General features: G+C 34.2%; 1 protein-coding gene across 1 annotated transcript; it reads left to right on the forward strand.

Annotated features, from left to right (window-relative positions):
• The first annotated feature begins 316 nt into the window (after positions 1–316).
• LOC124354836 (translation elongation factor 2) lies at positions 317–51,511 on the forward strand. Its single transcript, XM_046805587.1, has 17 exons — positions 317–345; positions 3,957–4,110; positions 16,034–16,248; positions 17,243–17,436; positions 17,978–18,186; positions 18,355–18,479; positions 19,526–19,634; positions 21,426–21,539; positions 30,589–30,735; positions 36,337–36,438; positions 36,992–37,130; positions 38,816–39,093; positions 41,481–41,660; positions 41,828–42,037; positions 42,856–43,171; positions 49,772–49,896; positions 50,993–51,511. Exons 1-17 carry the CDS (start codon positions 332–334, stop codon positions 51,059–51,061), a joined length of 2,700 nt encoding a protein of 899 aa, XP_046661543.1. The 5' UTR covers positions 317–331; the 3' UTR covers positions 51,062–51,511.
• The last annotated feature ends 1,561 nt before the right edge of the window (positions 51,512–53,072 follow it).

Consider the following 53,072-nt stretch of genomic DNA (forward strand, 5'->3'; position numbering starts at 1 on the left):
CTTTATTACTTACCCTCTGAATTTGTGATAATAAAAATGGAACGGAGCTTCAGTTAAAACAGAACCATATAGTTTCGTCAATATATCCCTTAAACACCACACCACGCCTATTTGGTTTCGTTATGTCTATAAAAGTGTTGTGTCTATTAAATTTGCATCCATCTCCTCACAATTCGTTATTCTTAAAAGTCTTAGATGTTAGATCCCAATTCAATTGAGAAATATTCAAAACTACAATTGATTATATCAATAATATTTTAAAACAAAACAACTAAAACTGTAAACAGTATACAAAAGGTTAGAAAACAAAAAATACACACACTTTCTTTCTATGCAAAATCTCAGGTGAGTTTGAAAAATATATTTCTAACTGTACATTTTACGAAATATTACATATGCAGTGCTAGTGCTAAGTCAGTACTATAGTGGATATATAAAAGACAGTTACTATCTAACTTATACGAAACGTGTCAATATTGTTTTAAAATCTATCTTAGTTGTCTTTTGACAGAAGTAGGTTTTTTTTGGACCTGTGTCTGTATGCGTGCATGTGTGTGTGTGTGTGTGTTGGCCATGACAACAAGGCAGACTCAACATTGGTGCCAGAAATGTAATTAACTCGAACCAGAAATGGTCATAAACTAGCAAAGCCGTTGAAATTGCGTATGACGACTCATAATCCAAGCTATTTGGATTCGGATGGTCTTGAAATTATCTGAGTAGCGGAGACCTAAATATTCATCAAACTTCATGTCTATGATAACTCCTACCGCAACTAATGATGACTTTCCATTCTGTGTCCATCCATTCTTTATCAAGTTTTATTTCTAAGCCCAGCCATTCTGATGAGGGTGGTTTTAACCAGAATGGCTCACTATTTAGATTCAATTTATGTCAGAATTGGCTACTCGAGGTTCTAATCCCTACCATGTCGATAAATTTTCAAATTATAGGCTTTGTCAACCCATAGGAACTTTATGTAGCTACGGTCTTTTTCACTTATGCTTATTTTGTAAGAAGGCCTTTTCAATGTTCGAAGCTACTCCTATTTTATTCAGTCTGAAGCGAAGAAGTAACGGAGGAATTTCTTATAATAAATTCAATTTCTTTTCCACACATTGATTGAGAGACGGATATTCTTTCTTGCAAGCCGATCCGTCAATAACAGGTCAGATCTTTGTTGTACCCTTATCTTTGGTCTTTACCTATTTTCAAAACCTCAAGAAATCGGCCTTGTACATCTACAGAGATTTCTTTTCTTACTTCCAACTTCAATAGGATCTTTGATACATAGTGTGTCAAGTTCTCAAAACTTTCTTACGGAAGTGAACTTGAACACTGCGAGCATACTTGATGTAAGTATAGTAGAATTTTCAGACTTATAACCGATTTTGTTCGTTTCAACTATTAGTGCCCAACCGAGGGATGTTTCATCAACAACTAAGCCACATTTCAGATCCTTCTTCTGCCTGGGAAACAATTTGTTGCCTATATAAATACGTGGTATCAAAATGTTGATGTGCCCTTCTTTAAAATAATTGTATTTTATTCCTATTTATTTAAGTTCTTGGGTCCATAGTCCTTCTTTCACGACAAGAAGATAATTACAGATGATTTCTTGGTCCAAACTCTTGATATTACATGAAAGCCCGCCATTTGTATTTCTGAATCTTACCAAATAACAATCATGTTCTTCTATTGAAATCGTCTTTCCTTTGAACAGCGAATGACCCATAGTCACTGCTTCTAAAGAAATCTATTTTTGTTTTTTGGCATTAGATTTTCTTACATTCGTTGATATCCAGTGTCAATTAACGGCCTAATGTTATTATCTTCTTCACCTATAAGAGTGACTCTAAGGGTTTGAAATAGTACTTTGTTGTCGATGTTGTTATGAAGACCTACTTCTTTGCAACCCTGAACTGACTTTTGTTCGACCTTTTTATATTCCTGTGGTTTGTAGCTGCCATCCAACATAGGGCATAAAAGAAGTATATGATGACCATTGCAAACTTTAACTTACATTTCAGAAAAGCTTTACATTGCCTGTGAGGTTGTCCTGTTTTAGAACAAGCAAAACAACCGTGTTTTTCACTCAACATTCTTTTTCTATGAGACAATATTATATTTCTGGCTTTCAAACAGTCTGAACTAGAACGAGAATCCTCACAAAATATACATGTAGGTTTAGGCTAGGAATCAACTTTACAACCAACTAAACCTGTAGCAGTAGATATAGCCTTACTAAAGCTTTCTACAACCTGTTCATTTTTAATCGCACAATTTTTCAGACTTACTTTATCTTTCTTATTATTACATGAAAGATTAGTCTTACTATCATTCTGAAAAAAATGGTATATGAGCTGGTGATGACCTTTCTCTGCTTCTACCTCGAGCCTCAAAATAGGCTAAAATCTCTTCTAATTAGTGTTTTTGTTTTGTTTTTATCGATTTTTCACTATCTACAAATGACCTTATGCGAGAAGATTGTTGTTGGTGCCATTTTCTTAAGGAGAGCTCTGCCAATGCTGATTCTGACGTAGGAAACAGCTTACAGACATGCATGTCACTTGTGACTGCTCACGTTTCTAAAGAACGTAGTTGGGAGTGTAATGGTCATATAAATATTTTAGAGTGAACTTTTTACCAGTAGATTAATATAAAACTAAACTTAGCAATGCTCTTACTTATAATTAAATCAACGATTCTTTTTTACCAAACTTATAAGTGAATTGCTCAATAACCTTATAATAGTTAGGGCCGGGTGGAGGAAATCTATAAACTAGTTCACGGGCTAGAGAATTTTAAACTATCGACTGTATTAAGTAATTACATTTGGTTTCATTGTCAATAGACTTGTTCTCGTGTGTCTTTTTGAATTGAGTCCAAAAAGCTGGTATAATTAACTGCTGTCAAATTTACTAAGGTTTAACTTAGGAATATGGTACAATTGTTTAGAACAAGAAAGGTTTTAATTAAAAACTGATCCATGGTGTGAAATTTTGCCAGGCCTTACTCCCGAGTTAAGGGTGATATGTTACATTTATTCATATCCATCTCGCGTTGTAACTGTCTAAACTCATCATATTCAGATTTAAGAACTTGTTCATCATTACCTGCAGCTCATTAACTCACTTACCTGAGTGTCAATAACAAATAATCTACGAGTATCTGCTTTATCCGACAACTTTTCATAAAATTCTGAAACATCTTGAATCACTTCTGCATTAAACTGATCTTCCCTTTCATTGTAACAGCGCGTGAATCCTCTTCATTGTATTCTTTCTCTTTTTAGTTAACCTTAATTGTGTTTGGTTTTTCTCCACAATGGATGCCAAATATTCTGTAATGGGAATTTATATTGACAAGGGATCTATCAAATTTCAACTTAAAAAGAAAATGGAATTAAAGCAGCACAATTAGCAATTACTGAACTCGTTTTTAATGGAATCAAACACAATAAAAATACTATTTGAAATCACTCACTTTATAAAACAATACAAGAGCCAGATACTTACCAGCTAAGTGTTTATATTTTTTAACTATTGGTTTGAGAGTAAATACTACTAACAGGAATCCACTGTCAACATGCATCTGTCAAACTTTCAAAACATTATTTACGTTGTATTTACGACACCTGACGAAACGTTCTTTCTTAGCTGGGTCAAATGCACGCATGATGTATCATTAAAGAATTATATTCTTATAAATATGGTAGTGTGGTACACTTTTTCAAATTCGCAATGGAGACAAAATAATTTTTCATAGTTTTATATTTAAGCTTCTATTTTATTTCAGTAAATTTGACTAATTTAAAAGTATTAAGAAAATGAAAGAGATTTGTTGGCTGTTTAGTTTGAAAATAAATAAACAAATAGACTATCATATAGTATACACTACTTGATTTTTGTATTTTGAAACTCTGTCTCTAGACATAATCCCCTCCCTCTTAACAGGCCAAACCACCAAACGTCAATATCCGGCGGAAAGCTCCCCCCCCTCTCGCAGCCTCTTTCACCGTTGGTTGACAGTCTTCCTTTCCACAGGGAGTCTGCCTTCGTTGGCAAGTCTTGTATTCCAGTGAAAAGAAATCTTCTAACATCCATCATGGTAAGTACTCTAGAAGTAAAATATATAATAATTTAAAACTACTATTATTTTATTTCGTTATCAAGAGACTTTTGTTTCAATACGAAACCTACATTTCGTAATTAAACATTGTGGAAACATGGGGTATTGCACCACCGATTGCAATGGTGGTTTCTTTTCAGGACACGATTAGTAAAATATCCTAATTTTTAATTCTTAGAGATTCACACGTAAATACATGTCAATTAAAAGACTAGCAGCATTTAATATGACGATAAAGAACTGTTTCTGGTCAACTTAGTATGTAGGTCATTTCTTGCTGCAATCTTGCATATGCTGAGAACATGACCCTTTGTGTGAAAGGGAAAGATTAAATGGATATTTTATTAGATGGCTGAGAATACGGGAAACATAAGGCCTATTCAATTAAGTATACCCCTTTTTGTAGATAAGTTTGTTTTGTATATTCAATTTTAGACAAGACCACATTTTTGGTCAAATTGAGGTGGCCTAAATGAAGGCTTCTAAACATATTTTATATCATAAACATAAACAAGCAGTCACTATGAAATCAGGGTATAAAAATTTTTATTAGAAATAGGCTACCCAAACTATCCAAAAATGTATTTAGGCTATCAATGGAAAACTTTATTTATGATTGCAATTATAGTGAATTACAATTTATTATCTAACAATATTGTTCCAAATTAAAAGTAAAATCCTATTTACTAATTGATTAATGGCTGCAAGTACAATGATGATGTTTAGTTTAGATAATCGTAAATAAGATGATTGGATTGTGGTGGGGACTGCTTATACTTCAGCAACTGTGTGAAATTTATGCAAGAACCTGAGTTGGGAGAATATGTACATACCTCCTGATTAGTAGGTAGAATTTTGTGTAAGAATTTCCGTTTTTCATGATTTTGGCTAGATTTTGCCTTCTTAGTGAAGTTTATTTATTTATTGTTTTCCTTTGTTGTTTTGGTTCCATTTGCTATTGCACAACTTACTTTGATCTTGTATTGTGGCCGAGGCCTTGGTTGGTCTGTGAATGAGTGCTTCTCACATACGTTCTGGTCTACAGATTGCACAGGTTAAAACAAAGAAAGTGATGTTATGATATTGCGGTCACTTCTGAACATCGACTCAACTGCATTTACGCTGAAAAAAAAAAAAATGATAAAGTTTTGTGTCCGACTATAAATTGTGTGTAAACAGGCGCAAGAGCTCTTGTGAGCGCTGCCACAACTAGCGTCGGACAATTGTTTGCAAGAGCTGGAGATCAAGTGTCAGCTATTAAAATTCAATTATAAGCATTGCCGAGACAGCAGCTGTGTGTGAACAGACTTCATATTAACTCTTGGAAAAAAAAGCGATGCAACTGTAGTAAGTGCTTGCGACAGTTCTCTTGAGTTAAATCGTTTATATTGTTCACATTATACGAGAGTATAAATTCTCTCGCAACTTTACTTAACAGTTTCAATGCAGTTTATGTTGTCGCTAGTCTACATACGGCCAATGGAATCAACCATGCATGTAATTTTTCATCAGAGCGGGATTTGTTGGACGATGGCTAGAAATTCTGTATTTACCTGAATGACTTCCCCGCACACGTGATGATCAGTTGGCCGATTTGAACTTTAAAACTAAATAGTTCAACGTGTATAAAGAGTCTTATGCCATGTTGTTTCATAGTCCATGACTATAATCTAACGAACACGTTATAATGAACCACAGCCTTTTGAGCGCTTATTTACTTTGTAGTTGTTTTGTTGTGATGGGATAGCCTATTTCTTTTCCTGCATTATCATTCAGGTTAATACAAAATATTTAGAAGCCAGCAATTTATAACATTAATTGTGCCTGTTTTTTCGGTTCAATTGTAAAAGGTACTGTTCTGTGCATACTTATTCTACAGATTGCAAACTAACTGAATTTCTGGTAACTTTCTAGTAAATAACTTTCTGATAAATTCTTCATGTATGGGCCGTCAGTGGAATATATCTATATTTATTGAAAGCTATGTAATTTTCGTGGGACTCAAACCAGGGCTACTGACAACGATGAGAATCTGTAAAAGCGTGCATTATGCATAAATTTTGAACTCCGGGAAACATGCGTGTTTATGCGTTATCTTTGTTTTCCATATTGGATACATGTATTCTCCAAACATCACAGAGAGGAAAGTTATAGGTATACACATTATGTCCACTCATCGAAAGACACGGAGATAAAAACTAAGGGTAAATCTTAAGCTCAGCGACTACCGCTCCAATCGCCTTGATTTTTTGCATACTAACACAGGTTAACGTAATTTCACCGAAAACAATATCCTGATTATCGCCGTAGCCGTTTACTCCCCCCCCCAAAAAAATGTGTCGGCAAAATAAAATTAAAAAAAACCTGACTGACATTGCATTTATTCGTTTTTTTTTGGTCTTATTAGTTCGTAGGGCACTAGTCCAACTACTTCTAGTATACGAGTTTATACTTCTAGTATAAACTCGTCTTATCTTATCAGTGATAAACGCGCGCCGGTTACCTTTTGCTTGTAATGGAACCTGCGTTAGTTCTGTCTGAGTTTTGTGTGTGTAAGCAGTCATGGCGTGATCTGGGCTTGGACTTTGCAAGCTCGAGTAAATTTTTTTTCTAAAAGAGCAAGCAGCGCAAAGTGCTGCGCAGCGGGCAAGCATCACGTGATCTGAGTTTCGAATACGCAAGCTAGGGTCTTTTTAGCGTGTGACAAGAACCATTGCACGCCATGTCAATAACTTCACTAATTATTCCTTGTCCATGTGGGTTTGTTTGTTTACGTCTGGCGGTCAATCGAAGCCGTCCAGTAGGTCATGTGACCCGCCCGGCCAATCGAAAACTTTCCTGTTTGTCACGTGACTACTGTCAACTCATCAAAACGACCATGGTCGGCCATTGTTTTTAGTTTGATAGTCGAAAATCTCGTTATTTATGTGTTTTGTATTGCCAACATTTTACTGCCGAAAAACTGTTTTTATATGTTAGCGATAATCGGGACTATTGTTTTCAGTGAAATTACGTTAACCTGTGTTAGTATGCAAAAAATCACGGCGATTGGAGCGGTAGTCGCTGAGCTTAAGATTTACCAAACTAAGAGCTCAAAATATTTGATAGCGTTAAATTGTCACCAAATTTCTCGCATTTTTCTAGCGGCAAAAGTTTGTGAATCATCCCATTTCTTGCAAATACATCTGGTTACGATAATCCATTACCATTTCACTCAGCGTAAGGGTTAAATACAGTATTATTTGGCTTCAAAATAGGCTAGAGAATCTGAAAGTTTAGACCGGGAAAACTGGGAATTTGAAAAGAGGTTTTGGGTGGCTACCCTGTGTGAAGTTGAGATGGATTGGCAAAATACGAGTTTTGCGTTATTAACTTATTACTATCGTCCTCCTGAACAAAACAATATAAGATTTCAATAAGTTAAAATTACAATAATGGAAGTTATTCAAAAGTGAAACTACTTTTCTTGCACGGAGTAATATTTCATTGTTCAATGGACATCACGTGGTCTTGTTATACTTGTAAGTTAAACCTTGTATTGGTTGTTGTCACCAGCCGTCACGTCATCTTTGGATAAGTAAAATAACGATAATGCTAAAATAGGGGAATTTGGGAAAAGTTCGTATCAGTTTTACACTAATGCCTCCGGCCATCAGCACGGTCTACTCTCAAGGTAGTACCTATCATTAAAAATTAAAATTCTAAAATGAACTGGTCACCTGCGGCCATCATTGCTTTATAGGAAATGCAACTTACTTTTAAGGTTTTAAAATTCATTATTTGCCTGATAAAGCTAGTCTCGTTTCCGGTGTGGATAATAATGATTTGAAAATAGTGAATACAAACTAAAAATTACACATGATTACAAAGCAAGCTTTTACTCTGAAAAAATACAATGACCAATTAAAAAGGAATAAAATTAATTTCCTAATACTTTAACTGCTCAAGTAATCCACAATCAAATACATAAACAAATTTAAGACTAATTAATTATATTAAAGCTAACCGAACATCGTGCCCTGTGTATGTAATGGACGTCATCGAAGAGGCAATACAAGGTACTGCACGAGACAATCAATGTAACTAAGCGGTTCTGACCACAGAACACTCAGTTAAGCTATCGGGAGTATATAATGAGAAGCACAGTAAACAAATATAAACCCAAGTTTGCTTTTACATTTATGTTATTTATGATTTCCACACCCTAAAACCATATATAATTTTGTTCCAGAGGATGAGCAGAATACGTAAACGTTGAAATTTTGATTGGCTCTTCCGGTCGTTAACCCCACTGATTCCATATCTTTTACTAACCATTGGTACATTTAAGTGGCTAAAGAGAAATTTGATTTCCTTTTCACAACCTTTATTAATTTTTGTATATTCATTTTTGTATGTTTCACATCTCCAAATATGATGTTGAGGCTATTGTAAGTCTGACTTCACATGTTTTAATTTTTTAGATAGGCACAATGCTTATAAATGCTTAAATAGGGCTGCAATATAAAAGTGTCTACCATTACAATCGAATCATCGATTTTCATTAGTATCGAATACTCAATATTCATGTATCTTAAAGTACTGAATACAAAATGTTGAGCTACAAAAGTTACATCTTTCAAATAACAATGACTTCTATTATGAAATTCTAAATTTGGTATTATATATTGAAATTGAATTTATTGAAAATTATGTACTATTTTAGTTGGAATCTCCTGATGGCATCAGTACCTGCAGAAATACCATTTCAGATTGGTTATATTTTTGTAGACAGGTTTTTTTTGTTTATTAGATGACAAGTTTGAAAAAGAAGGTTGGCGAACGGGTTGTAGTAGAAGTTGAAGGAAAGATCGGAAAGAGGATATTTAACCGTGAAGACTCATCAAGAGTACATTGGTAATAGGAACGTTGGAAACAAACACTAATATAAATATTTCCATAAGGGAAAGAAGAGGTGGTAGATTCAATTTTGAGATTGCCCTGAAAATAAATATGTAATGCCGATTCACATATCCTATTGTTGTGAAACATGTAAGACTGGGAACAACGATCCTTACAGATTTAAGATAGGCCTATTTTAGCCTAAAAACAAAAGGTTATGACCATTTTACTCTAAATCACAGTACAAATTAAGTCGATCTAACAAATAGAATCTAATTGTGGATCTAACTGGTCACTGGTCTCAGGAGTGACTGCTTTGATAATCATCTTGCAGAATATGTATTGACGAGAAGTAATGATTATTGGTGGTGACCCATTCAAATATTTTTTAAATGCTGTCAGTCATTTTTACCTTATAAAGTAAATGAAAGTACTACGCTGCTCAAATATAGTTTAAGTAAATTTTGTTTAATAAATAAATAGACATAGTTATTTTATGTCAACTGAAACAAATACATTTCTTTTACATATAAAAGTATAGCTTCACTATAATACAATTTTCAAAAGCCTAAAACGTAATTACGTAATTTGTAGTTTGTAATACTACAAATTAATTGAAAGTAAATCATGTGTTTCATATTTGACTTATTTTGGCAAGAACAATGACTAGCGTTCTTTGTGTAACAGGGAGTCAGACACGTTTATCCTTAAAAATAATAAAAGGTAATTAAAGGTATTGTTTTGTTTGTAAAATTTTATACAAATAGTTTTTATTTATTGTTTAATATATTAATTTTTAAGATTTAAAACCAGCAGAAATACTTTTATTTTAATACATATTACGTAATTGGGTTCGACATTTTCTTGTCACCATTTTTTAGATAGTTGTGAATATCAAGGATTTGATAATCATGATTCGAATCTGGTGGCCACATATTATACTGCAGTCTATGTTACAAACAAAACAATGTAACATTTACTTATTTTTTACTATATTCAAGGATAAATTTGTCTTGACTCCTTGTGCCACAAAAAACCAAAGTACATCATCATTGAACTTGAGACCATTAGTAGAAAACCAAACACATGATGTTTACTATAAATTAATTTGGAACAATAATGTTGAACCAAATTATGTTATTGGCTTTTAGATATGTATAATACAGTGAAGCTATATTTTTTTATATATATGTCAAAGAAATGTATATATTTAAGATTATATCAAATAAATAAATTTTATTTGTACTATGTTTTAACAAATTAGTATTTGTTTTCTGAACATAGGATGGGTATATTTGATTCTGCTTCCTAATATTTTTAAGTGCAAAGTCCAATTTTAATTTCTGTTGGACTAAACAACTTTCTTAATGAATTTCTCTGGTATTATGAATATTCCAAAAATTTTGGTTTTAAATAAATGATAAAATTGAATATCATAGATCCTACAGAAACAAACGGTCACTACAAGGTTGTAACTTCATTAGCCTATATAAGATATTACATGATATAATATCATATGATCGAACTCAATTTAAAAATGAGTTTATTCTGCAATGTTTCATTAATATCATGATTACCCATAAGATCAAGGTAAACCAAGATTGAGTTCTTTTTGGACTAAGATGAATGTATACCTAATTTCAAATATCTAGAATGTTCCATGAAGAGTTATCACACAGACAATACTAATGAACGAACAAAGTGAAGCTGTATACACAATGTTAAACAAAATGAATTAATAAAGTGGAACTACATAAAAAAAGGTTAACTGTAAATAAATATGTATTTTTACCATCGTGGGATCAGCTCAGATAAACTGCATATCTTTAAATTGTTTCTACTTCTTTGCTGTTAGAATCAGAGTTATAAAAAGTCAAAAGTGTATCTTCCTAAATATAGCTCTAACATTTTCATTCTTTGTTCTGCAGTACAAGTTTCAATCCTCAAATAATAATAACAAGCAAGTGTCCACATTTTTATGAAGTGAACATTTTTATCATAACGTGGCAGACCACTTCTGATAAAATGATAACCTTAGTAAAAGCTGATACGTTAAATAGCATTTTACTTATCACATTGTTTTCTCTTGCATTGATAGATTACACAATAAAGAAATAGATAGTGTCAGTTTATAACATGAAATACGTAACAGAATTTAACTTCAATAATCACAAAAATATTGAATTATGACATTTTAATATTTTGAACATGACATGTGTTCTTCCAGCACTGTAGAAGCAGACTGAACTGCAGACATGTCAGTGATGACGTGGCTGTGGTGAGGACAGTCTGCTAGTGCCTATGGAAGTACAGTAACTCAGAGCCAGCAAACACTGCCACAGAACCGCTCTCTTGATGTTCTTTTGTGGTCTAGTCACACTGGCTTTTGAACATTATTTTAACTCTTGGACTATCACAATGTCAGTGTGTTAACATGAAATAAATAACAGAATAAGATTTGAAGATTCACAAAAAATATTGAATTTTAACATTTTAATATCTTGAACATAGCTTGTGTTCTTCCAGCACTGCAGAAGCAGACTGAACTGCAGACATGTCAGTGATGATGTGGCTGTGGTGAGGACAGTCTGCTAGTGCCTATGGAAGTACAGAAACTCGGAGCCAGCAAACACTGCCACAGAACCGCTCTCTTGATGTTTGTTTGTGATTTAGTTACACTGGCTTTGGTACATCATTGAACATCTTTTAGTATCAGACGTTTATATGTGGTACCATTCATATTTTACTGTTACACCTAAGCTTTTTATCCTTCCACCCAGAAAGCCAAATTTCCTCAGGAAACCTTGATTTCCTCTGGTCCCCTAGATCTATATAATATTACCTAAATTTCAAACATGTTATTAATGTTTTGAAATCACATAAAAATCGTTCTTTAAATAAAAATATACCATTTTAGTAATTAATTGTTAAAAGTAGGTTAGAAATTTGAAACTTGTGCTGATCTTTTTTTCACAAAGTTTTAAGGCACTCATTATGCCTAGTATCATTATCATTACCAACACAACAAATTGTATTGGAATGATGTTACTCAGATAAGTGAAAATTTAACTGTAGCCAGCTAATCTTTTGAGATGTCCTCCACAAAGCTGTGTAGTGTAATCCAATGTTGGCAAAGGTCTTTTGTAGATTGTAGGATTGTCGATATGTCAGTCACAGGTGATATAAAAGTCTATAATATTACTTGTGTATATTCTTGAAACATACACATGATCTACATTGAAAAACAGTAATATAACTGCAATGTTAAATAAGACTTTAAACAATATAAAAGTCAAATTTAAACAAAAACATAACTGCAATGTTAAATAGAACTAAAATATACAATCATGCAGCTGACCGTTCCTTAAGGTGCTTGCAGTTGATGTAGTGGCCTATTTTAATGAAAATTGTGTCTTTATGAACAAATATTCATAAAAAATTGTTTAATATGAATATATATTAATTATGATGCCATTTAAAACATTCTGCAAATCATCAGACATAAGTACTGTTTGCACAATTCAAAACGTCTGCAAAAAATCGAATGTTTGCAATGAAAAGGATTTTTTTTCCTTCCTGAGGGGAAAGGACAATTTGTCCCTAAAAGGACCTTTGCGCCTCCCTTACTTTAATTTTGTGCCCTCAAAGTCCAAGGCTTTTGCAAAAACCAATCAGATTTAAGGACTCCTGTTCTCTAATGTCCTTGGGGCTGAGGAGATATGCTCCCAGATATCTTTTCCGAGTTTCTACGATGGCAGGACAATCTAACAAAATGTGCTCCGCTGACTCCTCCTCCTCTCCAGAGTCTAAATTCGTTACTCTGGCTAAGGCCTACCTTCATAAGGTGCTTCCTTAGAGGGCCATGTCCTGTAAACATTCCTAATATCAGTTATCAGTCTTATATCCTCCTTATTCTGGTCTAGGAGAGCTGTCCACCCTTTAACGTATAAGGAGAGATAAACAATTTGGATAGTCTTAATCCTGAGACTCTACTTGAATTATTGTGTCTTGTCCTCTTTTCCCAATCTTTAACCAGAGCTTTAATGTTGGAGAAGGCCATCCCACAACCTGGTTCAGGCCCCACCATTGTGGATTCCGCTCGCTTTTTGGCAAGGATGTCTGCTTTTTCGTTCCCATGAATACCTTCATGACCCGGTACCCAACCGAGTGTTACTCTGTAATTCATTGCCAGCTCAGCTAGAGCATTCTTGCATTCCCAGACTTTAATGAAACAAACAGGTATCAAGTGCCTTCAGTGCAACCTGACTATCAGAAAGTATTAGGTATGTTAATTTATTTGTCCTCATTTGTATGAGTCTTCTGGAACATAAGTCTATTGCTACGACCTCCGCCTGAAAAACCGTGGCATGTCTTCCTAGGGGCACAGCCATGTCAACTCCAGGTCCATGTATTCCGTATCCTGCCCTAGAGTCAAGGCGTGAACCATCAGTGTAAAACTTCAGGACTCCTTTTGTAGGGTAGGCCTCCTTTTTAATCCATTTCTCCCTACTTCCGATAGAGACCATATATGGTTTGTCAAAGGAGTATTTCTTAACCATTGCGTCTGACACTGGTTAGCATTTCAGCTTCAGGAAATTTTTGCAATATTTTCATGTGGCCTTCTAAGGACGTAGCATTTATTACCTTTATTCCTAGAAGCTTCACTGCACTTATAGCAGCTGTTCTCCACCTCCTGCCCCAGAGTTTATCCCAGGACCGCTTCAATTGCTAGTGTTGGGCAGGAGCTCATCGCTCCCGTGATGCTTAAGCAAGCTAGCCTTTGAAGACTAGCCTTTTAGCAGCTGTTTTTTGTTCTACTTTCGGCCACCACACTAAGGCAGCATATGTGTCCATTAGTTTAATTACGGTTTCGTAAATCCAATATATCATTTTGGGTTAAACCCTTTGAGTGCCACGGGTATTTTCCGAAGGCATATGCATAAAGTGCCACGCTGTTTTTCGCATATTTGTAGGCTTTTGGGAAAAAAGCTATTGTAAAATAACAACCAAACAGATTTCCATAATTTTCTTGTTGTTTTTTTTCTTATTAAATGCAGAATATGATACATATCGTTACAAATAAAATTGGATTTATAAAAATATAAAAATTTCAGTATTTATAAAAAAAGTTTTTTACTTTTGTATAAAAAGTTAAGTTTCGACCTAATTTGTGTGTATACGTTATTTTTAAGATTTTTTTATTTACACCATGATAAAGGCCATATGATTCTAAATAAAACTCATGGGTAATATCTTATTCTAGAATTTTAAAAACATGGCATTATATGTATTAACAAAATGCTGCCCGGTACCGACATTTTATAAACTGTACTTCATTTGTCAGAGTTTAGAAATTACTTAGTAATGATGTAGTTTTCCCAATAAATCTAATAAAACATTAATACAACACTAATAAATATGATTAGTAAATTTAGGAACAAATACTTGCTAACATATTTACACTGAAAATTCACGTTTTTCGCTTGAACAAAACTCAAATCATACATTACTTTTGTAAAGAAATACAGTAAAATACTGTATAAGTTACTATTTTATTTTGTATTTACTCAAATGCTTGGTTATCGGCACATAAACAACAAGAAAGGCCGTTACGCAAAAGGCCTGGAAGAGAAAAATACTCGATGAGTCATACTTCCTATCTCCAAATAGACACACAAATGGCCTGACATTTTCGAATAATGAAATGTTGTTCTTATAGTTTTTGATTTAATTGACTGTCGTAATAACTTGTAAATTCCAAAATAGGTTAAATAAAGTCAGTTGTTTTTAATACTGTAATTTATTTTGTCCCCGATAAGGAAAACTCGTCCAAAAATAGTGGCTTCTTGATAAGTACCCAAACAACATAAGTTTCACAGATATAATAGTAGAGAAACAACATAAAAGTCGTATTTATTGATAGTTTGGAACCTATTGAATACAGCCGTCTGATTATTTGGCCAAAATAATCTTGTACTATATAAAATATTATCGAAATACGAAACGTCAAAATTGGCGACGCTGGCACTTTATGCACTTTTCGTACCGTCAAAATTAGCGACGCTGTGGCACTCAAAGGGTTAAGTCCCCATTTAAATCCAAAAAGTCTCTTGCAGGCCCCAAGGGCCATTGTTGCTTCATGGATATCCTGTTTTCAATATGGGAGTTCCAAGTGAGCTTTTCATCCAGGATTAGACCCAGGTATTTCACTTCTTTTGTATGGTTAATGCTGATTCCATCCAGAACAGGTTAGCTGGAACTTTCTTTTTCTGGTAAACATAATCATATTTGTTTCAATGAAAGGGTTAGTTTAATAAACACCTTAACATATTTTTTTCTTCGATAAGTTTACATGGATTTTAAATATTTTTTCAATTAAAATACGCTTGTAAAATATCATTTGCATACTTTATTTATGATGTTTTATCAAGTAAGCTTAAATGATGTGGGGGACATCCAGATTTTAGTTACTTTCTTAATATTTGTTTGCTAATTTAGGGTAATTAGTTAAATGTAGTATGCAGAAATGATATTGGTGAATGAATTTGATATGGATTGAATTTCTTTACACTGAATGGATGTGCCCATAATTTGCGTGTTTCCTTCAGTAAATTAACAATACTATTGTATAATGTTTAAGGTGACACATGATTCATTTTAGGTAGGTATTGTACTCAAAATCAGTTTCCTGTAATTATCTTCATGGTAGCACCTACATGATCTCCAGTGCTCAAAACCACTTCCATTTCAATATATATATATATGCTTCATAATGCAGTCTGTGTGATAACTGACGTAAAAAGAGCCCAAAAATGTTGAAACTGCACAAAAATGTATCTCATGAATATTTTGGCTGAGTTTGTTGGCCAAATTTGTAGTACACCATTTGATTTCAGTGTGGCGGTTGTTGAAACATACAATTTGTACTCTCCCGACCTTTGATCACATGTCAGGTTGTCTAATGAGATCTGATGAACAGACTTGTCCTTTCCAACTATTAATAGAATATTTCTGATTACAGGTGAATTTCACAGTAGACGAGATCCGGGTGATGATGGACAAAAAGCGGAACATCCGTAATATGTCTGTCATTGCTCACGTGGACCACGGCAAATCAACGTTGACTGACTCCCTGGTATCTAAAGCTGGTATCATTGCCAGCGCCAAGGCTGGAGAAACTAGATTCACAGACACACGAAAAGATGAACAGGAACGTTGCATCACCATCAAGTCAACGTAAGTAAATTTGTATTCAAACAACAGCATAGTTTTTAAGATTTAAAATGTCTACAGCTTTTGATCTTCCAGCACTGCAGAAGCAGACTGAACTGCAGACATGTCAGTGATGATGTGGCTATGGTGAGGATAGTCTGCTAGTGCTTATGGAAGTACAGTAACTCAGAGCCAGCAAACACTGCCACAGAACCGCTCTCTCGATGTTCTTTTGTGGTCTAGTCACACTGGCTTATTTGAACAGTTTTATTTGTAAGATTTTATTTAATGAATACTTGTTAATGTCAACCTTGACTTTACATTAATAGGGTTATATTATCTTGTGTCTGAACTCCCAGATTCCCATTAATATAGATACTTTTTTATCTTTAGATCTGTTGCATCACCATTTACACATCCGATGGTTATGGTAACCGGGACCTTTCTCATCGATTTGTCATGTTTCGATAACGTTTATTTATTCATGTTATAAATTTTCTGAATGGAAAGTCATTTTGCTACTGGCAAGAATAGAAAAAGGTTTCATAAAGTAAGTAACATACTGAGATTTTACTCGTCTAGATGCAAAATTATGTTTGAAATAAGACGAGGCTTCTTTAATATCCAAAATTACACTTGCGCATAAAGAAACTTTCTTCCACCTATTTACAAAATTATTTATATCTATATTTCTTATTGTTACATAATAAATAAGTACTAACTCATTCTTCATTAACCAAACTGAAGAATGTCTTCGGTCCCGGCCAAGTGCCATTTAACCAGTGTGTGTTTCTGCCTCAATGGTTAAACACCAATATTTTAACTTTTATTTTTTATATTTAGATGTAGTTTATGTTTAGGAGTGCATGATTAAACCTGTAATAATAAGTAAGAGTTTCTTTCAAACATTTTTAAATATGATCTAATATGCATGCAGTACGGCAGTTAAGTCATACACTTTAGGCTCTATAGGTATTAGATATAATTACTGTTTTGATAAAATTGTCATATATTACAGGGCCATCTCCATGTACTTTGAGCTGCAGGAGAAGGACATGGTATTCATCACCAACCCTGATCAGAGGGACAAGGGTGAGAAGGGTTTCCTTATCAATCTCATTGACTCTCCTGGACACGTAGACTTCTCCAGTGAAGTCACAGCAGCTCTCCGTGTAACAGACGGTGCTCTTGTTGTTGTTGACTGTGTCTCTGGTAAGATTTGTATTGTTGATATTGCAGTTAACTTTAAAATATTAATATTGTTAAGTACAAAAAATTAAAACAAACTAAAATATATACTTATGAAGAAATGTAAGATTTATATGAGAATTGTAAAACAAACTGGTGCATTGTCTAAATCTAAAATACTAATGCTATATTTAAAATTAAAACAGCTAACCTAGAATTATTAGTTTATTCATAAATAGTCAGATTTTATCTACATAGTTTTATCTTTAATAACATTTTCCAATCACAAAACATCCTGTTTCTCACAAATAGTAATTCATTGATTTAAACACTACTGGAAGTATATTTTTTGTATTAATCATCCTACAAAAAGAGTTAGTTAAATTTGTATTGTGAACAGTTTAATTTTATATTGAAAGTGTTTGATTTTTGTAAATATTATACATGATTTTGCGTAAAATTGTAAAGAAGACAGAGTCTGCTACAAAATTTTAATGGATATAAAAATAATTATTATAATTATTCTTGTGGAGTGCAGTAGATAAAACAAATATCCTACTCGCAGGTGTGTGCGTACAAACGGAGACCGTATTGAGACAGGCCATTGCCGAACGTATCAAGCCTGTGCTCTTCATGAACAAGATGGATCGCGCATTGCTGGAACTCCAACTGGACTCTGAGGACCTCTACCAAACTTTCCAACGTATTGTAGAGAATGTCAACGTCATCATAGCAACCTACAGCGATGACAGCGGCCCCATGGGTGAAGTCAGAGTGAGTATTGACTCTGAGATGTACTTGGGGGTTAGAGCATGCTGTTAGGAATCACAGTATTTGTTGTTTTATAAATGTTTTTCGTTCAAATATCAATAATTTAATAATAGTTATTTTATTAATTTGAATTAAATTATCAACACGTTAAAGGACTTTATTATTTTCCAGGTAGACCCTAGCAAGGGAAGTGTTGGTTTTGGATCTGGTCTCCATGGCTGGGCTTTCACGCTCAAGCAGTTCTCTGAGATGTATGCAGACAAATTCAAGATTGATGTCAATAAACTCATGAATAGGTAATCTTCACTGTCTGTTATGGTTAGTGTGTAGTGCGACCTTCATTCATATAATTACTTCCATTTGTAGAACACGGGGATCTAGATAGGGGATGAGATCTATATTTGGTAATATATCATTTTATTCGAATGGGTAAAATATAATTAAATCTTAAGTTTGGAGTATTTAAAAAAGTTCTCAATTTTTATTCCTCAAAACCAGATAAAAAGCTAAAAATTAAATTAAAAGCTTTTATTTTAGAAGTAATATTTATCAATTTATTTGGATTACTAACAGTTACCCCATTGACTACCATTTAGTAAAATAACATATTTTTATCCTCATTTATTAATTTTATCGTCCAAATAAATAAATTTTCATTTTTCAGTGAGATTCGTTTTGTGGGTCCTTATGGTAAATTAAAAACATTTAACTACTATACGACATGTTAAAATTGTATTTTATCACCTTATATTTTAGTTTACTCATACATTTAAATTTATTTACAAAAATTGTATTTATACCAGATATACCACTGAAAATAAAATTATATGGATCATTTAGATGTTTCATCCACTCCCAAGTTTTAAGTCTTGTCACATCATTTCCTTGAATTTCTTCATCAACACTTTCACTACCTCTACTACTTAATACTACTCAAAATATTATCATGAAATATCAATCATTCACTTCATTTCCCCTTTCATTGAGTATGTCCTTCACAAAGTTACTAAAACTCCCAGAAGACATTATGCAATCTCGCCGCAACACCATTTCAGTTGCAACTTGATAAAATAATTCATCAGATGATACGATAAACAAAATTAAATTTCAAGAGACCAGTGTCAAAATTGAAGTTTAACAGCAGACTATTTATATATAAGTTTATAAATGCCAAAATAATTTATATCAGGAATATTTTAAACTACAAAATCAGTGGTCGTCATAGATAATATGCCAATGGTATCAGATGTAAGGCAATATACATACATTGTCATTGGTAGCCAATGGGTTATCTAATATTTTATGAAAGTATCATAATTAATCACTTACTGTGTTTTCACAGACTGTGGGGAGAGAACTTTTTCAACCCTAAAACCAAGAAGTGGGCTAAACAGAAAGAAGATGATAACAAACGCTCTTTCTGCATGTATGTCCTCGATCCCATATACAAGGTAAGTTCAGACTAACTAAAAAATGTAAAAGAGTTGGTACTGACAAGTCAGGGGCTACTAAGATTTTGAACACTAATTTGGGTTATAAAATATATTTCTATAAATTAATTTAAAGACAAATTTAACTATTTATTCTATTACAGTGATAATGCATAGTGGTTATGATTTAAATTGTAATGAATGCTTTCTTGTTTTATGTAAAATTTATAAAATTGTGAAATAGTTGTGTGGTCCATTGTGAAATGTTAGAATACATGGAATGATTAACCCTTTTAACCCCAGCCATTTTTCCATGGACTTGCCAGAAAGCCCATGGCGATAAGGGACCGTAGTGCAGAATTGAGGGAAAATTCATCTAGTTTTCTTATTTTTGAAGATAATATTTAGGTTTTTGTTTTAAATTGTTCACAAATAAGTGTACTCTTAGATGTAATAGTTAAAAAGTACTTTTACAGAATGATTTGTTTTTTTTTTTTAGCGTATTTATACATAAATTTTTTTTTATTTTTTATAGTTTGGACATACATAAACGGTAGAAAAAAAAATTGTAGCCCCTGAAAAATGAAGCAATTTTGTTGTACACATATTTCTTACTACACACACAAAATTTTAAGAACTTTCCTTGATAAATGCAGGAGATATATCCAATTAATTGTATTGCTGCATAAGCACTTCTTCATATATTTCCACATACACGTCAGTAGAAGTATACAGATATGTTTACTTGTTTTTGCACTTTTGAAATAATAACAATTATAAAATAACACAAACTAATTGTAATGGTTTGTAAGACTAAAACTTGTTTAATTTTTCAAAAAAGTAAAAGAAATAATATTTACAATATATACATTTTATGGTACTTTGGGAATGGGGTCAGATTCCGTTATATGCCCCCAAGGCTTAAACCTTTTTCAATGAACTTAGAACGTTATAAAACGATGTAGTTGAGTAACAGAACTAACATTCCATTAATCAACAAGCATTTCCAGGTATTGTGATCGGTATTTTTGTCGCTGTTATCTTATCTTTCTGGAGAATCCCGATTTACGGCAGGGGCGCTCGCGGCGGGACTCTGCAATCACTTATCTACTAGACCGCTCGACTTTGACCTCTGTCTGAGGATGGGGAGGGGTTTGCGATAAGACAATTCCTGTTTTATATTGACGAAATATTGTTCTACACTAATCTAGTAATCAGTAGAAGCAAAATGTCAAATAACGATTCATGTATGGGGTGTGGTTGGTATAATGCCAAAGTACCAGTGTTTATCAAAGTGTTTTCACTCACTGGTAACTTTTCTCTACGACGTTTACTCATGTTTTTTTTTACTAATAATACAATAAATCACACGAAAAACAACCGCTGCTTTCAATCATGCAAACTAATTGAGGTTATAAGTCAGTATACAACAACAATGCAACTGAAGTCGTCTGACAACTGACATCGACAAATAAACTACGCTCAATGACGACGAAATACGATGCCAATTGGAAGGTTTATTGTTTTTGCATGTAGCCCGTTTCTTCACCGACTACTATACCGAAACTGATGGCATTTGGACATATTATTAGCCAGCTACATTAAATTCTCGAGACGTCCGGTATATCGGACGTTGGGCATTTTAGCTAGACCACCTCTGTCCGATATAACGGACGCCGGGGCTAAAAGGGTTAAGTTAAAAGTAAAAAAAAAAAACTATCTTTTGTACTTTAAAAAAATACCATTTGCAAAGTGTAAACATTATGAAAGTTATTATTGAAACTTCAAAGTAATATGTTACTCCTGTTTTAGGTATTTGATTGTATTATGAACTACAAGAAAGAAGAAGCCAGTTCTCTCTTGCAAAAGCTGGGAATTGAACTGAAACCTGAAGACAGAGAGAAGGATGGAAAACAGCTGTTAAAGGTATTTATTGTGTTTTAATTGTTGGCGAACGTGTCTTGTTTGATTGTATGTTGTTCATTGTGTGTAAAAAATATGCTTGATAGTAATGTGTAAGAAGCTGAATCTCTAATCCAAAGTCTTCAAAAAAGATTGGATTTGAAAATCGATGCAACGAGAATTTTGATTATCAAATCTGTAGAGACCTGCCAAGTTATTAACCCTTTGCAAGCCACTAATAAATCTATTAACTTTCCTATAACGCCAAGACAATTATAAACATTTTTTCTCTAAGTTCAAAGCTAATTTTTATTATAACTGAATTATATAAGGTAAAAGAAAAAAAGTATAAAATAAGGAATTTTACCTACAATTAGCATTTTTTTACAACATTAAATTAAGTACTATTTACAAAACTGTTTATTTCACAGTAAAATGTAACTAAACTAAAAAGTTTTATTACATTCAAAAGCCTTTTTAAAGGCCTTTTGTGAACTAAAAAAAAACTTTAAAAGGCATAATCTGTAATATCAGATATAACTGTATTTGGCATTATGGTCAGTAATTACCAATTGCTAAAAAACAATAACCTAATTGACAAATAAACCATTTTATTTTTGTAAACAATAGTTTGCTTGCAGTTAGTTTTTTGTTTATTTACGTTGGTGCAGTGCAACATGTCTGGTGTGTTTATTCTACAGTTGATCAACCGTATATTAGTTACCAATCATTATATTTGTACTGGAAAAAATCACAGATTAACAAATCATTGTGTTTTTGTAAATTATATTTTTGGAATTTCTATTTTGTTGTGCAATACCCTGTGTCAGTTGTGCCTATGCGTGGATGTTAGCTGCTCGACAAGAATTAAAGTAGACCATTGCTAATCTCGACAAGAATTAAAGTAGACCATTGTTTAATATCCTATTATTGTTGTTGTATTTATATTTCCTCTACAAAAATATACATATTTTATGTATTAAATTTTTTATCATGACTAGGTTTAAATATTGCTAACATTTAATTTTAATATACGGTTATTTACAAATGTCTAAAATATTATGATTGTAAAAGATTTTATGGGGTTGGGTTGATTCATAATTAAGTTAAAAAGAGCTATGAGGAATCGGTTTCTTAATATTTTGAAGCAGAATTCGAAAGTTGTGAATTTGCTTGCTCACAACTAGTGCTTTGCATTGAAACCATAGAAACTCTGTATGTCATTACTCAAATTTACATTGAGTTCTTGATATTGGAACAAAAAGTAATATTACTCAAATTTAAATTTAGTGCTTAAACAGAATGAAATTTCTAAATTCTTCTGTAGTTAATGGTAATGTTTTTATGATGAATGTTCTTTAACCACACTACTGAAATAATGAGGACAAAAAGAACGGCCAACTGAAAAACATTCCCAAGTACATGCCATAGTCTGCAGAGTAGGTTTTACGTCTTGATGGTCTTTTTGTTTTCATTTAATGGCGGTTGTAGGTGGTGATAATGACTTGGCTACCTAATAGCTAGTGCTTGATATTGGAACAAAAAGTAGTATTACTCAAGTTTACATTAAGTTCTTAAACAAAACGAAATTTAAAAATTTTTCTGTATTTATGGTAATGTTTTTATGATGAATGTTCTTTAACCACTCTACTGAAATAATGAGGACAAAAAGAACGGCCAACTGAAAAACATTCCCAAGTACATGCCATAGTCTGCAGAGTAGGTTTTACGTCTTGATGGTGTTTTTGTTTTCATTTAATGGCGGTTGTAGGTGGTGATAATGGCTTGGCTACCTAATAGCTAGTGCTTGACATTGGAACAAAAAGTAGTATTACTCAAGTTTAGATTAAGTTTTTAAACAAAACGAAATTTAAAAATTTTTCTGTATTTATGGTAATGTTTTTATGATGAATGTTCTTTAACCACACTACTGAAATAATGAGGACAAAAAGAACGGCCAACTGAAAAACATTCCCAAGTACATGCCATAGTCTGCAGAGTAGGTTTTACGTCTTGATGGTCTTTTTGTTTTCATGTCTATTGGCGGTTGAAGGTGGTGATAATGGCTTGGCTACCTAATAGCTAGTGCTTGATATTGGAACAAAAAGGAGTATTACTCAAGTTTACATTAAGTTCTTAAACAAATCGAAATTTAAAAATTTTTTTGTTTTGGTAATGTTTTTATGATGAATGTTCTCTAACCACACTACTGAAATAATGAGGACAAAAAGAACAGCCAACTGAAAAACATTCCAAGTACATGCCATAGTCTGCAGAGTAGGTTTTACGTCTTGATGGTGTTTTTGTTTTCATCTAATGGCGGTTGTAGGTGGTGATAATGGCTTGGCTACCTAATAGCTAGTGTTTGGTATTTGGAACAAAAAGTAATATTACCCAAATTTAATTTTAGTGCTTAAACAGAATGACATTTCTAAATTCTTCTGTAGTTAATGCTAATGTTTTTATGATGAATGTTCTTAAACCACACTACTGAAATAATGAGGACAAAAAGAACGGCCAACTGAAAAACATTCCCAAGTACATGCCATAGTCTGCAGAGTAGGTTTTACGTCTTGATGGTCTTTTTGTTTTCATTTAATGGCGGTTGTAGGTGGTGATGATGGCTTGGCTTACCTAATAGCTAGTGCTTGGTATTCGAACAAAAAGTAATATTACTCAAATTTAATTTTAGTGCTTAAACAGAATGACGTTTCTAAATTATTCTGTAGTTAATGGTAATGTTTTTATGATGAATGTTCTTTAACCACACTACTGAAATAATGAGGACAAAAAGAACGGCCAACTGAAAAACATTCCCAAGTACATGCCATAGTCTGCAGAGTAGGTTTTACGTCTTGATGGTCTTTTTGTTTTCATCTAATGGCGGTTGTAGGTGGTGATAATGGCTTGGCTACCTAATAGCTAGTGCTTGATATTGGAACAAAAAGTAGTATTACTCAAGTTTAGATTAAGTTTTTAAACAAAACGAAATTTAAAAATTTTTCTGTGTTTATGGTAATGTTTTTATGATGAATGTTCTTTAACCCTTCTACTGAAATAATGAGGACAAAAAGAACGGCCAACTGAAAAACATTCCCAAGTACATGCCATAGTCTGCAGAGTAGGTTTTACGTCTTGATGGTCTTTTTGTTTTCATTTAATGGCGGTTGTAGGTGGTGATGATGGCTTGGCTTCCTAATAGCTAGTGTTTGGTATTTTAACAAATAGTAATATTACCCAAATTTAAATTTTAGTACTTAAACAGAATGACATTTCTAAATTCTTCTGTAGTTAATGGTAATGTTTTTATGATGAATGTTCTTTAACCACACTACTGAAATAATGAGGACAAAAAGAACGGCCAACTGAAAAACATTCCCAAGTACATGCCATAGTCTGCAGAGTAGGTTTTACGTCTTGATGGTGTTTTTGTTTTCATCTAATGGCGGTTGTAGGTGGTGATAATGGCTTGGCTACCTAATAGCTAGTGCTTGATATTGGAACAAAAAGTAGTATTACTCAAGTTTAGATTAAGTTTTTAAACAAAACGAAATTTAAAAATTTTTCTGTGTTTATGGTAATGTTTTTATGATGAATGTTCTTTAACCCTTCTACTGAAATAATGAGGACAAAAAGAACGGCCAACTGAAAAACATTCCCAAGTACATGCCATAGTCTGCAGAGTAGGTTTTACGTCTTGATGGTCTTTTTGTTTTCATTTAATGGCGGTTGTAGGTGGTGATGATGGCTTGGCTTCCTAATAGCTAGTGTTTGGTATTTTAACAAATAGTAATATTACCCAAATTTAAATTTAGTACTTAAACAGAATGACATTTCTAAATTCTTCTGTAGTTAATGGTAATGTTTTTATGATGAATGTTCTTTAACCACACTACTGAAATAATGAGGACAAAAAGAACGGCCAACTGAAAAACATTCCCAAGTACATGCCATAGTCTGCAGAGTAGGTTTTACGTCTTGATGGTGTTTTTGTTTTCATCTAATGGCGGTTGTAGGTGGTGATAATGGCTTGGCTACCTAATAGCTAGTGCTTGATATTGGAACAAAAAGTAGTATTACTCAAGTTTAGATTAAGTTTTTAAACAAAACGAAATTTAAAAATTTTTCTGTGTTTATGGTAATGTTTTTATGATGAATGTTCTTTAACCCTTCTACTGAAATAATGAGGACAAAAAGAACGGCCAACTGAAAAACATTCCCAAGTACATGCCATAGTCTGCAGAGTAGGTTTTACGTCTTGATGGTCTTTTTGTTTTCATTTAATGGCGGTTGTAGGTGGTGATGATGGCTTGGCTTCCTAATAGCTAGTGTTTGGTATTTTAACAAATAGTAATATTACCCAAATTTAAATTTAGTACTTAAACAGAATGACATTTCTAAATTCTTCTGTAGTTAATGGTAATGTTTTTATGATGAATGTTCTTTAACCACACTACTGAAATAATGAGGACAAAAAGAACGGCCAACTGAAAAACATTCCCAAGTACATGCCATAGTCTGCAGAGTAGGTTTTACGTCTTGATGGTCTTTTTGTTTTCATATAATGGCGGTTGTAGGTGGTGATAATGGCTTGGCTACCTAATAGCTAGTGCTTGATATTGGAACAAAAAGTAGTATTACTCAAGTTTAGATTAAGTTTTTAAACAAAACGAAATTTAAAAATTTTTCTGTGTTTATGGTAATGTTTTTATGATGAATGTTCTTTAACCCTTCTACTGAAATAATGAGGACAAAAAGAACGGCCAACTGAAAAACATTCCCAAGTACATGCCATAGTCTGCAGAGTAGGTTTTACGTCTTGATGGTCTTTTTGTTTTCATATAATGGCGGTTGTAGGTGGTGATAATGGCTTGGCTACCTAATAGCTAGTGCTTGATATTGGAACAAAAAGTAGTATTACTCAAGTTTAGATTAAGTTTTTAAACAAAACGAAATTTAAAAATTTTTCTGTGTTTATGGTAATGTTTTTATGATGAATGTTCTTTAACCCTTCTACTGAAATAATGAGGACAAAAAGAACGGCCAACTGAAAAACATTCCCAAGTACATGCCATAGTCTGCAGAGTAGGTTTTACGTCTTGATGGTCTTTTTGTTTTCATTTAATGGCGGTTGTAGGTGGTGATGATGGCTTGGCTTCCTAATAGCTAGTGTTTGGTATTTTAACAAATAGTAATATTACCCAAATTTAAATTTAGTACTTAAACAGAATGACATTTCTAAATTCTTCTGTAGTTAATGGTAATGTTTTTATGATGAATGTTCTTAAACCACACTACTGAAATAATGAGGACAAAAAGAACGGCCAACTGAAAAACATTCCCAAGTACATGCCATAGTCTGCAGAGTAGGTTTTACGTCTTGATGGTGTTTTTGTTTTCATCTAATGGCGGTTGTAGGTAGGTGGTGATAATGGCTTGGCTACCTAATAGCTAGTGTTTGGTATTGGAACAAAAAGTAGTATTACTCAAGTTTAGATTAAGTTTTTAAACAAAACAAAATTTAAAAATTTTTCTGTGTTTATGGTAATGTTTTTATGATGAATGTTCTTTAACCCTTCTACTGAAATAATGAGGACAAAAAGAACGGCCAACTGAAAAACATTCCCAAGTACATGCCATAGTTTGCAGAGTAGGTTTTACGTCTTGATGGTCTTTTTGTTTTCATATAATGGCGGTTGTAGGTGGTGATAATGGCTTGGCTACCTAATAGCTAGTGCTTGATATTGGAACAAAAAGTAGTATTACTCAAGTTTAGATTAAGTTTTTAAACAAAACGAAATTTAAAAATTTTTCTGTGTTTATGGTAATGTTTTTATGATGAATGTTCTTTAAACCACACTACTGAAATAATGAGGACAAAAAGAACGGCCAACTGAAAAACATTCCCAAGTACATGCCATAGTCTGCAGAGTAGGTTTTACGTCTTGATGGTCTTTTTGTTTTCATATAATGGCGGTTGTAGGTGGTGATAATGGCTTGGCTACCTAATAGCTAGTGCTTGATATTGGAACAAAAAGTAGTATTACTCAAGTTTAGATTAAGTTTTTAAACAAAACGAAATTTAAAAATTTTTCTGTGTTTATGGTAATGTTTTTATGATGAATGTTCTTTAACCCTTCTACTGAAATAATGAGGACAAAAAGAACGGCCAACTGAAAAACATTCCCAAGTACATGCCATAGTCTGCAGAGTAGGTTTTACGTCTTGATGGTCTTTTTGTTTTCATTTAATGGCGGTTGTAGGTGGTGATGATGGCTTGGCTTCCTAATAGCTAGTGTTTGGTATTTTAACAAATAGTAATATTACCCAAATTTAAATTTAGTACTTAAACAGAATGACATTTCTAAATTCTTCTGTAGTTAATGGTAATGTTTTTATGATGAATGTTCTTAAACCACACTACTGAAATAATGAGGACAAAAAGAACGGCCAACTGAAAAACATTCCCAAGTACATGCCATAGTTTGCAGAGTAGGTTTTACGTCTTGATGGTGTTTTTGTTTTCATCTAATGGCGGTTGTAGGTAGGTGGTGATAATGGCTTGGCTACCTAATAGCTAGTGTTTGGTATTGGAACAAAAAGTAGTATTACTCAAGTTTAGATTAAGTTTTTAAACAAAACAAAATTTAAAAATTTTTCTGTGTTTATGGTAATGTTTTTATGATGAATGTTCTTTAACCCTTCTACTGAAATAATGAGGACAAAAAGAACGGCCAACTGAAAAACATTCCCAAGTACATGCCATAGTTTGCAGAGTAGGTTTTACGTCTTGATGGTTTTTTTTGTTTTCATTTAATGGCGGTTGTAGGTGGTGATAATGGCTTGGCTACCTAATAGCTAGTGCTTGATATTGGAACAAAAAGTAGTATTACTCAAGTTTAGATTAAGTTTTTAAACAAAACGAAATTTAAAAATTTTTCTGTGTTTATGGTAATGTTTTTATGATGAATGTTCTTTAACCCTTCTACTGAAATAATGAGGACAAAAAGAACGGCCAACTTAAAAACATTCCCAAGTACATGCCATAGTCTGCATAGTAGGTTTTACGTCTTGATGGTCTTTTTGTTTTCATTTAATGGCGGTTGTAGGTGGTGATAATTGCTTGGCTACCTAATAGCTAGTGCTTGATTCTAGAACAAAAAGTAGTATTACTCAAGTTTAGATTAAGTTCTTAAATAAAACGAAATTTAAAAATTTTTCTGTATATATGGTAATGTATTTATGATGAATGTTCTTTAACCCTTCTACTGAAATAATGAGGACAAAGAGAACGGCCAACTGAAAAACATTCCCAAGTACATGCCATAGTCTGCAGAGTAGGTTTTACGTCTTGATGGTCTTTTTGTTTTCATTTAATGGCGGTTGTAGGTGGTGATGATGGCTTGGCTTCCTAATAGCTAGTGTTTGGTATTTTAACAAATAGTAATATTACCCAAATTTAAATTTAGTACTTAAACAGAATGACATTTCTAAATTCTTCTGTAGTTAATGGTAATGTTTTTATGATGAATGTTCTTTAACCACACTACTGAAATAATGAGGACAAAAAGAACAGCCAACTGAAAAACATTCCAAGTACATGCTATAGTCTACAGAGTAGGTTTTACGTCTTGATGTTGTTTTTGTTTTCATCTAATGGCGGTTGTAGGTGGTGATAATGGCTTGGCAACCCAATAGCTAGTGTTTGGTATATGGAACAAAAAGTAATATTACCCAAATTTAAATTTAGTACTTAAACAGAATGACATTTCTAAATTCTTCTGTAGTTAATGGTAATGTTTTTATGATGAATGTTCTTAAACCACACTACTGAAATAATGAGGACAAAAAGAACAGCCAACTGAAAATCATTCCAAGTACATGCCATAGTCTACAGAGTAGGTTTTACGTCTTGATGGTCTTTTTGTTTTCATTTAATGGCGGTTGTAGGTGGTGATAATTGCTTGGCTACCTAATAGCTAGTGCTTGATTCTAGAACAAAAAGTAGTATTACTCAAGTTTAGATTAAGTTCTTAAATAAAACGAAATTTAAAAATTTTTCTGTATATATGGTAATGTATTTATGATGAATGTTCTTTAACCCTTCTACTGAAATAATGAGGACAAAGAGAACGGCCAACTGAAAAACATTCCCAAGTACATGCCATAGTCTGCAGAGTAGGTTTTACGTCTTGATGGTCTTTTTTTTTCATTTAATGGCGGTTGTAGGTGGTGATAATTGCTTGGCTACCTAATAGCTAGTGCTTGATTCTAGAACAAAAAGTAGTATTACTCAAGTTTAGATTAAGTTCTTAAATAAAACGAAATTTAAAAATTTTTCTGTATATATGGTAATGTATTTATGATGAATGTTCTTTAACCACACTACTGAAATAATGAGGACAAAAAGAACAGCCAACTGAAAAACATTCCCAAGTACATGCCATAGTCTACAGAGTAGGTTTTACCTCTTGATGTTGTTTTTGTTTTCATCTAATGGCGGTTGTAGGTGGTGATAATGGCTTGGCAACCTAATAGCTAGTGTTTGGTATATGGAACAAAAAGTAATATTACCCAAATTTAAATTTAGTACTTAAAAAGTGAAATTTCTAAGATCTTCTGTAGTTAATGGTAATGTTTTTATGATGAATGTTCTTTAACCACTCTACTGAAATAATGAGGACAAAAAGAACGGCCAACTGAAAAACATTCCAAGTACATGCCATAGTCTGCAGAGTAGGTTTTACGTCTTGATGGTGTTTTTGTTTTCATCTAATGGCGGTTGTAGGTGGTGATGACGTTCCTTCCAATTTAGCTAGTGCTTGATATTGGAACAAAAAGTAGTATTACTCAAATTTACGTTAAGTTCTTAAACACAATGATATTTCCAAATTCTTCTGTAGTTAATGGTAGTGTGTTAATGATGAATTTTGTTTATCCACTCTTCTGATATAATGATGATAGAAAGAACGGCCAACTGAAAAACATTCTAAGTGCTTGCCATAGTATTTGCAGAGTAGGTTTTGCGTCTTTATGCTGAGTTAGTTTGTGTTTACATCTATGGCGGTTGTAGGTGGTGATGAGGACTTGGCTTCCAGCCGGAGAAGCCTTACTGCAGATGATAGCCATCCACCTGCCATCCCCTGTAGTCGCCCAGAAGTACCGTATGGAGATGCTGTATGAGGGTCCACAAGACGATGAGGCTGCTATTGGTGTTAAGGTAATTTGTTTTGATATATGTTTTAATTTTTCATATCAAAATAATAATGCTAGTACTGTTTCTAAATTTTCTTGTATTTTAACCTGAAAATGGTACTTGAATATTTTTAACATCTTAAATTTGATGTTAGCTAAGAAATTAAAGTTAGAAAGTTTATTGCAGGATTATCAAAATAAGTCATGTATGTTGTGCCATTCACGATATAAATGAAACTTTCTAAAGGGAGAACTAACCAATCCTATCAGCATTCATCCTTGACCTCCCTGGTAATAAGGTTTCTCAAAATAATTATGTTAGTATAGTAAAAGCTGTTAGAAGTAAACTGAATGAAAATATAAATGTTCAGAATTATTTAATTATAGTATATAGGAGAGTTAACCCTTTGGATGCCAACCCAATTTTCCAAAAGTACTACCCAGAAACGCCAAGGGCATTTACAGCAGTTTTGCAAGCTTTCACTAAATGTATCATAACTTTTTTATTTTTTAACAGATATTGATGATTTTTTACCATTATTTTGCTTATGAAATGTCCTTGTTCTGTTGGTAAATTTTAGTTGCATAAATGTAATTTAAACTTATACAAAAATTAAAAATTAAGAAAAAAAAAAATAAAATTTCCAAAAAACATTTTTTTTAGCACAAATAAGTGGTTTAAAAGAAAATGTATGCTGATTTCCTGTTATATCCTAGTAAACTATATCTAACCCTTAACATAATTACAAAATTTCAAAAGTCTACCTTATATAGAAGTCCAGTTATGATTTTTTTCACTAAATGTGACACGGGCACAGTTTTTGTAATTTGCATGGACGTTGTATGTAATGTTACACTATATTCACAAATCAATATTTGACACTATACAAATCGGTACTTTGGGATTATACCAACCACACCACTATGAAAAACACAAAAGTATAAATTTATAGATATATTATAAACAAACATTGTAGAACGAAAAAACAACTTTTTAATTACAAAATTACAAACTTACAAAGATTATCATTTGTTAATGAGGTCAGATTCGCTTAAACTTTTTTCAATGAACTTAGAACATTATAAAACGATGTATTTGAGTAACAGAACTAACATTCCATCAATCAACAAGCATTTCCAGGTATTGTGATCGGTATTGTGGTCGCTGTTATCTTATCTTTCTCGAGAATCTCGATTACGGCAGGCCGCGCGGCATCACATGATTATTTAAGTTTTTTGCACGGTACATAATTGCCTTTCCATTACAATTCAATTTATATTTCTGATCAGCCCCTCTAGAATTATATTTACTGATAGATACTATCTCGAGGGATGTTTTTCTTTCGTTGACATCAGCGCGAGCTTCGGAAGCACCTTCGGCCGGAGGCACTCGCATTTTGGGTGGCGGAGTTTAATCAAGAATAATGACAAGTTTTGTGTGTGTTTTTTTTCAATAAAGAGTTTAGTTTTTGTTTGGTAATGTTTGTTTTTGTTGAATTTTTGTGTTTGGAGAAATGTAGGGGTAAAATACGAAAGTACAACAAAGCGAACGGGCGGCGAGACTCTGCAATCACGTTATCTACTACACCGCTCGACTTTGACCTCTGTCTGAGGATGGGGAGGGGTTTGCGATAAGACAATTCCTGTTTTATACTGACGAAATATTGTTCTACGCTAATCTAGTAATCAGTAGAAGCTAATTTTCAACTGTCTGAGGATGGGGAGGGGTTTGCGATAAGACAATTCCTGTTTTATATCGACGAAATATTGTTCTACGCTAATCTATTAATCAGTTGAAGCTAAATGTCAAATAACGATTCATGTCTAGGTGTGGTCTGTATAATCCCAAAGTAGCAATGAATCTAATAAAAGGGGCATAGTAAAAATGCCCTAACAACAAAAGTAATGAGAGAATTACAAACGTAAACAACGCATAGCAACACGAACGTAACCTCAATCTCGACCAAACAATTCAACAGCTGCGAAGCTCAAATACGACCAAACAAACAGTCCATAAACGAATTAACTACTTTGTAGTTGCAAAGCAACTAATCGACTATCGATTAGTCAAAATTTCGCGGCAATAAGATGAACTATAAGAAAATTACAGGTGAAAAACGTGACGTACCTATATTACGGCCGTTGGCGATTTTCAGTTGAGTAGCCGACGGCCGTAATACCGGTACGTTGGCATCCAAAGGGTTAAATAATAGTTCACATAGGTTATCAGCGTAATGTAAATCATACTATTTTGTGAGGACTAAATAGATTGCATTATAAATGTCCTAAACGTACTCCCTTATGTTTTAAAAACACAAGGGGCAGGAACGGACAGACAGTAATGACTGGTTCAGGGAGAGCAACCTGTGTGGGTTGTCCTTTAATCTTCAGCAGTCAACAATTACCTGGCAACAATTTGGTCTTAATAGTCTCATCTCTTCTTTGGTTAGGATGTCGTATTAATAAGTTTGTTTTAATACTAAAATATATGTTACAAAAATCTGTGATTAACTTGCAAATTTAAGTTTTGGTGCAAAAAAGGCAGGAACCTATGTGGTTGTCCTTAATCTTAAGCAGTCTACATTACCACTGACAACAATCCTTTGTTTTAATGGCTTAACATCACCTGCCAATTCTGTTAATTGTGATTGCTTATATTTGTTTTTAAAAGTAATGACGAGGAATATATATTCTTTTTAATTATCTTCTCAGATTAAGTACTGTTCATATGTTGCACAAGATATATGTTGATTATAGTTATTTCTTAAAAACTAATTAATAGTAGAAAGATATACAAGTTATTCGGAAAACTGAAAGAAAATGTTTGTGTTATACTTTTATAAGGGGGTGAGAATCTTGATTGACTATAATTTATTATAGATGTCCAAGACGTACTCCCTTATGTATTAAATACACAAGGGGCAGGAACGGACAGACAGTAATGACTGGTTCAGGGAGAGCAACCTGTGTGGGTTGTCCTTTAATCTTCAGCAGTCAACAATAGTCCTGAAAATAGTTTGGTATTTACAGTCCCATCTGATCTTTTGGTTAAGATATTGTCTTAAAATTTTTTGTGATAACAATAAAAATCTTTTCAGTTTGCGAGAAACTTGCAAATTTGTTTTGGTGCAGAAGGGGCAGGAACAGAGACTGCAATAGCACAAGATTATATAGACAATTAATTAGGCTAATGTAAAGATGTTACGACATTAATGTATTACATAAGTCTAGAAGAACCTCCCAGAAGTTTAGTTATACCAGTGGTAGGGATATGTTAACATATTTTGGTTTTTACAGTAGTTTTGTCGACTGAAGCAGTTGAACCCACTTTAACGTATCCTGAATGCGCTTTTCCACCTATAACGTTTGTTTATAGTTTCCCCAAATAAAGTAGGCAATGTTAGTAAAAAAATTTTGCTTATATAGTGCCTGTTGGATATATTTTGATCATTTATAATGTGTTCATTACAACTACACTTGATGTACAAGGTTGCGTTGGCATCCTTGGTGGGTCGTTGAACTCCATGTCTGGGAGTGGGAAATAAGCTGGTCTGGGTGAAGATGGAGAGGAGCGTATCAGAGATGTTGGAGGGGTCATTGTAAGATGAATGTTGGTCATTTTGTGTATCAAATGTGAGGATAGTGAAATTCTCTGCACTAAAGCCTTTGCCTTCATTACAACTCAAACATACAGGCATGTTAAATCAGTGATTTTGGGAGCAATAAATTACAGAAAACTCTGTTGCATTTAAATTTTTCCGCCTATAGCGTTGATAAGAGTTCATCTACGGCCTTGTCGAAAAAAAGATTCATAACTAAGGTAAGCCTCTCTTCAGAGTCAATTTTTAACTCTTTGAACTTCATCAGCGTTTCAAATTTCTGAGGCGTCAGCTTGTTAAGAATACCTCGGACCATCTTGTACAGCTCCTCGGTTTGTTTGGCCTCCTCGGGTTTCCCAACGTCCGCATCTAACCGCTGAGGCTTCCACGTGTTCTCGGTAGTCTTCAGCTTCACGTTGTCGTGTAGCGACAGCGTCATATGAATAACCTTGAGGTTCTTGCCCTTGTTGCCCTGCTGGCTGCCTCGCTTTGGAGGGGGCCCTCTTTGGCTTTGAGAGTTCCTCTGCAACAACGAAGGAAATATGCTCTGGCTTTTCATAAAACTCATTTTCTGGTTTCTCATGTTGTTGGAAGAGTCCCTAATGTCAGCCACAACATCAGGCAGTTTGTCTGGTTTCTGATTGGATTAAGGCTCCAACTTAAGATCCATCAGAAAATCCCGGTTGTACTTCTTTTTTCCCCTCAGGATTTAGAGGGCTCCATTGATCTTTCTTATAGCTATGTCTGAGAGTCAGCTGTTGGACTACTGGTTTGTCCTTTCCCGGTTTGCTGATGGCCGGTTCCAGGTTATTGGGCGCCACCACAGCGTCTTCCTCTTCTGGTTCCTCTGGTTTGGGCTCCTTCTCCAACATATCCTCCTGTATCTTGTCAGCAGGAGTCTGTGGTCGAGGTGCAGGGAGAGGGTCCAGTGGAACCGCAGGTGAAGGGAGGGGGACAGAAACGGGAGCAGGTGTCGGGGGCAAGGGGGCCGGCGATGCTGGTCTCTCCACACGCTCCTCGGCAACAATGGTAGGCTCTGTAGTGAAAGCGTCCATGTCCGAGCCCTCCTTGTCCACACCCTTGCGGTTTAGGTCCCGCATGTTCTTGCCTTTTTTGCTCTTCCCCTTCGACATTTTGTTGCCCTTCTTTTATCCCATATTTATTTTCTCTATCGCTGGCCTAGTTTACAATACAACTTTGAACCTGTTTCAAAGGTCAGGTTGCTGATGGAGTTGGAAATCCTAGGTGACACTGCACAATATTGAAAAGCACATTCTTCAATCGAAAATCGAGTTACTAGTTACGATTCATCATAAATAGCTCAAATTACCATCCATTTTCACTTTCAATTTTTAAAAATACAATAAAAAAATGTTAAAGTTGACGGACAATTATCTTATTGTGAACTTAAACATACACTAAAAACTTATATTCTACTAATCACTGAACAATTACACTAACTTCACCACAATAATAATTATAAAACTGCAATAACTTAGTAAAAATATGTTTCAGTTTTTCAGAAAATTCAAAGACGAACAAGTCCTATTTATTTGCCCAGTCACTCTTGCAGTTTCTTGTTGGCACTAGGGGATTGTGGCACGGACTGATACACACACGAGTTTTCGCGACTTTACAAGTCGATATAATAATACACACAACTATCTCGGTGACCGACTGGTCACTAAATACCAAAACGAACTTTTCGGACTACGTGTGCTGGTGCGATAGAAATCCAAGATGTCCGTTGACCACACTGACCCGCCCCGGTACGACAACAAGAGGTACGGCTAGGACAAGGCCGCGCAGCTCAAACGCTGTCAAAACGGAAAATTGATATAAGCGGTTTCACTGTATTTCATGATTTTAATTTTATTTGGAACCGAAAAACACGAATGATAGTTGCTAATATGTTGTTTAACGCCAAGTAATAAGTTTCATTTTTTTAAAATATTTATGGAATTTGCAAACTTAAAAGTATTAGTGCTATTTAACATTTTCTAATGTTTGTAATTTTACATTTACAGAATTGTGACCCTAACGCTCCTCTGATGATGTACATTTCCAAGATGGTGCCAACTTCTGACAAGGGTCGCTTCTATGCTTTTGGACGTGTTTTCTCTGGAAAGGTACATAATTTATTTATTTGTATATATCATGTTTATTATTTTGCTACCTAACTGAATAACTATAAAAAGGAAATGTTTATTACTAATATTTTTATATGTAGTAAATGGTAAAAAATAAGTACATATAAAGGTGATGGTTTAAATAAATTAAATATATTGATTTTTTTTCTCATATTATGTTTTTATGATGAATGTTCTTTTTATTGTCATCTGACTACTGATGACAAAAAGAACGGCCAACTGAGAAACATAGCTTATTTTCTAAGTATTGCAATAAAAGTTAATAATTTTCATAGTCATATTTGTATTATATTGTTATAACATGTTATTGTAAACCAATATAAAGGGACAGTTCAATCTATTTTTTTAATTTGAGATAATTAATATGTATTACAGAGTGTTAATAATTCTATTATTGGGACAGTTGAAACATTATTTAAACTTATGTAGACTTGATATTTAAAAATTTGACAGCATATTTTTACTTAATCAAACATTTTATATTTGATATGTTAGTAATTAAAAATTACATATAATTTGTTTCTTTGATCAGGTAGCAACAGGTATGAAGGCCCGTATCATGGGACCCAACTATGTCCCTGGTAAGAAGGAAGACCTGTATGAGAAGGCTATCCAGAGAACCATTCTCATGATGGGACGATATGTTGAGGCTATTGAAGACGTACCCTGCGGTGAGTACACAATTTGGTGGATGCTTAGCTATATTGAAAATATGTCAGGACTAGTATAATTCTGTTAAAAAGAAATTTTGAATGCAAATGCTTAAATCCTTTAAGATCTGGAATTGTCCTTGACACGTCCATTCTGACATTAGTGATTGATGTTTAGAATCAGGAAAAGGACAGACAATAACATGCTTTGCACACTGGATAGGTTGTTTCTGGATTCATCCAGATTAAAAGCTGACATCTTCATTTTGTAAATTAAAGAAGGTAGCTAACTACCTTACAGTTAGTTTTTTGTAGGTAATGTCTTAGGTTACATTGCTAACCAACAATGTTATTTTGAAGTGTTTTCCTCAATTGAAAAGTGATACCTCCTCATGTGCCAGTCATCAAATCCATTGTATTCAAAAAATGTTTTAGTAAAACTCCACTGTAAAAACTTAGCTTACTAGTTAAAAATAAAGTTGCTCTGTAACAAATTCAAACAGTTAAAACAAATATTCTATTAGGTATAAATTTGTAATGACATGTATGTCTAACACTTGAAGTGGATGGCTAAACACTGAATAGTTTGTGTACTATAAATATTTGAAATTTTATTAGATAGAAAGAGCAGTCTTAACCTTCAAATTGGAACTTTTAGGTTAGGTATAGGCAAACTTATTCTTCCTAGTCATATAATTTTTCTAACTGAAAACTGACTGTCGCTTTACCCTACTAACCTGAAACTTTCCATACATATACTTACACATGCATTTTTATGTAAATCCATGTTTTAACTTCCTTATAAACAAAGACAATTAAGTGGTTCTTTAAAGGTTTGGTTATAAAATAATTTAAATGGATTGTCTGTAATTTTTTGTCATAATTTGCATCTATATTTCTGTAACCAAGTATTATGGAGTAACAAATTTGCATAAATGGTTTTTTCCTTTCCATAAGTACGCCTCAGTATTAGTGTCAGTGTTAATGGAATATATCTAACCAGGACAGACTTTTTGCTGCTAGAAGTAAAGTAAAGGGGAAATGGGTGCTTACATACAGATAAAGACTACAAATCCTTCGTTATAAAAATTCAGTTATTATTCTGATCAGGAGAAAGTAAATTTCTTTTCTACATAATCCGAATCAAGCATTTAATGATGAAAAGATATTTTACCAAAATTCATTGTTAATGTGTTGGAAGTTATTCAGACCTGAAAATGCTTGATTTTTATTTTAGTGTGCTGGATGTAAATAAACATACTTGTTTACCTTTTTATTATGACAAACTGTAACTTTTATAAGCTGTAAGTAAAATGAGATGCATTTAATGATGATTTACACAGACCTGTTCTGAATGTCAGTGGGGAAATTTTAGTTGAACTGAAAGTGCATTCTCAATAATTAACAATAGGTAAAAAATGTCAACATATTTTTTACATATTTAGTGTTGAATATGTTTTTGTGTTATAAAAATGTTTAAAGAGAAAGTGTTCACAAATGAGATAAAAAATAGAATATTCATACTCATGTAGAATAAACTGAACATTTATGAGAAGCCTGATGATGAAATAATTAATCAGAAATTTGATGAAGAATTACACAAATCAGAGTTACCAAGTCTGAAAGTGCCTCTCTTACTCGTTAGTCAGTCTGCTTTGTCTTGTAATAAATGAGCAGTAACAACTAAGATTGTCATCTAAATACAGGTAACATCTGTGGGCTGGTTGGCGTGGACCAGTTTCTGGTGAAGACTGGCACCATCAGCACATTCAAGGACGCACACAACATGAAGGTGATGAAGTTCAGCGTATCACCTGTGGTGCGAGTGGCCGTTGAGCCCAAGAACCCTGCGGATCTGCCCAAACTGGTTGAGGGTCTTAAACGTTTGGCCAAGAGCGATCCTATGGTGCAGTGCATCATTGAGGAGTCTGGAGAGCACATCATTGCTGGTGCCGGTGAGCTGCATCTGGAGATCTGTCTCAAGGTTAGCAGTCAAACATTTATTCTTCCCAAAAGCACCAGCTTGTCATGTTGTCAAGTTGGCCGTCAGTGGAAGTAAATAAATTCAGTCTTAGTGGGGTACTCAGTTGTCTGTGTTATTCTCAATCCGGACTGACACATTTGTTAGCATTTTATACTTTGCATTATAAGGAAACAGTATATTCAATATTTAATAAATCACTATGTATTGTATACATCAAGCAGTTTATAATAAGGGTAACCAAGACATAATAAGTAAAACTTTTTGTTCTATTACAAAGCAATTCTTCCCAAAAGCACCAGCTTGTCATGTTGTCAAGTTGGCCGTCGGTGGAAGTAAATCAATTCAGTCTTAGTGGGGTACTCAGTTGTCTGTGTTATTCTCAATCCGGACTGACACATTTGTTAGCATTTAATACTTTGCATTATATGGAAACGCATATTTAGTATTAAATAAATCACTATGTATTGTATACATCAGGCAATTAAATTTTTAATTACGGTTACCAAGAAATAATAAGTCAAACTTTTTGTTCCTCACAAATAAATTCTTCCCAAAAGCACCAGCTTGTCATGTTGTCAAGTTGGCCGTCGGTGGAAGTAAATCAATTCAGTCTTAGTGGGGTACACAGTTGTCTGTGTTATTCTCAATCCGGACTGAAACATTATTGTTGGCATTTTATACTTTTCATTATAAGGAAACAGTATGTTCAGTATTAAATAAATCAATGTGTATTGTATACATCAAACAGTTTATAATTAAGGTAACCCAGAAATAATAAGTCAAATTTTTATTCTATTACAAAGCAATTCTTCCCAAAAGCACCAGCTTGTCATGTTGTCAAGTTGGCCGTCGGTGGAAGTAAATCAATTCAGTCTTAGTGGGGTACTCAGTTGTCTGTGTTATTCTCAATCCGGACTGACACATTTGTTAGCATTTTATACTTTGCATTATAAGGAAACAGTATTCAATATTTAATAAATCACTATGTATTGTATACATCAAGCAGTTTATAATAAGGGTAACCAAGACATAATAAGTAAAACTTTTTGTTCTATTACAAAGCAATTCTTCCCAAAAGCACCAGCTTGTCATGTTGTCAAGTTGGCCGTCGGTGGAAGTAAATCAATTCAGTTATAGTGGGGTACTCAGTTGTCTGTGTTATTCTCAATCCGGACTGACACATTTGTTAGCATTTTATACTTTGCATTACAAGGAAACGTATATTTAGTATTAAATAAATCACTATGTATTGTATACATCAGGCAATTAAATTTTTAATTAAGGTTACCAAGAAATAATAAGTCAAACTTTTTGTTCCTCACAAATAAATTCTTCCCAAAAGCACCAGCTTGTCATGTTGTCAAGTTGGCCGTCGGTGGAAGTAAATCAATTCAGTCTTAGTGGGGTACACAGTTGTCTGTGTTATTCTCAATCCGGACTGACACATTATTATTGGCTTTTTATACTTTTCATTATAAGGAAACAGTATGTTCAGTATTAAATAAATCATTGTGTATTGTATACATCAAACAGTTTATAATTAAGGTAACCCAGAAATAATAAGTCAAATTTTTATTCTATTACAAAGCAATTCTTCCCAAAAGCACCAGCTTGTCATATTGTCACGTTTGCCGTCGGTGGAAGTAAATCAATTCAGTTATAGTGGGGTACTCAGTTGTCTGTGTTATTCTCAATCCGGACTGACACATTTGTTAGCATTTTATACTTTGCATTACAAGGAAAACGTATATTTAGTATTAAATAAATCACTATGTATTGTATACATCAGGCAATTTAATTTTTAATTAAGGTTACCAAGAAATAATAAGTCAAACTTATTGTTCTTCACAAAGAAATTCTTCCCAAAAGCATCAGCTTGTCATGTTGTCAAGTTGGCCGTCGGTGGAAGTAAATCAATTCAGTTATAGTGGGGTACTCAGCTGTCTGTGTTATTCTCAATCCGGACTGACACAATATTGGTAGCATGTTATGATTTTCATCATAAGGAAAAAAGATTTACAATTTTTAATAAATCACTAAAACATTGTACATATTTGGTCAGTGGATGTACAGCAGTGTTACTTGGTTGTCTGTGTTATTCTCAATCCAGATTGATACAATAATATACTATTATAATCAAATAATTATAACTAAAATCCTCAGTATGCAGATGATTTATGATATATCACCCAGTTCTTCGTCAAAAAGTAAATAATTGCTTATTTGCTCAATTCTTGCTGTATGATATAAGATGATGATTTACACACAGACCTGTTCTGATCATTGTGAGGTCAATTGAAACATCTGATTATCAACATCATATAGCTACATAACAAACCAGGTTTTAAAGATTTAATTGTTTTGTTATAATCAACGGTTTGTTTCAGGATTTGGAAGAGGACCACGCTTGCATTCCCATTAAGAAGAGTGACCCTGTAGTATCGTACAGAGAGACAGTCTCAGAGGAATCTGATCAAATGTGTCTATCCAAATCTCCCAACAAACACAACCGTTTATTCATGAAGGCCTGTCCCATGCCTGACGGTTTGGCTGAGGATATTGACAGTGTAAGTTTTATTATATTTGTCATCAGTTTACTTTTCAAGTAATTGTTACCATTCAATAAACATGTTGATTTTATCCAAATTCAAGAAACATTTAGTAGCATTAAAATATGTTATAATGACTTTTATTGTGTCTGGTTTGTATTGAAACATGATTTCTTTTCTTATAGGGTGAAGTTAATCCAAGAGATGATTTTAAGAGCAGAGCTCGTTACCTAGGAGAGAAGTATGAGTACGATGTGACAGAAGCCAGGAAGATCTGGGCTTTTGGGCCTGATGGAACTGGCCCTAACCTGTTGATTGACTGCACAAAGGGAGTTCAGTACCTCAATGAGATCAAGGATTCTGTTGTAGCTGGGTTCCAGTGGGCGACCAAGGAGGTAGGGGAGATTTTGTTGTATATCTTGTTTCAACAAGTGCCCACCATATTCATCATACAGGCTCTAGTTTGTATGATTGCACAAAGTGGGAACAGTAATGGTTCTTAGTTTCGGTTTTGCTTTTGTAAGCTTGGCCGTAATAGGGGAACTTACAAGTCATGAAATATTTTAAGCACAAAGTACTAATAATTTTTATTAATATGGAAATCAATATTTTTATAACAAGTTCCATATTTACAACATGGACATGATAGAATATATTTATCAACAAATTTGTTTACTCAGAATTACTAAAAAAAAATGTATTCAGTAGTTTAATCTACACTTAATTTGAATCTTAGCAACCTCAAATCGTGTTAACAAAATCCTATTTAATATTTAGCACTACTTACGAAACGTCACTGACCAAGGTGTTCAATCAAAAGACTATACAAACTGATAGGAGAAATGACACAACAAAGTAAACAACCTCCTTCCAAGCAGTCTGGTTCAGCGATAGGTTGCTATATGAAAATATTGTGGTTGCCTTGAATCGGAGTGGAACAGAAACATTTACTAGCCTAGTCGTTTCGCCGGGACGTCCGGAACCATTTCTAGTAAACTGTTCCCAAGTGAACTGTTCCATGTCCGTTCTGGTTCCGGGACGTTCCATGGAACTGTTCCATTCTTTTGGCACATCTCTATTGTAGTAGCTAAGACATGCATATTTCTTAGGAATCTCAGAATTCCACAGTCTTAATTCAGTCAATTATTTACATAAATATAAAAGTATGAATTGAATGATAAAAATTTAAATTAATATAATTATTATTATACAGGGTGTACTATCAGAAGAAAACATGCGAGGTGTGCGATTCAACATTTATGATGTGACATTGCATGCTGATGCAATTCACCGTGGAGGTGGCCAGATCATTCCAACAACGCGACGTTGCCTGTATGCTTGCATACTGACAGCTGCCCCTCGTCTCATGGAGCCTGTCTACTTGTGTGAGATCCAATGTCCGGAGGTGGCAGTGGGTGGCATTTACGGAGTCCTGAACCGGAGACGTGGGCACGTCTTCGAAGAAATGCAAGTTGCAGGAACACCCATGTTTGTCGTCAAAGCGTACCTGCCTGTCAATGAGTCTTTCGGTTAGTTATTTTATTCTTTTACATGTTTAATGTGGAGGACATGGTCTAATTCACTCTTCCTATCGTACCACCAACTCTTCGTTATGTCAAGTTGGTTGTCTTAGGAAGTACATAAATTCAGTGCTGAATGGAATGGTAAACAGTTGTATTCCATGTCTTCATTCAGACTGATACAGTAGGGGATCTCTGTAACTTTGTTGTGACATCAAAGACTCATCTTCACCATCTCAGGGGTGAGAATCAAACCATAGTTTTAAGTATCATGTTATTTACAACAAATAGGTGCCAGGGCCACCTATTTGTGGCCCAAAATTACTGCCAAAACAATTGGCAGTAATGTACTGCCAATTGGTTTCTATTTCGAGTAAAGTAGTTGTGACTTTACTCAAATTTGTTAACATTTGATCTGTCTGTCATTCCTGTTTCAAGTATGTACATTACATAAACAGTTGAAATTCCCAGTTTAGACAAATAATCTCACAGAATACCAGTCCTTACAATTTTTACTATTTTATTTTTTTATTATTAAAACTACAACTTTTTTTAAGTTTCAGAATGCTTTGCAGATTTAAAAAAATTGATACTGGCCCCATACAATGCAACACCAAAAGTTATAGGAGAGTATGTGAGCATAGTAAATTGTATTCTGAATTTGTTGGTATTTGAACATGGATTTAAGAGCAAATAATCTGGAAGATCTTTTTTTTAGAGCGCCAACATGTGCTCATCACAAATTAGGTTCTCAACCAAAATTAATCCTAGAATAGGTTTTAGGTTGTAAAAGTAATTTATGCACTTTTATTCAGCGAAATATTAAATATATACTTATTAACCCTTTTAACTCCGTGATTTTTTTAAGGTACATGGTGGAAAAACCGGTTCTTATTTACTAGGTTATGCCAGAAACTCCATGCAAAAATGTCGTATTTTACATGGCTGCACATTAAATTCTGTAACTTTTTTATTTATTGTAGTAGACTGATGATTCTTGTTTTGTTTTCCTTTAATTGAAATGGATTAATATGTAAAAAAATATATTTTGGTATAAAATATGTTTCTTATATTTTTTATTCTCTTAGAAAAAAATTTTGTTTTATAAAAAATTTTCTTTTTAAGTTTGACGTGGTAAAACTAATATTATACTTCAACTTAACTCCTTAATCTATTTTTTTATAAAAAGACCGTTTATTTATAAACATGCAACCAAAATTTGGATGTCCTACCTTGAACGGTATAGATGTTACAGCAACATTTGTATAAGTTCACATATTCAAAATTTTCACAGGTTCTGGTCGAAGTTCACAAGTTGATCACTCTGTTGAGGATATTTTGCAGCTAACACATTACATAGTTTTCTTTTTACAACACAACACAAACATAAATAGAAGAGTACTATATAGTTTCTAATTAGGCTTATATTTACAAAAAAATATTTACACGCAGTCTTGATACACTTTGTTCAACACGAATGACTTGACAAACACCCCCCATGCAGGCCTCTCTTGCACTTCACACAAGCAGTCCTAGACCTTTTCCTTTTTCCTCCTCCAGCAATGCTTACAGGACTGCACACTACACATTCCCTTTCTTTTTTTCCCGGCAAGGGTTCCACACCAAACTGATAGCCGCAACCTACATTGATTACACGACCATCACCACCTGCCATGTTGGTGGCATTTTTCTGCTGTAACCATTCCTGAGCCAGTTCCTGAATAATAGCAGTTGTAAACTGAAGCCTAGTTAACTGCTTACCAGTACAGTTTTCCTTATACAGAATGTATGCGTTTAGAACCATCCTAGAAAATATGTTTAGAACCACTTTTTTCCAGTAGCGAACAGTTCTGCGCTCGTCCAAATAGCAGTACAACATCTGATCTGATGTATCAATACCTCCCATGTACTGATTGTAGGAGTGAATCATCTCAGGCTTTGTTTTCACAGTTTGAACATTTCCCCTACGTTTCATAACTTGGACAGACTCAGCTTTGGATTTGGTCGAAAGAAGAAGAACAGGCTGTCTTTGTGATTTCTTTTCTCTGTAGCCTAACAAGAGCAAACTATCACTCCTCATATATACTTTCTGTCCTATTTGAAATTTGTCCCTATATTGTGGTGGTATGCCTTTTCTATTTTTCCGCATTGTACCAGTGATATGAGTTTTCTCCGAATACAAAAAAATCAGCTAAGGGGATGCTCAAAAAGTAGTTGTCACAAAAAACATGGTAGCCTTTGTTCAGGTAAGGACCTAAAGATAACAGTTTTTTGACAACATTGAAGGCCAAACCATTACCTTGGTTTGTGTTGTCCCTGTTTCCTCTGTAACAGTAAAACCCCAAGCAGTAATTCGAAACTGAGTCGCACAGCATCCACATTTTCACTCCCCACTTATGGTGGTGCTTATTCGGTAAATACTGTAGGATTTGGGAGCGACTTTTGGTTCCAACCAGGCTCTCGTCGACAGATAATTCTCTGTGTGGTGTATAATACGTTCTAAAAACTCTGTTGGAATGTTCCATAACTGGGAGAAATTTTCCACAAGGGTCATAGCCAGTCTCACCTGGATTTTTTAGGGTGCGATTGTCGACAGTATGAAAAAATTGCAAAATGCTCTCAAAGCGACTACGACAAAACATCTGACCAAACCATGGCGTTATAAGTAAGTCAGCAGTTGCCCAATAACTTTGAATTGTAGGTTTTCTTATAATTCCCATGTTGAAAATAACTGCCAAAAATGCTTTTATTTCACCTACTGTTACTTTTTTCCACATATGAGCTCTAGAGTTAGGTTTTAGATTGTTTTGATGGTCTTTCAAGTACTTATCTGCATATAAATTGGTTTGATGTACAAATGTTTCCAGTAAATGTACTGAAAAAAATAAATTAAAATAAGAGATTGGCTTTGTTGCATCAGGAGGGGGGCAATGTTTTGGGCCAGGTTCTTCATGGTATGAAAAACTGTGGTCATAGCCTAAGTCAGAAGCATCATCAACAACACTCCAAACTTTTTCAGGGGCAATAGGCCTACTCTGATTAGCTTGAGAAGCTCCTCTAGGCCTAGGAACAGGGCTCACATTGTTAACTTCAGTACTTGGCCCTGGGGCAGGAGTGCCTAGGTTTGGATCTGTGTTGTTTGGCATAGGCCTATCACCTAATATAAAAGAATTACTTCGACTTACAATATCCTCATCTGAATCTTCATTGTCCGTTCCTGGGATGAAGTCGGGATCCTCATCAGTATCATCCAAAAACTCCTCACCTAATTCACTGTCACTTTCCGACTCACTAATAGTTTCCAGAAAAGATTCACTCAAATCATCGTCTATAACATCGAGGCCAGATTCGACTAAACTATTTATAAGAGTGTTCTCACTAGCAGGAGACATTACTCGTCTTCTTTTACTCATTTTCAACGAATAAAACACAATTACGAAGGAATAATCCACACACGCTTTGTTTACAAACACTACAAGTCGACAATACGTAGTCGTAACGTTGGAAACATGAAGTAGACTGACAGCTGTTTCCAATCGTGATCACCGGCACAAAAATCAGACATAGAGTAAGCAACTATACATCATTTTACTCGTCAATTCACGTATAACGTCATAACACCGAATATTTTAGCTTTTGGTTTGTTACTAAGCCAGTGATATACTAAAAACCAACATCCGATATAATCGGATCCGGAGGTTTTGGCGAGACCAGCTGGATCCGATCTCGTCGGACGTCGGAGTTTAAAGCATATTTCGTATATCCGATCTGATCGGATGTCTGAGTTAAAAGGGTTAATAATAGTTGTTGTAATGTTAAATATCTTAAAATTTAGTAATGATTCAATCTGTAACAGTAGGAAAGAAACAACCGCACAGTTGGTACAACTTTCTTTCTTAATTGATATCTGGTAACACTCTTCCTGTCTTAAATGATATCTGACAGACATCTGCCGGACGTTATTTTGAGTTTCTTTAACCTATTGCGCTCGAAAGGCCAGTATTGCTGGTCACACAAAGGTTACAGACAGCTCACGTTAGTTTTGCCGTAGTTTGTCCTCGTAACTCGTATGTCCAGTACAGCTGGCCCCTCTACTTTCATTCACAGCTCGGTGGCCATATTTGTTGTTGCCTCCTCAAATCTGAATTATTTTTAATATCCTCTCCATTATTTGCATAATTTAAAATGTTTCAAGAAGAAATGAAAACTAATTTAAAATTACTTTTAATAATTCTTATAATACAAAGATAAACATACATTTGGAATATTCAACTCTTACATGTATATTGTTAAAAAGATATGTAAATAAAATATTTTAAAGTAGGCATTTACAGTTACGTTATACTCAAGGCATGGGCTATTTTACATTTTCTGTCTTTACATTTTTTACAGAATAAAACTTAAAAATTAACACATGTGTAGTCAAAAATAGCACACGTCGTCTCATAAAATTTACTACTTTACCTAAAAATTACTTTTAACCCTTTGCATGCCAGCCTATTTTCCAAAAGTACTACCCAGAAACGCCAAGGGCATTTTCAGCAGTTTTGCAATCTGTCATAAAATGTATCATAACTTTTTTTATTTTTTAACAGATATTGATGATTTTTTTTACCATTATTTTGCTTATGAAATGCCCTTGTTCAGTTGTTAAATTGTAGTTGCATAAATGTAATTTAAATTTATAAAAAAATTAAGAAAAAAAAATTGAAATTTTCAAATTTTTTTAGTACAAATAAGTGGTTCCAAAAAAATGTATGCTGATTTCCTGTTATATCCTAGTAAACTATATCTACCCCTTAACCTAATTACAAAATTTCAAAAGCCTACCTTATATAGAAGTCCAGTTGTGATTTTTTTTCACTAAATGTGACACGGGCACAGTTTTTGTAAGTTGCATGGACGTTGTATGTAATGTTACACTATATTCACAAATCAATATTTGACACTATGCTAAAATAAATCTTACAGAAACACAAAACAAAATAATCTTCCCTCAGTCTTTCACTGTTAAAAATCACAAAACTATAACTAAAAGAGACTATGTACATTGTTTACATTACATGGATGGAGTCCAACATCGGTGTTTGCCAAAACAAATGGCATGAATGCCATGAATCCTGTGTCATGTAATGCACCTATCAGTGTATTTTCACTCACTGGTGACTGCTCTCTCTTTCTCTTATTCATTTTACTACATTTTCAGTACACATAAATAATAAAAATGCCCTAACAACAAAAGTAATGAGAGAAATACAAACGTAAACAACACACAGCAACACGAACGTAACCTCACTCTCGACCAAACAATCCAACAGCTGCGAAGCTCAAATACGACAAAACAAACAGTCCATAGAGGAATAAACTACTTTGTGGTTTCAAAGCAACTAATCGACTATCGATTAGTCAAAATTTCGTGGCAATCAGATGAACTATAAGAAAATTACAGGCGAAAAACGTGACGTACCTATATTACGGCTGTTGATGATTTTCAGTTGAGTAGCCGACGGATGTAATATAGGTACATTGGCGTGCAAAGGGTTAAAAAACCAGCTGCTCGATAGGTTTCAGCACTCACCATTCATTGTAAAAGAAGAGATACACTAGAAAATAACTGCTATGTGTAGTGGCCAGTACAGCTGGAGAATTAATCTGATTACATTACGGCAAAAATTAATTTGCCCTTCCAACAAAATCGCGACGGCCAGTAGAGCTGGCCATACGAGCTCCAAGGACAAATTATAAATACTGCCTTCGAGTGATTAGGGTTAAATCATATTGTAGTGTGTTTTGCAGCACGTCTTGTGATCGACCATGTCAGTAGATGAATACTCACTACGCCTATTCTTCTGTCTAACCATCAATTGCTAATAGTAAATGTGGAATCTCCATTAAAGGTTTTATTGTCATTCCTGAATGAACCACCAAAAACTTGCTTTTGTCAACTTTTTCATGAACAAATTACTTGTAAAATGAATTAAGGCGTTCTACTGTTTTTCATTTACTGAACTTCTTGAACTGTTGAGTTCTGCATGATTTATTTTTCAGTTAGTAATCTTGGCTTCAGCAATCCAACGTTCAACCGGAAATTTTTTTTGTCTAGTTGTTTAAGGACTTAAATTCTTTTTGTGCAGAAACGTTTGTAGCACAAAGAAAATACAGTATTTAGTGGAATTAAAACTACAGTAAATACAATCAGTTACTTTGCGGACAAGGATTCACTAAATGTACTTAAATAATAAAAAGCAGTTCAACCACAAAGCACATAATCATTATGTGATCATCATAATCAATACATTGGTGACACATTGTACAGTTTAAACAACACACAACTGTTTTAATATACAGTTTGTGTTTTAGATTGCACATCTGGCATATAAATTTAGAACATGGCCTATGAAATTTGAATTCCCCAAAATATATCAGCTAACTTGTTTAGATTTCTAGGTTTCCACTGTATGTTGTTATTGAATTGTTGGTCAATGACTTTAGAAACAGGTTGAGTACTTATATTTATTTATAAGATATCACCTAAAAACAGAATAAACTAATAGTTAATGTGAATTTTTTGTAATATTTTAGCATCAAAAATTATGATTGTCTGTTTAGGTTTCACCGCAGATCTGCGCAGTAACACAGGAGGACAGGCATTCCCCCAGTGCGTGTTTGACCACTGGCAGGTGCTGCCTGGAGACCCAACCGAGTCTGGCAGCCGACCCTACGTCGTTGTACAGGTACGTCAATAAAAACTTCACCTATCTTCCCAAAAGCACCAGCTTGTCATTTTGGCCGTCGGTGGAAGTAAATGAACACAGTCTTAAGCGGCCCATACACTAGACGTGCATTGCACGCCGTGCAGTTTTTTATACTGGCACGCCGTGCTTGGCATGGCACTTTGTGCCCCACACACTGACAGTTTAGTCAGTCCCGTGACGTGCTAGAAGTTGGTTGTGTTATTGTGATATTGTGTAGTATTGTCGTGCTGTAATATTCTACTACTATGCCTCTTGTAACTAAACATAAAGCGTTAACAGTATTGTTGACTGGTGCGATTCATGACGATAGAAAAATGAAGAAGAGAAGAAGACAATATTATGGACGAAAAATTCGTTAAAAGAGGGAGAAATGTATTCTGATATGAGACTACTAAAAGACTTAATCAGGCACCACAGTTTTGCACAGTTCCACAAGGTCTAAATACGCATTTTGTTTTAGTCTTTTATTTGAGTACTCTTTACACTTCACTCGTCACAAACAATGGTGATTTCTGGTAATAATGGTAAGAAATTAGGAGAGAGAAAAATTTGTGTCAGCAGTCGACATGGTAAATATAGGAGAGTATTTGCCGCGAGAGAACGAAAAATAACCTCAAAAGACACTCCACTCTCAGCACGTGGCACGGGACTGGCCCACACACTTGCAGGGTGGCACGGCGGCAGGTGGCACGGCACACCGAAAATCAAACCGATCTTGATTGCCATCGTGCCATGCAATGCACGGCGTGCTTAGCACGGAGACCTCCACACACTGGCACGTTTCTTCCAATTTTGGCACGTTGTGCTTGCACGGCGTGCATTGCACGTCTAGTGTATGGGCCGCTTTAGTGGAGTACATAGTTGTCTGTGTGGTACATTGTATATTTAAAGGTGATTTATTCAATACTTACAGTAGCTATCTGTGATCATCTGTTGACTAATATTCTGTTGTGTGAATAATGACACATAAAGAAATAAATACATTAATAAACTTATTTTAAAATTTGTTATTGTTTGGAAATAACAAACAATTAATGTTGCGGTAGAAAGTATAGCAATATAATGTATGTTGCAGGACACCCGCAAGAGGAAGGGGCTGAAGGAGGGTCTGCCAGACCTGGCACAATATCTGGACAAGCTGTAGACTTCCTGACAAATGTGATGGTGTATAAAGTGGTTCGAGTTCAAGCAGAGGCCATATGCAGACTATATTTATTTCTGTCTTTAAAATATTGTTATTTTTATATAATATATGAAAATTATGTAATATTTAAAAGGTAGAAATAAATGTTTCCTATTAAATTAGTTTAATATTTGAAAGATATAAATTAAATAATTGTCTGTGTGTAGTCTCTGCTCGAGTTGGAATCATTTCATACATAAGTTTATTATTATAATTCTGTTATTATTTTCACTTTTTAACTATTCTGTTTTATTTCTTTTTTAAAAATCCGTTCACCAAATGTCATTTTTGAATTTTAATGAGTATCATGCAACATGACTCTTCTCAAAAAGTAATTTTTTATTTAATATGAAAGGAAAGATATGTACGGGTGAAGAATTATAAAAGAGATATAAACTGGTTCAGTTTGAAGAATCGCCTTTTATTATTTTGAAACCTCTATCCCAGGTCCATAATATTGTCAACTGGAGTTTGAAACAGCATATGAAGAGAATAATGTGACTTACTGAAATATAGTAACGACCACTACTTAGTGAATCTCTGTAATGCTTTAACCTTAAACATTAGTTTGGTGGCCAAAGCTTGTGATAAAAGATCATTCCATGCATATTGGTGGAAACATTGATGCGCTAGACCATCATTTCCAGCATCCAATTTCTTTTATATCTGCATAAAGTGTGTGCTTTTAGTTTTTATCTATTAGTGTTATTGAATTCAGTATTAAAATCCAGGATGGCCACTCAACTGGGAATAAGCCAGGAAAATTTCAGTTGGGTTTTTACCAGGCCTCTATAACAAGTAACGCCAAGAAGACGCGTTTGCGTCGGGCATGTTTCACAGCAATGACAATGAGCTGAGGGCTGAGCGGGAGGAGAAACATTTATAGTCTAGAATTGGGGATAAGCGGCATTGTGTGTGGTACCGCCCTGTCACTCACGTCTCGTGGCTAGTGTTGAGTGTTCCCCATATGTACAACACAAAACGTAATTTTAAAGTCTCCGCTCGATCCAGCGTACACCGCTCACCACTTATATCGCGGCCGAGACCTCGGTTGGTCTATGAATGATTGCTCATCGCACACGTTCTGATTGGTCATCAGATTACATCGGTTAAAACAATCACGGTCACATCCAAATCTCAACTGAACTGCGTTTACTCTGGCCAACAACTGCGCAAGTTTTGTGTCCGACTGTAAAAATCGTATCTCAACGGGTGCAAGAGTGCTCGCGAGCTCTGCCGCAACCAGTGTTGGACAGACAGGTGTTTACAAGAACTGGAGATCAGTCTTGATTATTAAAATTTTAATTATAAACATTGCAGAGACATCACTGCCATGTGTGGACAGACTTTATTGACTTTCGGAACAACCAGCGATACAACTGTACTTAGTTACAAATAAGATACAACAGTAGTAGTACAAATTCTCTCTCAACATTATTTCCCAGTGTAAACGCAACCTAGTATTGTCGCCAGTCTACAGACGGCAGGCAGCCAGCAGCCGAATCAACCAATCACGTCAGAGCAGGAATGGTTGGACTACGGCTAGAAATCCTGCGAGTTCTCCGATCGACTATTTACCGAATGACTTACCCACACGTGAGGATCGGTCGGACGATTCAAACATGTATAAGGAACCTTGTGTTGTGTTTCGTAGTCCATGACTATAATCTATCGACGAATCACAGCCTTTATTGCGTAGTTGTTTTGTCGTGATTCTACTCTTGCACTGTATTAAAGGATCGTGAACTAACCCCACTTTGGTAATTTCCATAGCAGATAACGTTCTGATGCAGTCATTATTCATGTATTGGCCGTCAATGGGCTATATATTGAGAGCCACGGTATTTTCGCAGAAGTCTTAACCAGTGCTACCGTCAACGATGAGAATTTGGAAAAGCGTGTATTACCCGTGGATTTCGAACTCCAGGAACATGCGTAAATATGAGTTTGAATTTTTATAGTGTTCCTGGAA

This window comes from Homalodisca vitripennis, chromosome 2 (assembly GCF_021130785.1).
Source record: "Homalodisca vitripennis isolate AUS2020 chromosome 2, UT_GWSS_2.1, whole genome shotgun sequence".
Lineage (NCBI taxonomy): Eukaryota > Metazoa > Arthropoda > Insecta > Hemiptera > Cicadellidae > Homalodisca > Homalodisca vitripennis.

Bases quoted from the DNA above. Each gene is read 5' to 3' on its own strand.
- LOC124354836 (XM_046805587.1), top strand. The intron at 41,661-41,827 runs GTAAGTTTTATT...CTTTTCTTATAG, and splicing joins TGGCTGAGGATATTGACAGT to GGTGAAGTTAATCCAAGAGA. The intron at 43,172-49,771 runs GTTAGTTATTTT...TTGTCTGTTTAG, and splicing joins GCCTGTCAATGAGTCTTTCG to GTTTCACCGCAGATCTGCGC.